Genomic DNA, 72,089 nt, shown 5'->3' with positions numbered 1-72,089 from the left:
CATAGCTCTGAGCATTTCTGAGGCTCCATGAGAGTCCTTTGTCAAGCTAATGACATTAAAGAAGCGCTTGTTGGGAGGCAACCCAATGTTTTATAATTAACTATTTTCTTTTGTTATTTTATGTTTTTTGTAGGTTGATGATCATGAGAAGTCGGAAAATCAATGAAAAAAGCAAAAACAGAATGAAAAACAGAAAGAAAAACAGCACACCCTGGAGGAAGAACCTGCTGGCGTTTAAACGCCAGTCAGGCTAGCAGATGGGCGTTTAACGCCCAGTCTGGCACCATTCTGGGCGTTTAACGCCAGAAAGGGGCACCAGACTGGCGTTAAACGCCAGAAAAGGGCAAGAAGCTGGCGTTAAACGCCAGAAATGGGCACCAGCTCGGCGTTTAACGCCAGAAATGGCTAAAAACGCAATTTTGCTTGCCATTTGGTGCAGGGATGACTTTTCCTTGACACCTCAGGATCTGTGGACCCCACAGGATCCCCACCTACCCCACCATTCAAATTCAAACCACTTTCCCACCCAAACCCACCCTCACTTGGCCGAAAATCACCCTTCCCCTCTCCTATATAAACCCATCTTCACTCCTTCATTTTCACACAACCTAAACACCACTTCTTCCCCTTTTTGGCCGAACCACAAAGCCATTCCCTTTCCCTTCATTTCTTCTTCTTCTACTCTCTTCTTTCTTCTTTTGCTCGAGGACGAGCAACAATTTTAAGTTTGGTGTGGTAAAAGCATTGCTTTTTGTTTTTCCATAACCATTTATGGCATCCAAGGTCGGAGAAACCTCTAGAAAGAGGAAAGGGAAGGCAAAAGCTTCCACCTCCGAGTCATGGGAGATGGAAAGATTCATCTCAAGGGTGCATCAAGACCACTTCTATGAAGTTGTGGCCTTGAAGAAGGTGATCCCCGAGGTCCCTTTTTCACTCAAAAAGGGTGAATATCCGGAGATCCAACATGAGATCCGAAGAAGAGGTTGGGAAGTTCTTACCAACCCCATTCAACAAGTCGGAATCTTAATGGTTCAAGAGTTCTATGCCAATGCATGGATCACCAAGAATCATGATCAAAGTGTGAACCCGGATCCAAAGAATTGGCTTACTATGGTTCGGGGGAAATACTTGGATTTTAGTCCGGAAAGTGTAAGGTTGGCATTCATGCAAGGAGATGAACATCCTTACACTAGAAGGGTCAACTTTGATCAAAGGTTGGACCAAGTCCTCACAGTCATATGTGAAGAGGGCGCCCAATGGAAGAGAGATTCAAGAGGGAAGCCGGTTCACTTGAGAAGGCATGACCTCAAACCCGTGGCTAGAGGATGGTTGGAGTTTATTCAACGCTCAATTATTCCCACTAGCAACCGGTCCGAAGTTACCATAGACCGGGCTATCATGATTCATAGCATCATGATTGGAGAAGAAATAGAAGTTCATGAGGTTATAGCTCAAGAACTCTATAAGGTGGCGGACAAGTCCTCTACCTTGGCAAGGTTAGCCTTCCCTCATCTCATTTGTCACCTCTGTTATTCAGTTGGAGTTGACATAGAGGGAGACATCCCTATTGATGAGGACAAGCCCATCACTAAGAAGAGGATGGAGCACACAAGAGACCCCACTCATCATGAGATCCCTGAGATTCCTCAAGGGATGCACTTTCCTCCACAAAACTATTGGGAGCAACTAAACACCTCCCTAGGAGAATTGAGTTCCAACATGGGACAACTAAGGGTGGAGCATTAAGAACACTCCATCATCCTCCATGAAATTAGAGAAGATCAAAGAATCATGAGAGAGGTGCAACAAAGACAAGGAAGAGACATTGAGGAGCTCAAGCACTCCATAGGACCTTCAAGAGGAAGAAAGAGCCGCCATCACTAAGGTGGACCCGTTCCTTAATTTCCTTGTTCTTTATTTTTCTGTTTTTCGAATTTTAGTGCTTATGTTTATCTATGCTTGTGTCTTGTGATCATTAGTGTCTTAGTGTCTATGCCTTAAAGTTATGAATGTCCTATGAATCCATCACCTTTCTAAAATAAAAAAAAACATGCTTCATTGAAAAAGAAAAAGAATTGCATGGATTTTGAATTTTATAACAGTTTAATTATTTTGATGTGGTAGCAATATTTTTGTTTTCTGAATGTATGCTTAAACAGTGCATATGTCTTTTGAATTTGTGGTTCATGAATGTTGGCTCTTGAAAGAATGATGAAAAAGGAGACATGTTACTGAGGATCTGAAAAATCATAAAAATGATTCTTGAAGCAAGAAAAAGCAATGAAAAAAAAATTCGAAAAAAAATATAGAGAAAAGAAAGAAATAAAGTTGTGATCCAAGGCAAAAAGAGTGTGCTTAAGAACCCTGGACACCTCTAGTTGGGGACTCTAGCAAAGCTGAGTCACAATCTGAAAAGGTTCACCAAATTATGTGTCTGTGGCATGTATGTATCCAGTGGTAATACTGGAAGACAGAGTGTTTTGGGCCACAGCCAAGACTCAATAAGTAGCTATGTTCAAGAATCATCATACTTTACTAGGAGAATCAATAACACTATCTGGATTCTAAGTTCCTAAAGAAGCCAATTATTCTGAATTTCAAAGGATAGAGTGAGATGCCAAAACTATTCAGAGGCAAAAAGCTAAAAGCCCCGCTCATCTAATTAATACTGATCTTCATAGATGTTTTTGGAATTCATTGCATATTCTCTTCTTTTTATCTTATTTGATTTTCAGTTGCTTGAGGACAAGCAACAATTTAAGTTTGGTGTTGTGATGAGCAGATAATTCGTACGCTTTTTGGCATTGTTTTTAGTATGTTTTTGGTATGATCTAGTTAGTTTTTAGTATATTTTTATTAGTTTTTAGTTAAAATTCACTTTTCTGGACTTTACTATGAGTTTGTGTGTTTTTCTGTGATTTCAGGTATTTTCTGGCTGAAATTGAGGGACCTGAGCAAAAATTTGATTCAGAGACCAAAAAGGACTACAGATGCTGTTGGATTCTGACCTCCCTGCACTCGAAGTGGATTTTCTGGAGCTACAGAAGCCCAATTGGCGCGCTCTCAACGGCGTTGGAAAGTAGACATCCTGGGATTTCCAGAAATATATGATAGTTCATACTTTGCCCAAGATTTGATGGCCCAAATCGGCGTTCAAAGTCACCCTCAGGAATTCCAGCGTTAAACGCCGGAACTGGCACAAGAATGGGAGTTAAACGCCCAAACTGGCACCAAAGCTGGCGTTTAACTCCAAGAGGAGTCTCTACACGAAAATGCTTCATTGCTCAGCCCAAGCACACACCAAGTGGGCCCGGAAGTGGATTTTTATGTCATTTACTCATATCTGTACACCCTAGGCTACTAGTTTTCTATAAGTAGGACCTTTTACTATTGTATTTTTAATCTTTGGATTATTTTAGATCCTTTGATCATCTTTGGACATCTAGTTCTTAGATCAGATCTTGGTAGCTATCCTCATTTTTATGCTATCTTAGATCATTGGGAGGCTGGCCATTCGGCCATGCCTTGACCCTGTACTTATGTATTTTCATTCGGCCATGCCTTGACCCTTGTTCTCGTTCTAAGATATCACTTGTTCTTCAACTTGATGAATGTGATGATCCGTGACACTCATCATCATTCTCACCTATGAACGTGTGACTGACAACCACCTCCGTTCTACCTTCGATTGGGTGAATATCTCTTGGATTCTTTAACCGGAATCTTCGTGGTATAGGCTAGAACTGATGGCGGCATTCAAGAGAATCCGGAAGGTCTAACCTTGTCTGTGGTATTCTGAGTAGGATTCAATGATTGGATGACTGTGACGTGCTTCAAACTCCTGAGGGCGGGGCGTTAGTGACAGACGCAAAAGAATCACTAGATTCTATTCCGGCCTGATTGAGAACCGACAGATGGATAGCCGTGCCGTGACAGGGTGCGTTGAACATTTCCACTGAGAGGATGGGAGGTAGCCACTGACAACGGTGAAACCCTTGCTTAAGCTTGCCATGGAAAGGAGTAAGAAGGATTGGATGAAGACAGTAGGAAAGTAGAGAGACGGAAGGGAAGGCATCTTCATACGCTTATCTGAAGTTCCTACCAATGAATTACATAAGTATCTCTATCTTTATCTTTATGTTTTATGCGTTTATCACCATACCCATTTGAGTTTGCCTGACTGAGATTTACAAGGTGACCATAGCTTGCTTCATACCAACAATCTCTGTGGGATCGACCCTTACTCGCGTAAGGTTTATTACTTGGACGACCCAGTACACTTGCTGGTTAGTTGTGCGAAGTTGTGTTTATGCCATGGTATTGAACACCAAGTTTTTGGTTTCATCACCGGGGATTATCGGCAGATTTTTTCGACGGTAAATCTGCCGGTAAAATTGACTCTAAATTCAAATTTTCGAACCCTTCCCTTCTATTTCTGCAACCTCACTTCTCCCTCCTTTGTCTTTCTCTCTAGCCGTTAGCCCCGTTTCGCTGCCGTTTCGCCGTCGTTAACCGCTTTCCTCGGCTCCATCTATCGTGGTTGTTGAAGAGCGTCCACCTAGAGCTTTTTTTATCATGGAGGAGTTTGTTTCTCCCCTGCACCATCACTTGCCTCCATCAGCAGCGATGCTACCTTTCGTTCTTTACCCTGGTATGTCTTCTTTCCTTCCTTCTTTTTTTGACATTGTTGGTATTTGTTAAATCCTAACCCTCTACAACTTTGTCCCCTTTTATCATGTTAATTAGTTGTTTGGTTTCTTTAGATTGTATAATGATTCAGGATTTGTGGATTGATGATAAAATATTGATGTTTAATGTAGTTATCAGAGTCAGTGGTTCTTGATTGTATTGATTTATTGAGATTGAAAGGCTCTGTCTTAAATTTTTTATACTATTATTAGGAAGATTCTTGATTGATTATCCTTAACAAGCTCATCAATTAGCATTGAATAGGTGAAATTAAGATTGATATTTGCCTAGTTGATAAAAATAAAATGTTTATTTCCTTTTTTCTTTGGGTGTGGTTAATTCTTTTTCATTTATGGCTTAGATAGCTAGAAATTTTGTACTAAACTGTTATTTATTTTTTTTTCAGAATAACATTCTCAAAAAAAGAACTAAAATTATCAAATATATCTGGTTCTAACTCATCAAAAGATCAGCTTAGTTAGCAAATTTTAGATTTGTGTTTTAGGGTTTTAACAGGCTGATATACCTTATTATAATGGCTAATCAATAGTTTTGTTGATCAATTCATAAATATTTATACTGATCTTATTATTAAGTATTTCATTTGTAAAATGGTCTTGTATGAAAGCTTTTTTATATACATGGTCTGTGTAAGATCCAGGAATTTTAGAAAATCTTATTAAGAGCTAATTTTGACTTATTTATTCATTAAGTATTTTAATCTCAGAAATTATTTTATTAAAGATAATTAAAACAAATTTTGATTAATTGAATTTAAAGTAATTTAAGGTTTTATCTAATTTTATAATTAACGAATCATTTTCTATATTTAAATTATAGATTTTAGTAAATGTAAAATAATAAGAATTTTACATGATTTGGTTTAAATAATTAAGATTTTGTAATTTAATACTTTAATCCTTATAAACAAAGAAAATTAATTATATTATTTTATATTTTAAATTAAAATATTTAATTAAAAGCTAATTAATAAATTAATAATTAAATAATATCTTTAAAATAATTTTAAAAAATTAATTTAAATTTTAATTTAATATAATATCTCTTAATTTTATTAAAATTTAACAAAATCTCAATTTAGCCAAAAATTCCTAATTTTATATTTGTCCCAAATCAAATCCTAATTCTACCCTAACCACCACCGCCATACCCCTTTTCTTTAAAGAAACACAGCTTCAGAATAAACAAAAAGAAAAAGAGAAGGGAAATGGAAACAGGAACGCAGGAAAGAGAGAGTGAAATCCGAGAAAACAGAGAGAAAGAGAGGGAAGAGCGCCGGTGGAAGGGCGAAGACGCACCGGAGCTGGTGGGCTGTTCCGCCGCTCTTCGTCGCGGCTGAGGCCGTCGCCGCCGTAGATGCGTCCATGCTGTTGTGTGTCGCCGTCAGAGGAAGAGGAGCGCGGACCAGAGCCATGCAAGGGAGGAGCAGAGCGCGCGCAGGGGAGAAGCCACCGCTGCCGTCGCATCTTGCCGCTGCTGCCACTGTTGAGGTCACCATCGTCGTCCTCACCGCAAGCAGAGTCACCGCCATCCATGGTGGTTGCCGAAAACTGCCGCCGGAACCCTGTCTTCTTGATTGGTCGGTTAGCTGGTATGCAGCAATCGTGTAAGTCTTTGGTTGTTTTAGCTGGTATGCAGCAATCGTGTAAGTCTTTGGTTGTTCAAGCTGGAACCTTTTCCAAACAAGTGAGAATAAACAACACTAAGAGGAGTTTGCAAGTTGCCCCTAGTATTTCTTATTCGTCAATTTAAGACATTCACAGTGATGATGATGGATACGGGTTCTGTGTCAAGAAGTGTTGGTTCCCTTGTGAATATAATGCCAAAAAAAGATGATGATGGCCGGTTTGCAAGTGGAGGGTGGAAAAGTGAGGATGGAAGGCTTAGCTGTGGGTATTCAAGCTTCAAATGGAAGAGTATTTGAAAGATGGAAGATTTTTATGATATTAAAACATTAAAGATTGGTGGTCATTAGTATGCTTATTTAGAATATTTGATGGTCATGGTTGTTCTCGTGCCGCAGAGTATTTGAAAGAGCATCTCTTTGATAATCTCATGAAGCATCCAAATTTTCTTTATTGGGGCCAAATTGGCTATAAGTGAAACGTATCAAGGGACTGATTCTCAATTTTTGGATTCTGAAAAAAGACACCTTCCGGGATGATGGCTCTACTGCCTCAACCGCGGTTTTGGTTGATAACCATCTCTATGTTGCTAATGTTGGAGATTCTGGGACTATAATATTGAAGGCTGGTAAAGCAATTGCTCTCTCAGGATCATAAGCCAAACAGAAGTGATGAACGGAAGAGGAATTGATGCGCTTAACTACTGAGCTTTGACTAAATTGAGGTAGAGATTTTCTTAAAATCTATTTTACATTACAGAGTTGTTATAAATAGATATTAATGTGAGAAACATATGTCTGTGATTATGATTATCTTATAAATGTGGTTGTTTGCTGGCTGAATGCTTGATTACTTGAGTAGTTTGTGATTGTTGAGAAGAAATTAGTTTGAAATGTTATTTAGTTGATTATTATGAAAAATGGATTCCTTGGTTTTAAAGATATTTTTAATAATGCAAACGAATCGACTTTGAAAATGATTTGGAATATGAAATTGAGTTAATTTCGAGAATGATTTAATTTTGAGTTAGTCTAACTTTATAAATGATCTAGTATTTGAGCTAGTTTGATTTGAAAAAGAGACTTATTATTGGCACTGATTAGCTTTGAAAACAGATTGATATTGGAACTGGTTGAATTTTGGAAATGGATGGGATTTGAAAAGGGTTGAGAAAAGGTTTGAGAAATGTTTGGATGGGACCCGAAAAGGGTGGCAGAATCCGAGTTTTAGAGGAGATGTTGCCGGAATTTTATAAAATTATAAGTTTCGTTTGAAATAGTTATTTTAAAAGGTTTAATTTTAAGCGTTATATGATTTAAGATTACTTCATTTATCAAAGGAAAAGTTATGTTTTGGATTGAGAATTGTTAGTAAATGGAATGGAAAGAATGATGAAGAGGATTTCTTTGAAATATGATTTTTGAATGAATTTAGAAATGAGATTTGAATTGATGAATGATGATGATGTTGAGAATGTTGAGATATAAACTTTGAATTATTCACATGGCTTATGAATTTGAATTATCTGAGATACGAGGTTCCCTGGGATAAGTGTCGTGGCTTGCCACCACGTGTACCAGGTTGAAAACTCGATACTCTGTTAACCCTACGACGTAAGTGTGACCGGACACTATATAAATTCCCGGTAATGTTACCCCCATTGAACAATATTGATTATTTGAGAAAAAGCTATGCATAGACTCTTGGGGATGCACGTCGGGGGACAGTCTAAGTGCAATTCAGACTTGTCGGGTTGGCTGGATAACCGACAGATGAGCCTCATCAGCAATAGGACAGGCATGCATCATATGCATTTGTATGCTTTGCTTGGGTTTGAACTTGTTTTGGTTTGCCTAATTGCTAAACTGTTCTTAACTGCTACTTGAACTATTTGCTGTAACTGCTACCTACTTGTGCTTTCCTTGTCTGTCTTGCATGTGTTTGTCCTGGCGTGCTACATTTGAGAATGAACTTTGGTGCTGAATTAATGATTATGTTGTTTGATTGCGTAGTTGGTTTTTGATTGAGATTTTCTTATAAGAAAGGAAAGGTTTCGGATTTTCTGAAAGATTCAACATTATTTCTTCGAAAAGGTTTTGAACAATTACCTATTGGTTTTTAAAAGACTCATAAGGCAATGATAATCACTGAGCTTGAAAATAGTTTTTTTATTAAATATCTTCTTATGACAACTTTGAAACTCCGTGGTGAGACCGTGTGGTTAGGTTCTCATCCCCCTACAGCTTTACCTTTTCAGGAACTAGATGAAGAAGCAATTAAGAAGAGTATTATTACGTTTGGTTTTATATGTTATTGTATTATTTAGATTATTTTCTCCCCTCGTCTTTGTTATTACAAGTTTGTAAGAGGGATAGAAACTGTATGTTTTATATGTATATTATATTATAAGCTATTGTGTAAGAAGTCTTATATATGATTATATGCCTGTTTGTCTTTAAGATAAAGTATTTACTTCCGATGTTTCAAAAAAAAATAGAAATCAGCGATACAGTATCGAGTCACAGGCTCCTATTCTAGTATTTAGTATGTAAAGTAGTCGTAATACTTCTTGCTATCAGAGTGGCGCAGCCGGAAGCGTGACTTCTGATAATGAGGGTGTTATAGTCTGCAATTAAATGAAGCGTTAATAAACTTAATATCATAAAAAATGGAATCATATGTCACTAAGGGTAGACATCATGTGAAACCAGTATTAATAGTAATGAGCAGCAAGTTCGTGTAGAGTAAAAGTCATCTATTTGTGAGATCTTTTTATGTAATCTATTGACACATATGCTTTATAATGGAAGCTTTTTTTTAATCCATTGACAGATGTATACTTTATACTTCGATTTAAATCCAGTATGTTGAGTATTTGTATGTACCTACTATGGGTTAGTTTTTTTCTTACACTTGTTTTGTAGCTTGCTTTTTTTGCCTTTGCATTGTGCTCTCTATTGTTGCGAAATTTGAATTTCTTAATGTGTTCTCCTTTTTTTGCCTTTGCATTGCGATTTGAATTTCTGATTGAGTTCCATTACTAACGATGAACTAACTCTTTCTTTACTTACTTTTCTTACTTTATTATCTCGATTTATATCTATAATTTTAGTTTTAATTTATTTTCAAAATGCAAGCAACATTTTTGTTTAACAGTCAACTATGCATTTTCTCATTGTCATAATTTATTAAAGATTTTTTCTTAAACTATATTACTAGGTAGTATGCCATCAGAAATACTTATATCCTTCAATGTGTATATAAATTTTTGCAGGACAATTTAATCCTGCTGAGGGGTTTGTCTTCTTCATCGGAGATATTTTTGATTTCCATTTTTGTCTCTGCTTAATTTCATTTTCTTTTTTATTTGTGCTCCGAATACTTGTAAAAAAACTTACAGCTTTCGAATAATCCTTGTAGAATTTTACAGCATCTTCAAGAGTGTTAAAAGTCATCACAACCTTGGGAACAAACTGCTCATCAACATCAGAGAGGAGCTGCAAAATAGAACCAAAAGAGTCCAAAATAGTGAAAATACACCATATTGAAACAAGCATAAACTATAAAATGCAAATACAACTATAAAACCATCATTAAATAACAAAAATCAGATTCATGAATCATCATCAAATAGAAACTAAAATAATTAAACTAAAAGAATAAGACAACTCATCCTTAGTCAACTGAAAAGTTAGAACCTATAAATACACCCAAATTTTTTCAAGTTACACCAAAATATTCCTGATTTATATCAAACTCTTATATAAAATGCAGAAAATTCATCAGAACTAGTATATTACGTTCGATTCAAACAAGGAATAATGAACAACAAATTTCATAGGCAAGATTCACAACATTATTTAGCTCCACAATCATAAACTACTACTAACAAAAATATTAACTGGAATTAAACCACACCTCAGGAACTTTATTGGATTTAAATTCAAAATTCACTTCGCTCTGGTTCAGCTGACAATCTGAAGTTGAATAATCAATTATCTTCAAAACAATTTCAGAGTAGAGCTTGATTTCAAAATGATTTCAGAGCTTGATTTCAGAAACAATAAAAATCGAGAAAAATGAACAAAGAGAACGCAAAGAGAAACACATGTAAACGCCGAAGGAGAATGCAGAGAGAAACGCAAGAAAGAGATCGTAGAGAGAAGGCAAAAAAATGCAGAAAAAATTGGAAAAAGGAAACGAAATCCTTTCGAAAAAGGAAGTTATATATTAGAAGGCAAAAAAATGCAGAAAAAATTGGAAAAAGAAAACGAAATCCTTTCAAAAAAAGGAAGTTATATATTCTCGAGCGTTAATTGAAAAATCTATTAAGAAGCGCGTGGACTAGACATGCCAGAAGAGGCGCGTTTTAGGTATAAGTGAGTATATGTACTCGTAAGACTTGTAGCAAAAAGGTTTGTATGTGGAGATTAATTCTATAGCTGTAATATGAATTTACCATCGATGTTAATTCACTTCTTTCTTCCTTTAACTACCTCATTCTCTCTTTGTTCTTTTTTTGCATTCCTCTACTACGACTACTCCTCTTATTCTCAAACAATCTTTCTTTTTTAAAATATAATATGGTATCAAGAGCTGCAAAGATTCATGTCTAACAAGATTGACATTGTGGATGTTGAAGAACTTGAAGATACATCAGATGTGAATACATCATCACCTACATCTATTATTAATTCAACTTCTCAGTCACCAAACAAACCCTTTTAGCTGACAAATTTTGTGATGATAATTTCCTTACATGGTGTCATTTGGCAATGCCACTATCCGTGGTCAAGAATTATAAGATCACTTGGAAAAAGAAAATATTTGGCCCAAGTTTGCTTCTGCTGCTAATGATCTTTCGGGTACTGCATCCAAGAAATTTAAAGAGTGAGAAATTGATGACTATAATCTTACATCATGGTTGTTTGCATCTATGGACAATTCTTTTAAACATCATTCATTGGACTCAAGCTTGCTTATGAATTCATGTGTATTTTGCATCTCAAACCAAAGTTAGAGAGCGACAATTGCAACTACAGTTAAAGCTTAAAAAATTGATAAACTCTCTTGTAGCAATATAATAGGATCTCCAATTTCTGATTCGAGTATCACTCGTTTATCACCATAATTACTGGAAAAGATCCATCATACTATATACCAGATTTACAAGAAGAGATAGTAGAAAGGTTCAAAAAGCTAGACAATTCAATGATATAGATTCAAATCAATCAAAACAATTGGAATCCACACTTTTCTTTGGTGAAAGAAGAGGTCGAGGAAGCAGAAATGGTTTTTCAAAATCCGTGGTAAGTTAGGACATGTTGCAAGTTATTGTTTTTTCAGGTTTGATCAAACATACAACCATGCTCAACAAAATACATAATGCTTTACCCCCACCTCCATCATTTCATAATCCTAGCTCAATCAGGGTATACAGATTCTGATGCTACTCATCATTGCACATCTCATCTATCAAATTTGCAACAATCTCTTGATTACCAAGGACAAGAGCAGATATATGTGGGAAATGGATCAGATGTGGATACCACAAAAATTGGTAATTCTTATCTATAACGTTGTGCTACTAGAAAAAGATATAAACTATATGATTTATTGTTAATTCCCTCTATAATCTAGAAGGTTTGCTAAAGACAATCTTATGTATTTCTATTTTTGATATAATTATTGCTTGGTTGAGGCAAGGCTAATAATGGTATCAGGCATGGACCTATGTATTGAAATGGGGGCACTTGCCCCACTCTCATTTCAATTTTTTCTTTTAAAATTTTTTATACATATATAATGTGTTCACATTCTAAATTTTAAATGACCCACTATAAATAAATTAAGTCTAATTGCTTAAAATCCTAAATCTACTTTGTTTTTTTCTTTTTTCTTTTTTATCTTACTATCATTTTGACTATTAGTTAACCTAATCAAATTTAGTCTTCTTCCGTTTTCAAATATCAGCCGTCACTCTTTTATTCTCTTAAATCCTCTTCTTAGTTTCATATTTTTAATTTTCTTTTTCTATTCTTTATCTAGTGGTCATCTTCTGTTCATCAAAAGGATAGATTTTAAATTCTCTATTTTTTTATAACTTTCTATGACTCTGTATTTTTCAATTTCATTGTTTTTCTTTTTAATATTTTTAATTGCAAAGTTTAATTCAAGCAATTATAGTTTAGGTATTAATCTAATTTTTTATTCTTCTCATAAATTTATATATTTTATTTTATTCTCAATTTATTGATCCTTATTATTTGTCTTTTTATCTTTCGTTCTATTCTATTATATGTAACTGTGTTGTATATAAATTTCTAAAGTAAATTGATCAATTTACTAATTTAGAATATTTTTTTATTTTTAGAAATAGTAATGAAGAAATATTTCAAAAGAAAGCTACCATTAAAATATGAAGTCACTCCATTAGTCTTTTCTAATAAAAATAACTTCTTAAAATTCAATGTAGAAAGTGTGTGTTTGGATTTCAGTTTGCAAACGGAAGTTTGTATAAAATTGATTTTGCAAATTTGATTTTGATGAAAAGTAAGTTTGTATTGAAGTGATTTATGTTTGGCTATCTTTATATTAAAATGGATTATAGTAAAATAAATATTGTTTGGATTACACTATTCAAAATCACTTTTAGATGAAAAATTACTAAAATAGACATCAACTTAAATAATTTTTTTATATTATCCAATTATTTTAATTTAGATATTTGAATAATTTTATTAATTAATTTTATAATAAAATTAATATTTATTTATTAAAATAAAAATAACATATAAAAATTAGCAAAATATATTTTATATTAAAAAATAAGAAATATGAATTATATATATAAGAGTATTTAATCAAATATATTACATTTTTTAAATTTTAATATAAACGTGAAAATGTTAATTTAGTATTTTTTTACATCGTATTTTTGTTTTAATACTCTTAATAATCTTATTCTTAATATTATTTTGGAATCCAACGTTTATAATTTTATTAATACCTATGATTAATTTTTTATTTAATTTATCTTTTTTTAATGAGATCATAATTTATATTATAAAAAATTACAATAAAAAATTGTATATACCAGAACTATAATTATACAAAAGAATACTAAAAATAATAAAATTAAATATTTATCCTGGTAGAGATGAAAACAAATCTAAAAGTTCTTGATGATGTATTTTATATAGTATATTTTTAGTTCTTTTAGTATTTTTTTTAGTACCTATAGTTTTTTACTATTATTATTATTTATGGTTAATAAAATTGTTTAATTTATTTTACCTAATGTGATCAATAAATCATATTATGAAAAGATAATAATAAATATAATATACAAAAATCACAATTACAAGAATGTATAATGTCAAATAAAAATTTAACAAAAAAATAAAAATAATAAATAATAGAAAAAGAGAATTCATGTAAGGAGAAATAATAAGAATTCCATAAATAATACAATAACATGTCTGCAGGATAAAATTGGTAAGAAAAAATAGATATTTAGTATAGATGGCTAAAAGCCAGTTAGTGAAACGCAGAAGTTAGAAATTGTTGCTTCTGGCAAACTTGGGTTTGACATCAAAATCACTTCTGCGTTTGCCAAATTAGTGTGTGTTTGGATTTCAGTTTGTAAACGGGAGTTTGCATAAAATTGATTTTGCAAACTTGATTTTGATGAAAAGTGAGTTTGTGTTAAAGTGATTTATGTTTGGTAATCTTTTATCAAAATGGATTATAGTAAAGTAAATATTATTTGGATTACACTACTCAAAATTACTTTTAGATAAAAAATTACTAAAATAGACATCAAATTAAATAAATTTTTTATATTATTCTATCATTTTAATTTATTTATTTAAATAAATATTATTAATTAATTTTATAATAAAATTAATATGTATTTACTAAAATAAAAATAATATATAAAAATTGACAAAATATATTTTTATATCAAAAGCAAAAATAATATATGAAAAATATATATCAAAATATACTTTATTAAATTATATTACTTATAATTTTTTTAATACTCTCTGTACTCTTTTATTTAATACTATTTTAAACTATAAATTTTAATTATTCATGACTTGATTCTTAGTTATAATTAATTTTTTATTTATTTTGTTCTTTTTAATGGGATCAATAATTTATATTATAACAAAATTATAATAATAAATTAATATACAAGAATTACATTTATAAATTTTAACAAAGCCAAACAAAAATATTTTTTTATACAAAATCAAAAGTAAAAATTTAATAAAAAAATATAATTATATATTTAAAATATTTGAATACTAAAAGGACTATAAGCAAAGAAGTAAAGGGTAGAATTGATAAAACAAAATAAATTAAATCCTAACGTGATTATCTAAACGCAGAAGCTACAATTTCTAGCTTCTTATAAACGCACGTTAAGAACCTAAAATCACGTTGGCGTTTAAAGAAAAAAAAAACATCCAAACAAAAAGAGGAAGCGTTCAATGCACTCAAACGTGCTTCTCTTCCTTCTAACGCAAAACCAAACACACCCTTAAAAGTTAGCCAAACAAAAAATTGAAACTTTCAATAAACTTAAACGTGCTTTTTTCTCTTCAAACGGGTTTGCCAAACACACCCAAAGCCTAGTAACTGATCTTGGACACGACCCAAATTTCAAATTATGATCGAAACTACGGAGATGAAGTTAGATGAGCTTATTTGTAAAAAGGTCATTGTCAACCAATAGAACATGATTTTTCACAAACATATTTGAAGAGAAAAAAGTTAGTGGCTAATGTAATTTTTGTTTTTTTTGTATTCAAATAATTAACGTGCACTTTTATTTTTTTATTTTAGATTAATATATCTTTTGATAATAATGGGTATTATTCCCCTCTCCCAACATAAATTTTCTGGGTCCGTCAAATATATAAGTTTGAAAAGATTGAAATTCCAAGAAATGTATGCAATGTTGCTGTATTTGCTGGAAACATGCTACTTTAGAAGTATATCATAGAACATTTGGACACCCTTCAATGAAAATTGTAAAAACTATACTGAAAAATGTCAATTACTTATTTTACAAAGCAATAAAGATTTTGATTGTCACTTGGATTGTGAATTTTGTTGTCTTGCAAAAGCTCATTCTTTGCCTTACTCTCTTTCTGATCATGTGTATAATTCACCATTATTAGCCTTAGTTCTTTCTGATGTGTGGGGATCATCCCCAATTACATCTCACCAAAGATATAGATATTATGGTTTTTTTTGTTGATGTGTTCTCTAGACATACTAGTATATATCTTCTTACACACAAATCTCAAGTTCTCACTGTTTTTAAGCAATATAAAACATATATGGAAAATCAATTGGGTTACTCTGAAAGTTCTCCAGACAGATAATGGTATAGAATATTGTTCAAATGCTTTTATCACAAACTTTCTTGTCCATATACTCCATAACAAAATGGCCTTGTTGAGACAAAGCATATGCACATTGTGGAAACCGGATTAATTTACTAGCTCACAAATTTTCTCTTCTGCTATTACTAATCATACGTCGCCTTTCGAATTGTTGTTCAATTATGCTCTTGATTACAATTTTCTTGGTGTATTTGGTTGTTTGTGTTTTCCAAACTAAGATCTCAACCTTGCATTTTTATGGGATATTCTGTTAATCAAAAAGGTTGTAAGTGTATGGCTGCTGATGGAAAGATATGTGTCTAGCTAGGGATGTTGTTTTCCATAGAAATAAATTTCCTTTTGCAAAATTTTTCAACTCAGATTGTAATTCTCATAAACATACTACTAATTCAAATCCTACAACTAATATGCTCCTTGTAATTTCAGTTCTCCCTCCTTCTCATCTATCTCCATCAAATCAGATCTTTCAACCCCAAATCAATCCCCAACACACAACTCTTCATATAGATTCTTCACATGAGAATAATGCACCTATTGCTACTGATAGTAACACTACAAGTACAGAACTACAGATTTAGCAACATCATCTCATATTTTGCATCTACTCTTATACCAATTTCATCTATTAAAATCACCCTACCTTTTGATCCCTAAAATTTACCTCCTCAATCTCCTCAACTTGAAAACCATCATCCTATGAGGACTAGATAAAAAAATGGTAGCTTGAAACCCAAGGTACTGCATAGCAGTACCACTGTCTCAGCTTATTCTCATTATGAGTAATTACCAAAATCTGTAAATACAGCTTTATAAATTCCTTATTGGGTGAATTGTCCCCAAATGAGAAGGTGGTAAGCTGTAAATGGATATTTGTATTAAAAAGAAATGTCCAGGGTCAAGTTACTAGTCATAAAGCCAGACTAGTGACTAGGGGATATACTCAAATGGCTGGAGTTAATTCACTCACACTAACCCTCACTTAGTTTGTAAATTGAATAAAGTTATTTATGCCTTAAAGCAAGCTCCAAGAGCTTGGTATCTTAAAATTACTGCTGCTCTAAGACAGTTTGGTTTTGTGTCTACAAAATTAGATCCTTTAATTCTGCTATTTATATATTGATTTATGTGGATGATATGCTTGTGACAGGAGATAGTGAAGTTGAAATTGCCTTAGTTTTAAAACAATTGCATTCAACTTTCTTACTCAAAGAATTAGGTGACTCTATACAAAATAGTAGCCGTGACTCATATTCTTGGTTCTGAATAAGTAGCAGACATTATGACAAAGACTCTCTCTCAAGCTATATTTGATAAATTTCGAAGCAAACTCGGATTGGCAATAAAGTCTTCCTAAGTTTGTGGGAGATGTTAGACTAGTATAGAAAAGTTAGTTATAACCGATAACTAACAGCATCTATAAATATATAGTTGTGATAGAAATTTACCATCAATGTTAATTCACTTCTTCCTTCTTTCACTACCTCATTCTCTCTCTATTCTTCCTCTACTGCTGCTCCGCATTCTCAATCAATCTTTCTTCTTGAAAATATAATATGAAGAAATTTTTTTATTAAGGGATTGTTCGATGCTAACTCCCGACACTTGTTTAAGCAAATGAGACGAGTGAGCGGACCACTCCACCAACCAAATTGGTTTGTTGTGCCTTTTCTTTATCGTCTTCTCACATTCCTTTTTTTCCGAAAAAATATTCATCATCAAACAAATGGGCGGTGGGCTTACCTCTTTTTTATTCTCAAATGGACTAGCCACTGGAATATGGGCAGTGGGCTTACATTTTTTTTTTCAAGATTTCAAATAGTTGTTTTTGTTAATTTGCATGTATACTTCAATTATTCAATTACTCCTATCTCATTTCTTTGGATTTTTCCATTGCTAGATCCCAATCTTGTTCCATTTCTTAATTCAAGGTTTGTTCTCCTTTTTTCTTATTCTCATCATCTACTTTTTTTTTGGAAAAAAAAAGCCTTTCAAAGGAAGAAGTTATATTCTTGAGAAAAGACCCAATTTGGTCTTTAGTCCAAAAAAAATGAATACTTCCAACATTTTTATTTAAGGATAATACAACTTTTTTGTAAAAGAATATAATTAAATAGTAATAAAAATTGGTCTTTTAGAAATTTTATTTGTAATTTGTGGGATTTTAAACTCCTACAAATTATTAATAAATTTATTTTTAAAAAATTTTTTCATCAGTAATAATTAAATGCAGAAAAACCATTGTTAGAAAGTAATGTTGCAGGAAAAAAAAGTAATTACAGTACGAAGACTTTTTAAAGATAAAGAATAACATCGAACATAAAATAAAATAAGATAACATTAATATTGATAATATTTGTATTGGTGATAATTACAACAGAAAAGATAACAATAATGATAAAGTATGATTACACATTTTTTTAGTAGTAGCGTCATATAGTTGTTATTGTTAATTTACATGTCTCAAAATTAATGCTTTAAGATTGGATATGAAAAATTTTTTAATTAATAAATAGTTCGAACTTAATTAAACAATTTTTTAAAAACTCAATTAACAAAAAGAGTCTGGATTTAAGTTTATTTGAAGTACGTTTCAAACTTTTACTGCATATTAGACAACAGGAATAAATGAATATTTAGTATTTTACATTATTAAACAATAACATTTATAGATTTTAATAAATTTTTAAAATTTAAAAATAAAATAATTTGATCATAACATATTATTTAATAAAGTTGATGGCAAAATAGAGAAAAAAAACTCAATACTTTATTAATAAATTATTTATGAACTTGAGGTAATTTAAGTAAAGAAGGATGAATTTAATAAATTATTTACGATTATTAATAATTGAATTTAGTACAATTTAGTGTAATTTAGACAATAAATGAGTAACACTAAATTTAAAATATAAATTTAATATATTATTTATGATTATTAATAACGTTGGTTTTTAATATATATATATATATATATATATATATATATATATATATATATATATATATAATAATAATAATAATAATGTTAGAGGTTATAAAAAATATATATCAATTTTATAAATAATTTATGATTATTAAAGTTATTCTGGTTATATAAATAGGAAATGAATAATAATTATTGTAAAATAAATAGATTTTAGAGGTTTGTGCTGTTGTATAAAACATTTATCAATTTTATAAATAATGTGATTATTAAAATTATTCTGGTTATATAAATAAGAAATGAATAATAATTGTTATTATAAAATAAATAGATTTTAGATGTTAGAAAAAATATTTTTAATGTATGTAAAAACAATAATTAGATTTATTTAAGGTTTATTAATTATTGTTATAAGCTATTACATATGAATGTAGGGTTTTTGTATAACAGATGTAGTATGTATGTTTGAAATAATTAATAATGTAATTGTTAATATAATTATATTATATTGGTATTTATAATGAAAATGTGATATTGTAGGGTTTACGAATGTTGACATGTGATCACTGTACAATCAAATTGTTGAGGGGCATTTATGGGAGACTGATTTTTATCACATTTCCCATATTGGAGTCATCCAATGTCAGTCAACAATGATTAATGCTCTAGTCAAGAGATGGTAGCATGAGACTCACACATTTTATTTTTTGGTTGGCGAGTGTGCTGTGACATTGGAGGATGTTGCGATAATTTTTTGTCTACCGACAAATGGTCTTCCGGTTATAGGACCCACCATGAGTAGTTTTGAGATTTTAGAGATCAAATTCTTGCACCAGTTTGGAGTTGCACCAAGAAAGACGGATTGTAGAGAAAGCTTCATAAAATTGATGACGTGGTTTAAGGATTTAAAAGATTGCTTAGTCTTGCCTGATGATATTCACATTCAGAGGTACGTAAAGCATCACATAATGTTATTATTTGAGATAATTCTGTTTGGAGACAAGTCGGGTGCAACGGTGTGCTGAAAATTTTTGCTGTTGCTCCGTAACTTCGCAAGGATCATACAATTTAGTTGGGGATCGGCATGCCTCGTGCACTTGTATAGATCATTGTATAGGGCAACTCGTGTCGACTGTGAGGAGATGGATGGTCCGTTGACATTTTTACTTACTTGGACTTGGATCCGTCTACTATTTTTTGTGCCAATTTCGAGCAATCCCTGAGTGTTTCTGATTGCAAACAGGTAAAATGAATTACTGTATGTCTTGAACAAGTGTAGGAAATTGTATTTTATTTTTTACAAGATAAATTAACTAAGAGATTATCTGACAGTAGGTGGCGTAATTGGGATCGTGAAAACCGGCCTCACAGATTTCATTCTCTTGCTCATTATAGGAGGTTGTTGGATGATCTGCAACAAGGACATGTATGTTGTAAAAAACAAGTACCCGTTTTTGTTTGGTCAATGAATTATTTGTTGTGTAATCCTCTTATACGTTCGACGTGTCCAGTTTGTTTGGCACACTTATGGCGTTGAACGCATTAAGCCAGACGTGATTCTTTTAGACATTCGTCAGCATTCGGTTATTTGAAGTGCTACAGTGCCGCTTATATCTTTCGAATGCGTTGAGTGGCATGCATCCGATAGATTCAGGAGGCAATTCTATTTGATCCAGGGCGTTCCTCACCAAGAGCGAGATATAGGTGCAGCACACGGCGAAGTACTGATTGGACCTAAGGATCAAGATTGGTCCAACACTCTTTTTGGGTGATGCAATGGACCAATCGGTATAGTTATATTCTTGATGATGACTTGGTGCCTTTACATTATTCTTTGGAAATTTACACACATAAGTACCAAGGATCATATGGTTCCCACTTGCAATTATCAGACCTCATTTTTCAAGAGATTCAAAGGGCTCTCTAGTGCACAATCAGGAGAATCAACAACAAGAACATTTTTCTTGAGATCTGATAATTGCAAGTCGACACCATATGCTCCTCTGTATCAATGCATGTAAATTTTCAAAGGATAATGTAAAGGCACCAAGTCATCAGCAAGAGCATGACTATACCCATTGGTCCATTGCATCACCCAAAAAAAGTGGGTGTCGGACCGATCTTGATTTTTACGTCAAGTCAGTACTTTACCATGTGCTTCACCTAGATCCCGCTCTTGATGAAGAACGCCCTGGATCAAACCAAATTACCTCCTAAATCTATCAGATGCATGCCACTCAACGCATTCGAAAGATATAAATAGCACCGTAGCACTCCAAATAACTGAATGCTAATAGATGTCTAAAGGAATCACGTTTGGCTCAATGTGTTCAACGCCATAAGCCTGTCAAACAAACTGGACACATTGAAAGTATAAGAGGATTACACAACAAATAATTCATTGACCAAACAAAAGCAGGTACTTATTTTTTACAACATACATGTACTTCTTCCAGATCATTCAATAACCTCCTATAGTGAGCAAGAGAATAAAATCTGTAAAGTGAGTTTTCATGATCCCAATTACGCCACCTGCTGTTTGACAATTTCTTAGTTAACTTATCTTGTAAAAAATAAAATACAATTTCCTATACTTGTTTAAGGCATACATTAATTCATTTTACCTGTTTGCAATCGGAAACACTTGAGGATTGCCGGGAATAGATGCAAGAAATAGTAGACGAATCCAAGCCTAATTAAGCAAAAGTGTCAGTAGACCATCCATCTCCTTGCAGTCGACATGAGTTACCCTATACAATGATCTATACAAGTGCGCGAGGCATGCCGATTCCCAACTAAATTGTATGATCCCAACGAAATTACAGAACAACGACAGAAATTTCCAGTGCACCGATGCACCCGACTTGTCTCCAAACAAAATTGTATCAAATAATAACATTATGTGACACTTTACATTCCTTTGAATGTGAATATCATCAATCACAGACTAAGTGATCTTTCAAACTCCTAAACCACGTCAACATTATGAAGCTTCCTCTACAATCCGTCATTCTTGATGCAACTTCAAACTGGTGTAAGCATTCGGCCTTTAAGGCCTCAAAACTACTCATGGTCGGTCTTGTAATCGAAAGACCATTTGTCGACAGACCAAGAATTATCGCCACATCCTCCAATATCACAACACACTTACCAACCGAAAAATGAAATGTGTGAGTCTCAAGCCGACATCTCTCAATTAGAGCATTAATCATTGCTAACTGGATGACTCCAATCTGAGAAACGTAATAAAATCTAATCTCCCTTAAATATCCCTCTACAATTTGGTTGTATGGATCCAACGACATTAAGTGGTCACATGTCAACATCCGTAAACCCTACAATATCACATTTTCATTATAAATACCAATATAATATAATTATATTAACAATTACGTTATTAACTATTTCAAACATACATACTAAATTTGTTATACAAAAATCCTACATTCATATTTTTTAGCTTATAACAATAATTAAGAATCCTTAAATAAATCTATAATATAAATCTAATTATTGTTTTTACATACATTAAAAATATATTTTCTAACATCTAAAATCTATTTATTTTATAATAATAACTATTATTCATTTTCTATTTATATAACCAAAATAACTTTAATAATCACAAATTATTTATAAAATTCATATATGTTTTTTACAACAACACAAACATCTAAAATCTATTTATTTTACAATAATAATTATTATTCATTTCCTATTTATATAACCAGAATAATTTTAATAATTATAATTAATTTATAAAATTGATATATATTTTTATAACCTCTAACATTTTATATATATATATATATATATATATATATATATATATATTAAAAACCAACGTTATTAATAATCATAAATAATATATTAAATTTATATTTTAAATTTAGTGTTACTAAATTACACTAAATTCAATTATTAATAATCACCAATAATATATTAAATTCATACTTCTTTACTTAAACTATCCTAAATTCATAACTTCTACTTCTAGTACAATACAATTAAAAATACATATTAATTAAAATTTCATTTCAACACATAATAATAATAAAATGTTAATCCTAAATTAAATATCTAAACACCACCTTTATAATAACTTATAGCTCAATAATTATTCACAGATTTTATAAATTAATTCTATTTTATTCGCGATTTCTAACACTTAATAATAATATAATATCATACACACATATCTAATCTCTAATTAGTACTACTATAATATTTTTACTAAAATCTAAGATTATCACTACTATTTTTATTAAATTAAAATATTAAAAAATAAAAACTTACATAATTTAGATGCCCAAAATAATTAACAATGTGAAACTCTAACCTTTAACGGATTCACTTCTTTTATTTTTTTGTCTTCTTAGCATTGTTTTTAAAAAAAATTTCTACTGCTTTGGTGGTCCAACAATGGCTGAAAATGGAGAGCAGTGGGGTTGGGAGAGCAGCCGTTCAGGAAACTGTACGAGAGTGAAAGTGATGGGTGTTGGGAGGGAGGTGACATTCGAATGATATAGGAAGCAACGAAGCCAACCCTGGAAACCCGCTGCATGCACGTCACATGGACGTCAGTATGCAAATCGGACAGTCCACCGTCCGATTTGCTTCATCACAGCCCAGTGAAACACCTATACCCCGTAACCATGCCATACACCAACACTTACTACATATCAAAATTAAAAAGTTCTTTATAAATTACCTTTTTAAAAATAAAAATTTTACGAAACCAAATCCAGAAATACAGTCAATTTACTACCCGACTTGATTTCATCCTCTTGTGGTTAGGTTTGGATTTGCTTATGAATATAAATCGACGCTAACAGTAACAATCACCCTGAAAACATGGCCACCATCATACTCACTGCTACAAAAACAACATAGAGGCCGACGAGACAAAACCCCCAAAACCTAGGCACTCGGAATCTGCACCAAGTGATCACTAAGAGAGACCCCATAAGGCTTAAAAGTAGGAACACAAATGCAATCACGATACCTACGTGGAAATTAAGCACATAGGCTTTAGGGTGAATATTTGCCGTCTGAATCACCAGAGCTGTTCCAAGACCTACAAGCATGTTAAACATTGGTCCAGCAAAGCATCCAGCCATTGCCATAACCGGATGACCGGCTTTAGCTACCGCAACATCGGCGACGAGATCCCCCACTGAATTTCCCCATGCCAGCACCGTGAGACCGAGGATTGCCGGTGGTAGCTTGAGAACTAGACCTAAAGTTTCAAGGCAGTTCACCAGTTCTCCAGCTGTGGTAGATATCCAAAACACGCTCATAACAAATGCCATGACAACCACAGGTATTTGCTCGGTTTTGGGAGGTTCTTTTTCCATTACTAAATGAAGGCATGCAAGGCAGAAGCTTGTGGTGAGCACCACTGACCAGAGGGGCAAGTCAGTGTTGGGGAGGAGGAAAGCTATGGGATGATCAAATGGCACAAATGATTTGCAGGCATATAAGAGGGCTATCGGACAAAGAGCGATGTTGGCCGACGAGTAAAGTCTGCTCCATTGCGACGGCACTGGCTCGGGGATCGACAGTTTTAAGAGAGTTGCAACAGGAATCTCCCATGCTTTAGAAATCTGAATGAAGAGAGCAAGGGATAAGTCAGGACAACCTCCAATAGAATAATGTTATCAAATAAACTAGAATTTTATCCCTGCAATGAACAGCATTGCCTAGTTTATGTTAAAGATAAGAACCATTGCCTTAATTATACAATCAAAATGATCATGGTTACATCAATGCAATGAGTTTAATCAGAAAACGTGCACAGTACCATGAACACTGCAAAAAAGAATCAAACGAATCCAACGCCTAAATTCAAATGAGTTAGTAAGAACATAGATCAGGTTCCTTACTCCTACTACTATTTCTTTCATTCAGGTTCTAGCCAACAAAGTAACAAAGTTACCAGATCCAATTGCCATAAAAAACCAAATCCCTTTATATCAAACTCTAAATCAGAAAAATTATCAGTTTAATTGAAATTGAAACATACCAATCCATAAGCTCCCGGGAATCCAGAACTGCGCTTCTCGTCGTTCATAGATCCCGAAACCTTGGCGTCGGAGTCAACGTGCACCGCAACTAATTCCTTCTGCTCCTCAAGATCTGTGGAAGAATTCCCACTCTTGCCTCTGCCATCACCTACTCCCAAGTCCATATAGAACACGAGACCAACGAAGAATGCATAAAACCCTACGAATCCAATCGCCTGCCACAGGAAGATCTCAGCGCTAAGATACACGTAGAAGAGGAACATCGCTGCCGTCAAGTAGAAGAGCACGTCTCTGACGAAGGGCGCGGGGTCGAGGGAGAACGGAGCAGCGTAGATGGCAACGAATCCGACAACGAGGGCGGAGACGAAGGTACCGGCGGAGAGGATGGCGCCGAATCCGGTGCGGTACTGGCCGGAGCGGAGGGCGGCGAGGGAGGAGAAGACGTCGGGGGAGCCGTTGCCGAGTGCTAGGAGGGTGACGGCGGCCATGGAGGGGGAGAGATTGAGGTGAGAGGCAAGCTTGGTGGTGACGACGGAGAAGTGGTGCTGCGCGGTCTTGATGAGGATGTAGAATTGGAGGAGGAGGAGCATCGAGAGGGCGGGGATGGAGAGGAGGGCGTTGCGGCGGAATAGGCAGTTGTGGATGTAGAGGTAGTTGAGGATCCCGCCATTGGATCCCTCGTCAGCGGAACACGTGGTGGTTAGAAGAGACCTACGTGTGATGACGGTGGCGGTGGAGGTGGAGAAGAGAGAAGGAGAAGATGGTAAATTTACGAAGAAGAATAGTAATATGAGAATGAGAAGCAGCAGTGTGAATGAAGATGCAACTGCAGAGAAGGCCATCCCAGGGCCAATGCCATTCCTCGCTATTATTATTCTTCTCTCCACTCAACTGCACCTAACACCTCACACTACTACTATACACTACCGCGTTTTTTGCTTTCTCGTCTGTTAAATGCAACCTTTATTCTTTTTTTGTTCTTAATTTTGACACCTGATTACCATACCTTAATCACGTTTTTACTCTCTTCTAATTAGTAATTACGACTGTTTTCATGTTATGATCTAATAACCAGTCTAGCGAACAATTGAAATTCAAGGTGTTATTGAGTGCACCCTTCACCCTTGTAGTGGATTAATTTTATTGTTAACAAGAGGAGGCAATTAAATACCACAAGAAAAATTCATTTCCACTTTCTCAAATCACTAGTTTCCTCATTCTAGCTCTTTGAGGTAACCCTCTATATCCATTATAGAAAAGGCTACATCATTAATAAGACATGAAAGAATCATCTATATTCCTCTGGCAAACGGTAACCCGGCATCACTATTTTGTCTGCAAACATTTTGCCCGTCTTTGGCATAACATGCCAGTGCATAGTCAGGTTAAATTCTTTACCACGCAAATTCCTTCCCTGAACACAAACGAAAAATGTTGAAATATCAGGACCTGGTGAAATCTAAAGCGATTCATACTAGTGATCACATTGTATACCTGGTCGATGAAGCGGTACTTGTTTGAAGTATGAATCCAAAACTTTGCGTGCTCTTTTGAGGGAATGATACCATCCCATAGGGATATCTGCAAATGGCAGCTCAAGAATGTTAGAAAAACAATTGCTATAACATACTATGGCAGAGAAGCAGCATATTGATAGGCGATGGCAGAGTTATCTTAGCGAGATGAATACTACTCTGGATTCTTTACTCTCTCCTCAAAAGAAGGCGGCAAAACTTATAAGTGATTTATATTTCAAGTCGTACCTGATTCAAAGAATTCTTTGGAGTTTCATACTCGGCGGCTAAAAAGACAAAAACCTGCAAGCATAAACAGAGAAGCAAAATAAGTGCCAGGGAAGCCTGAAGTTATAGCCTAACTGCTTAGAATAATTGATCAAATATTATTATCCCAATCCAATATATTATGTTATATCAGGCAGTTACAACGCTAGCATGGAAATAAATTTTGGCTATGCACCATAGAAATGCATAGATGGGGGCAAGAATAGAAATATATTTCAGAAAATTAAACAAGATATGACACTAGGTAAGGCTTATTAACTATTAAGACATGCATTATTAAGGAAGGAACAGAGGAAGATCATGCAGATTTTTCCCATTGCATCTTGATGCACAAACTTTGCATTGCTCCCACTTATCTTCCTACCTTCGGCATCCATACTTTTAAAGAACCAACGGGGATGGGTAATGCAAATTCTATTCACAAACCTGTTTTGTGTTCCATGTGAAAAGAGATTGTAAATCTGCCGATATATTCATTGTCATGCTGACCTGCAAGGAAAGACAGGTATTCCACTTCGGATTAAACAACAGATAGAGATGATGTATAAATATCAAAGAGAATGGCATCACAAGGTTCTTTATGACACAATATGATATTAAAATAAAAATATCAGACGCAGCTAAAAATTCAGAGCAGGTATATGGTAAAAAGATAGAACTTTTGAAAAGGTCTAACATGATAGGCAGATAAATAGTCGCTTTCTATGGACAAGAACCATTTCCCCCTTTCAACAGAAAGAAAAATCTAAGCGTTGTGGCCTTGTTGAACTAGGTTGTGTTGGTTAACAGTGATTACATTACTCCATTCTGAAGGTTTCAAGTCCAATTATTCCTGGCTTTGTGCTTGATTATTTCCAATTTTGAATTATATATGTATTTTCGTTTTCTGATGTTGTATGTAAAAAATATTAATATCTAAAGAGTGATTAAGCAACGATATAGGAAATGTTTCAGATACACAAGGAATTTGGGGATTTCAAGGCGTGTTCTACATCAAATTTATGTATATTGGACAAGGCTATAGTTTTAAAAACCAGGAATTAAATCATCCCTAATTCAGCATAAACCTTCATTTTAGACAATAAGGCATTGACAATATTCATATTCCTAAGAACTACGGATTGAATTAAATCATCCCTAATTCAGCATAAACCTTCATTTTAGACAATAAGGCATTGACAATATTCATATTCCTAAGAACTACGGATTTTATCAGACCTAGTCTGGGCAAGTTATTATCAATTCACAAATTTGGCTCAATTCACCGTTATCTTAATTTCAGAATGAAGTGCCAAAGCTACGAGAATCATTGTTGCTAAGCATAGACTATAGCAACGAGATGAAAACATCAGAATTGAATATATAAAAATAGTGATATTGACAAATGACTAGCACACGGACCACAAGAAAAACAGCAAAACCGTTGGGCAATTAAACCCTAATCCTAGATCGGAAAAAGAAATTAAACCTCGTCGTTTCCGTTGGGTTGTTTCTGAAACCAGTTAACGTTCAAGACCTGCACAGAAGAAAGAAGAACAAAATGAAGCGAAGTCGTTGAATTACGGATCAGCGAGACAGAGAGAGAGAGAGAGAGAGAGAGAGAGAGAGAAAGAGGGACCTGGACATGGGCAGAGGGAGAGGGGGAGTTGAGGTTGTCGGAGAGGGAAGCCATAGCGCACATAAGGGCAAGAATGGTAATGGCGAAGGTGAGCAAAGCGTTGGCTCTGTAACCGAAGGAATGCATGTTTGGAGAAGTTGAGTAGCGAAGGAGTTGTGTGACAAAATGGATCAAAACGAAAACGGCGAGAGAGGAAGAAGAAGTGGCGGTAGTCTAGATTCAGTGGTATTTGAGTAAGACTATTTTATTACGTTGCTACGGTCTCCTTCCTTCTCATTGGATCTGACACGCACTCCCTGGGGTCACTCCGCCATTTTTATTTATTTATTTATTTATTGAGGAATATTTCTCTTCAAAAACCAAAGGGGCACTATTTGTAATTATTTAGAAGATTCTTACCATATTACACCATAAGAATTTAATTTTGTAAAATAATTTTATATATATATATATATATATATATATATTTAATTATGTAATATTATATCAGCAAAAATAACTACCTTTTATATTAATCACATAAATAATAATCTAAATAAACAGATGTAATTATACGACTATATACACTATCAATGCATCAAAATTAAACTATAAATAATAATTATTCTTTTTTATTTAGCAAGATTTTAGATAATACAAAATTTTTAAGTTAAGAACTAAACTTAAATATTATATCCTCATTCTATGGTCCAAATAATTAAAGCTATTTTTCAAAAAGAACTACATAGATTAATCTAGCCGACTTACCTAGGATACGGTATCATGATTTTTATTCAATCAATAACGGATCCAAAAATTTTAATATGAAGGGCCGAATTTTAGATAATTTTTTTCATTCCATAAAAATAACTAACAAATAGTTATTAGAGTTAGTTTTTTAAAAAATTTATCAATATATATATATAATTATAATTTTTTTCATAATTTTATTTTTAATATGATAATTACATAAAAGAAATATAACAATATCAATAATACATTATAAAATTATAAAATATCAATAATTTATAACGTGTTTAATTAAAAATTATCACATATCTTATTAATTAAAATTAATTCTTTCAAAAATTTTTAAAAATTCGAAAATAAATTATGAATTATTAATTATTTGAAAGACACAGTATCCTTATAAAATACAAGATATAAGATATTTTTATAAAAAATTTTCTTTTAATAACGTAAATTTAAAAAATAATGAGTATTTTTTACAAGAAAATAATATCTAAAGTATATAATGTGATTACCAAAATATAACTACATAAGTCATTATTAATATAAGTTAACAATTAACACACAATCAATGCCCTGTTAGGGTTTCTTCGTGCTCTGCTAGGGTTTCAAAAAAATATCGCCCATAAATTTTCACAAATACAATTGCTAATTGACAATCACAATACACCAAACATTTTCTCATTCTTTATTCTATCAGCTTGGATACATTAGGAGGCAATCAACAACATACAGGGGAGGAAGACAAGGAGAATACAGAGGAGGTTGTGGTGCTTGAGGAGGAAGACATCTCTGAAGGTTTGTACGCATGCATAAGGAGTTTGAATGGGAGAATATTTGTTGATCGCACCTTTTCGACAGGCACAATAGAAGGGGCTATGACTGTAATATGGGGTAGATCGGAAGGATTGAGAGTCGTAGACAAAGGCAAGAATCAATTTCAATTTTTTTTTATAAGGACACGGACATTGCACGAGTTGAACGAGATTCCCCTTGGCTATTTAAGAACTTTATCCTCCATGCTGTGAGATGGAAGGAAGATCCGATGGAAGACAAAAATGCTATATCTACTTTTTCAATTTGGGTCCAAATCTAGGGCTTGCCAGAACAGTTTAAAACAATTGAAATTGGACGTAAACTTGGTATGAAGATTGGAAGCGTTGTTGATGTTGGATTATATGAGGTGAGAGGGAAAGAAACTCAAATCATTAAAGCCAAGGTGGAGATGGAAGGGGATAGGAGGCTGAGGGATTCAATGAAGATCACTGGACCAAATCAAAAATTGATCGAAGTAGGTCTCCGATATGAAAGGCTGGGAACATTCTGCACCTATTGCGCGCTTCTAGGACATGATTCCAAGCATTGTCAACAGCTGTTGGATGACTCTTCAAGTGACAGTGTTAGAGAAGAAGCTATTGGAGAATGGGTGAAGGCAAATCAAGTAGGAAGGAGAATTGAGAGTAAATCGAATTCAGACTCGTCTTATGCCAGAGCTTCTGGTTCTTTCACCCCTAAACCAAGGAAGAAACCAACTCCCTCTTGGCTATTGGAGAATTTTGCTTAATTAAATATAAAAGGGGACAATAAACAGGCGAGGAAGACCACCAATCCTAATTTAATGACTGAAGAGGAAGAAAATGGCAACTTAGCCGACTCTTTGAAGGCTCTAGCGGTTACCATTACAAATGATGTTCTACAAGAAAGACCCATCCCAATGAATACTGAAGAGAATATGATTACTATGGGCGAGGCTAAGGAGGAGAGAGGAGAAAATCAAAGTATCAAACAACTTGCTAAACAAATGGGGAGCCACGGGGAGACCTACACTGGCTATAAAAGGGGGGTATATTGGTAAGGAAAATAGTGGCAACTCAAAGAAGCCTTGCTTGGAGGAAGTCTCAGATGTTAATAAGGAGGTGGAGGGTGTCAGCCGTCAATTGGCACCCAAAACCTCATGAAGATCTTAAGTTGGAACTGTCGGGATTTGGGGAGACCCCTGACAGTCCAAAACCTTAAAGGGGTCTGTCGATCCCACTCTTCCGAGGTGGTATTCATTTGTGAAACTAAGAATCAACCTCGAATGGTGGAAAGGACACTACGGACATACATGTTTGAGTCTTGGAGAATTGTGAGCCCGATTGGGGTAGCGGGAGGTTTAGTCTTGGCTTGGAAGGAAGAGGTGGAGTTGCAAATCCTCTTGAAAAAAGAGTACTACATTGCTGCCACGGTCAAAGACTTGTCTAACGGATAGAGTTGGGGCTTAATTGGTGTTTACCTTAATACAAACGAACAACTCAAAGATGGTCAATTACAGGAGCTGTCAGCTATTATACAGCAAATGCAAAATGAAACGATTGTGATGAGAGATTTTAATGCCATCGCTAGTTAGGAGGAGAAAAGGGGTGGAGGGTTGAAATCTTGGTCCTCTATTTCAGATTTTAATAACTTTATTGATGGAAGTAGCTTGATGGATCTTGGTATGATGGGTAGGAATTTCACTTGGTCAAATAAAAAGAGAGGAGAAGAGCAGATTTTGGAAAGATTATACCGTGTTTTGGTAAGCAACAGCTGGCTGCACATGTTTCCTACTAATACAGTGATTACGATGCAGAAAAATGGATCTGATCATGTCCCTTTATTATTAGATACCAGTCCTCAAATTGAGAGATCTAAACGTAGGTTGAAGTTCCAATAGAGATGGTGTGGGATCGAGGCGGTTATAGGGGTTATTACTGAGGCCTGGAACTCTTACTTTGAAGGTTCTGCAATGTTTGTTCTAGCTCAAAAACTGAAACTCTGTAGACATCGTCTTGTGCAATGGCAGTAAACATCCAAATCTAACTCTAAATCTGAAATAGAGGAGATTCTCAAAAAATAGAAGAGCTTAGAGAGACAGAGATTAATGGAGGAATTGAGGTTGAGAAGCTGGAAAACATGCTAGAGGACGCTTATGGTAGGGAGGAGAGCTACTGGAAGAAGAAGTCTCAGATAAAATGGCTGAAGGAAGGGGGTAAGAACACTAAATTCTTCCGCCAATCCTTTCAATCCCGGGTTCAGCGTAATAAAATCTGAAAATTGGAACGGAATGACGGGAGCTTTGCTACCTCTCGAGCTAATATAGCCTTAGTTGTAGAAGACTATTTTAGAGATATTTTTTCTTCTACCAAATCAACTGATCTGGAAGTGGAATTTGAAAACTTTCTTTCCAAAATTTCTCCAGCCATGAATAGGAGACTACTACGGCCAGTTTTCCTAGAAGAAGTCAAACGGGTTGTGTTTAGTGTGCACTCTGAAAGTGCGCCGGGTGATGATGGGTTCACAGCGAAGTTCTTCCATTATTACTGGGACATCGTGGCTGGGGATGTGTTTCGAGCAGTGAGAAGCTTCTTTATTAGAGGTAGAATACTCAGGGGTTTCAACCACACGCAGATTTGTTTAATCCCAAAGGTTCCGAATGCTATAAACATGACACAGGTCAGGCCGATTAGTTTATCTTCTGTGATTTATAAATTTATTTCTAAAGTGATTGTTCATAGGCTATAGAGTATCATGAATAAACTAATTAGTCCTAATCAAAGTGCTTTCTTAAAAGGAAGATTAATTAGTGATAATATACTTATAGCTCATGAATGTATGCACTACTTGAAAACCAAGAAGACGGGCTTGAATATTGAAAACGGCCGTAAAGCTTGATATGAGTAAGGCTTACGATAGAGTGGAATGGCATTTTTTCTTGCTTATGCTTCGAAAGTTAGGATTTGATCCTAGATGAATAGGTTGGATTCAGGAGGTGGTGACTACAGTTTCTTACTCTGTTATTGTTGAATGTCAACCTTTTGGTTTTTTTTAAGCCAAATAGAGGAATCCGACAAAGAGACCCTCTATCACCGTATCTTTTTCTATTTTCTACAAAAGGTTTATCATTTCTGCTGAACAAGGCAAAGCAAAACCATCTTATCTCTGGTGTCCAGATCAATAGAAGATGCCCTCCCATCAATCATCTACTCTTCACAGACGACTCTATCCTGTTTAGTAGGGCCTCAGAGGATGGCTGTTATAATATTCTGAAGATCCTTACTCTATATGAGAGCTTTAGTGGTCAGAAAGTAAACTTATCTAAATCAGCTGTGCTTTTTAGCAACAATACCCCAGGGGAAAAGAGAACTGCCTTGGCTAACAGGCTCAACATTAGACATATAGGAGCACAAGACAAGTATTTGGGGCTCCCTTCAACGGTTAATCGGTCGAAGAAGGTGACATTTGGGGCTATTAAAGAAAAAGAGAGAAAAAAGGATCCAGGGCTGGAAACGACACTTACTATTTACGTTAGGTAGACATGTACTAATTAAGGCAGTCGGAGAGGCCTTCCTATTTACACACTCTCTTGCTTCAGGCTTTCAGATACTTTAATTTGCGAGATTCACAGTATTCTCACCCAATTTTGGTAGGGGCAAAAAGAAACAGAAAGAAAGATAACGTGGATTAGTTGAGACACTATGTCTAGACCAAAGAAGGAGGGTGGCCTTGGTTTTAAAGACCTGCGAGCTCAGAACCTAGCGCTACTCGCTAAACAATGCTGGAAACTAGCTATGCAACCTCAATCATTATTATCAAAAATTTTCAAAGGCAAGTACTACTGTTACAGCAATATCATGAGAGCAGAGACAAAAAACCAACCTTCTTGGGACTGGAGAAGCCTTTTGGAGGGCCGCAAAATTCTAGAAAAAGGCATATGCTAGAAGGTGGGCAACGGGAACAGCATTCGCATTTTCCAGGAACCGTGGGTAGCTACATCCCAACCTTTCCTTGTCCCACACAGCTCATTCATCAGCAATCAAATTATGGAAGTACATGGGTGAATGAGCTAATCATGCCTAGCAAACAATGGAACCTGAAATTAATCAACAATATTTTTTCTTCAGACATGACTAATCATATTTTACTAACAAAAATTGAGGAAGGTGATGATAATTTATTTTGGGCCAGAACCAAAAGCGAAAAATATGAAGTCAGTTCAAGATACCAAATTTCCTACCAGTACTATCACTCTCCAATTGATTACTGTCCCGATTTGATGCAGCACAAAAATACATGGTTGGAGCTCTGAAAAATGCCCCTACTCCCAAAAATCAAATTTTTTCTTTGGCAATGTTTGCACGAGAAGCTCCCGGTTCTGGAGAACCTCCACCGCGGCATCCACACAAATTCTTCTCTCTGTAAGCGCTGCAATCTCAGCCCAGAAATCATTAGTCACTGTTTATTCTTCTGCCAAAAATCGAAGGAGGTATGGGTTAGAAGATCATTACCTAGATTGGTTTGTGGAGATGGGTCCTTCTCCTTCTGGCGAACGTGGTCGGAAAGTGTAGGCAAGCTCAAGCGGCGGAGAAGCAACAACCGTGTATTTCAGATGCTGGCGATTATGTGTTGGCAAATCTGAAAATCAAGAAACCGGCTCATCTTTGAAAATGATACTCAAGGAATAGAACAAATTCTTACTGCAACTAGCAACCTTCTTCAAAACATGCAAGGCCACATACCTTAATTTTTCTGTTGGAGTGCTTCATCTTCTTTTCTTAAGCTTTTTTGTGTTTTAGCTCGTTAAAGAACTTTTGGGTGATCTCCTATCCATGTATTGATGTCCTAGTTATGGACAATGTCTATTTTATCCAGTTGAATAAAATAATTTATCTTGAAAAAAAAAGTTATTATTAATATAATATTATAAATGTTAAATATATTAATATAAAAAAATAAATAATTTTTTTAAATAAATATAGAGATTATTATATAAAAACTAATTTAAAAGATACAAAGATTTGAGGGTATGATATTAAATTAGTTAAGTAAAAAATATTAGTGAATTAAATAATTAAGACATAAATCTATCACATAATAAAAAATAATACATATAAAACTATTAAATTACATAATTTTTTTTTTATTTTTTAAACACATATCTCATATATGAGTATAGTTTCTTAAAATTTTGGGGGACCGAGGCCACTACTCAACCCCCTCTAAGTTCGTCCCTGTATCCAACTTAACTTGCATCGCAAGCAATAGCTTGTCACTTTACTACTTCTAATATTATCCACGGATCAATAACAAACTCAATGAAGAATAACTTTCTATAATACAAAGAAAGAAAATTATCTGCTATCTACAAGTGAAGTGATAATCAAATTATTACTCTCTCTTATAAATATTCTGTCAAACTCAAATATTTTTTAACTTCATTTTACAATATAACCTACTTAAACTCCATCCGTTGTTCTGGAGCTAATATGAAACTATTTAGGACACATTTACCATCATCTATGACCTCATTATTCAAAACCCAATTGCCTATAATCCATTTCAGGTAGGCTTTCGGAACATTATGTATAATCGTTTTAGTTTCACCAAATTTTTAATTATGAATTTTTTTAATTATTTTTGTTAAAATATATATTTTTTATTTAGAGTATTCATTTTTATATTTAATATAAGATAAATTATAAAACATTTTAAAAACAAAGTTTCAAAATTATTGTATTTTCTTAAAAAAAAATAGTAATAACTAATAAAGATGAAATTATATATTTTTATCTAATATAAAATTCAATTATAAAATTTTAATTATAAAAAATATGATTAAATTATAAACACTAATAAAAAAATTTAACCTAAAAATTATTCTCTTTCCAAGTCCTAACCCTATATTATTATTCTAACATATATATATATAATTTCATAAATTTTAACATTTTTTAAAAAATATTTTTTTTCTATTTTGATATGCATTTTTCTTTCATCCTGCTCTTTCTTCTTCCTAATATAAAATAAAGTAAAAATAAAATCATAATTTAATACTTTATTTAAAATTTTATATTTTAAAATTTTTACTTTTTGATAAATTTTTCTTTTTATTCTGATAAAAAAATAGAAAAAAAATTGCATTAAAAGAAAAAAAACTAAAAATGAAAATAAAAAAAAACGTAAAACAAAAAGACGAAGAGGATAAACATATATATAGAATAAATAACTATTTTTGACCATAAAAGACGTGAACGCTAATGAAACTGATCATGAAAAATTGAATTTAAAGTTTTTTATCTTGAAAGATATGAACGCTGATAAGTCTGACTATGAAAAATTGAAACTAAAGCTATACTCATACAAGATACATTTTGTTCGATAAAAATAATCAATCTTTAAATTTTTGTTGATAATTTCATAATAAATACCCCTCACCTTTCATCTTCCTAACAATATAACCGCGTTTTCTCCTCCTCTGCCTTTACTCTTCACCCTTCTCTGCCACCACAATCCTCTTCCACCATCACCATCCCTTCAATCCCCTCACCCTCTCTTCCCCTTCATCCCCTATGCATAACATCTATGTAACCTTTGATATTTTCTGGGGAAAAAAAAAAAGAAAAACATAAATTGTGGGGTTTATGTTTATCCTCAATTTTCAGACAACCACCAAATCTTTGGACAACCATGAAGTTTGACATACAAAAGATATGGTAGAATTTTGAATCACTCACATCTTCAAATTTCGAAAAGGAATCAAGTGAGAGAACATAAAATGAGAAGACACCACATCCAACTCAAAACCTTAAGGTGTCAAGTTAATGGGTCTCTCATCTTATAAACTCATCACTCTTCCATGCTTTTTTTGATGTGGGACTAACTTTCAACACTCCTCACACTTACAACACTAACAGCTTCAGCCTTTCCAACATTGCTGTTATTTTCCATGAGTATGTAATTAGTTACTTTGATTTCTGTCACTTTAATCTCTCATGGACTTTCAAGTCCAGAGCTTGGGTGATGACAGATTAAATTGCCCGGCTTACTCTGCACCTGATTTCCATATAAGTAAAACTGAGTAATATATGAAAAGAAACTTGTATTGACACTTTCATGGTTAAATGCATCTCTCCAAGTATCCTAAGATTACATCATTTTTCCTCTATTATATGAAAAAAGGTCATAAAAATTATGCCTAAAAATGTACCTGATCAATAAGACAATAACTTCTTCCAAAGATTCCTTGTAGTTTCTGCAGATGTTCATAACAATGTTATTTGTCTAAAATTGTGCAAAAAATAATTTGATTTGCTTACAAATGCACAATTTAAGGTTGGTTCATGAACATTCTCAAGCAATATTACATGCCCAAATCCTACAACAGTATATGCCATCTCCCTAGCAAGCTCAGCTTGAAATCACCTAAACTATAAAATATATATACATCAAAGAAAAACTTCATAGATGCTTTTGCTAAGGTGCATCTAACTCTTAATAAGCATGCAAACATTTAACATATAATAGCAAGATAGAAAGCAAGTTTAACTACAATATTACAAGCATAATGACCACCAAGCCTTTTAAGTGTTCACACCATTTTGTCAACCAAAACCATAACAATTCCTCTTCAAATCCCTCATGTTTTCTAGGATTACAAACTCAAACAAATTGCCATATAATTGGGGGCATTTTACACTTACCTTGTTTTCCCTTTGTATATTTAATCTGCAACCCAACTTCATATATAATGCAGAATACCATTACAATTTTCTTCATCCTTTTATTGTTATGTGTATTAGCAAAAGTATTCAAAGTATTTATGTTCATCATTAAAACCCCAAGGATATAATCAAGAATGGCGTTGAGCAGTGGCGGAGCCACATAGTGGATTGTCCCCCAAGTTTTAATTTTTTACATGTAAATTATATGTAAATTTTAGCTTAGTCCCCCTTAAAATTTTATTTTAGTCTTATTTTATTGTGTAAATATTTTTGGCCCCTCTAATATTTCATCTAGTTCCGGCCTGGGGTTGAGCCCTCGCAACCTGGTCCTTATATAACAAATGCTCCTTTAAAACACCTTAGCTGAGCTCCAAAGCAAAGAGAAGCAAGAAAATATTATATATCACAATAAATACCCACATAAATGTGCTATGGAATTTTGTGCACCGTTCTACAGGATTTCATCCTATTTTCTTCTTGCATATCCTCTAAGAGTTATTATCAGAAACACTTCTAAAGGGTCAGATAAATCCGCTTGGCAAACAATGGTTTATTCCATAAAGAATTAACAATTGAACATTGCAAGAAAAGGTGTGACTAGTTTGATCTATGCAAGACACAAATACTGGTATAAATGATTGTTTTAGGTCCATAAAAGCAGTCATAACTCTAATGTTGCACACCTCCCATATTAAGTTGGTATTTGTTCAAAAAGAAAAAATGAAAATGAACCAATAATCAAAAGTTTTAAACTTTCAATAATTCAAAACAGAGAGTGTGATTGAAAAAAAAATTAAAATGAATAAAAGAATTTTAACCTTAGCCTCCTCATATGTTGACATGTAGCCAAAGGATACTCTTACAGCTTCAGTTGGTTTTCCATTAATTACATCATGATCATCCCAGCAAACATGGCCAGCCTAAATGCAGAAATATTATTATTGTTTTTCATTATACAGTAACATCACATCTAGACCAATCACAGATAGTCATGAGCAAGTTAAAGCAGAAAATAGAAATACCTCTGTATTTCAAAAAAGATCCAAATGAGACAAGCCAAGGTAGTTTGCATATGCACTGGATTGCAGAAGCATCCTGTCTAAATAGACAGCAGGTGAAGATTATCCGTCACCATTCAATTGATGACTGTAAAGTAAAGTAAAAATAAACAGTTACCATAACCAACAAAAGTCTTTTCTAAATTCTTCATCCAAGTTCCTGTAAAATTAAGTCCTATTGCAATTTGTAAACTAAAATAAGAACTTATTAATTGTATAAGTAGTAGGGGTGGCAACACTATCTGAACCCGTGGGTACCCACCCTGCCCCTACCCGCTCGGGGAGGATAATTATCCGCCCCCACATCAAGGCGGGTTTTTAACGGGGCGGGTTCTTGGGCGGGGTGGGGACAGGGTCGGATTTAGATTAAACCCGCCTCTATCCGTCCTGGTATATATAATATATGTAATATATATAAAATAATTAATAAAATATTTAATAATATTGTATCATATTTAAATTTTTACTTTAATTTATGTTATATATGTAATGATGATTATATAAGTTTTAAAATTTAATTTTATTTGTTAGATTTTAATAATTATAAGGACGGATAGGTCGGGACGGGTACTCATAGAGGTGGGTTAGGGTTTAACTTTTTACTACCCGCGAGTAGAAATGAGGCGGGTTTGATACGGGTTATTGTAGAGCGGGATGGGGTCGTGTAGGGCAAAAACCCGCTCCTATCCGTCTCATTACCACCCCTAATAAGTATGATAAAAGGAAGTTGACTACTAGTGATTAAAAGAAAAGAAAAAAAAAGCTATAAATATGTTTATTATGATGATTCTTATTGCTGATTAGGTTTGATTAATCAAATAAACTCATTTCAGAGATAGAAAATTTGAAACCACAACTTTAGTTCATGATTCACCCATGAGAGATTTTGGGCCATGCATAGGCCTTACCTGTTTCTTTACCTCCCTAAAAAATGAGGGTGAAAATGTATAGCCTTATCAATGTGGAATGAATGTACAAATCAAAACTGAAATACAATAATATTAAGCAAAAACATTCTTTTAAATAAACAAAAGAATAGAAATGAAAGCAACTTGTAACTATTTCACAATAAATTTCAGCACAACAATTATTTATCTAAAATAGATATTAGACTTGTAGAACACAATTAGCATAATTGGGGAAAAATTTCAAGCCCCTCACCTCATTTTAGCTGCTCCGGTGCTCGAAAAATGGAATAAAAGACCTAGGACAGAAAGGCTAGAACAGTGAGCAAAATCGAGCAGCGAATTTGAAGGAATAGGCGCGGATGTCGAAGAGTAGGTAGGACAGACCTGAACCTGCGATACGTGGTGCCGACGACGGAGGCCAGAGGTGACGGTGGTAGGACTCTCGTGCAGCTGCATCCTATTTGAACCACAGACTGCACAGGAGGAGATCGCGAGTAAATTGCGGCGAATGAGACAGAGAAAAGAAGCACGATGTCGACCTTGAATCCGACAGAAGCAATACTTTTTTCAAAGGGAAAAGGTGCTTGTAATGAGGTTAGCAGCGACGAACATGAGTTTGGTAGGATCTGAAGATTTGAGGATGAGAGAACAATTGAGGACTAATGTTCAAGTTTGGTTTGTTGTGAGAATAAAAAGATAATAAGATTGAGGGAGAGAAAGGAGTGAAGGGGGGTTAAAACAGATTAGCAGCTGTCACAGAATTTGTCGCTACAACCGCCGCAAAAATGACAGATAGCCGCGGTTTCGCTAACTGTCGCAAAATAGCCGTCTCTTTTGTAGTGTGAAAATGAAACAAAATAAAGTGTAATTTTTTTGGAGGGTGTGTAATTGGAGAACGCGGGTTCGATTTTTGTTTGTTTGATGAACTTTGCAAAATAAAAATATTCAACAAATATCTCTAACAAAAATTATCAAGTAACAAATAATCAGATTAGGAATAAAATTATGATAACAAATGGTGACAAATAAATAGGATTAAAAAATAGAAAATCCTAAGATTTGAAAAAATTTAAAACAGAATTTAAAAATCAGAATCACAACAATAATGATGACAAATAAAAAGAATTTAAAAACAAAATTAAGAAAAAAAAATCCTAAGAGACTGGAAGATGCAGCGACAGAGGCAAAGAGATTGAACGATGGCAAAGAGACTGGATGTTGCAAGACTAGACAGCTAAGGAACTACGATGGAGCACGACGGCGTTGAAAACGACAAAACACCAAGATAGTGAGAATAACAAAACACCAAGGCGTTAAGAACGGCTGGAGGCTGATGAACTGCAACGAAGCCCATGCGGGTGCTGGATGGCGTGAGGTTTCGATAGAAAGCGGCAAAGAGGATGGAGAGAGGAGAATGGAGCCTGAGATTGTGTGAGTGAGAGAGGAGTTTGTGATTGTGTGCACGGAGAGAGAGAGAGGAGTGTATGACAATTTACAGTTTCTAAACATTAACATATAGGAGAATTTTAAGGTACAGATCACAAAAGGACAAAATTCATACAGATTTTAAAGATTTTTGCTTAAACTACACTTTTTATTATAAAGCCACACTTTTAAAAGCGTAACAAAAAAAGCGTCATCTAATGGAAAACCTTAGTAGATTAGAAGAATTAAGAAAAGAAATATCTAATTTATCACAATTAATAGATCAAAAGCTAATGATTTTAACTAATGTTAATTGTAATGACACTGAATTTTTAAAATCAATACAAAATGATTTTTCTCAAAATCTTAATTTTACTTTAAGTTTTATTGAAGGGATTCAAAAACCTGAAAAAACTTATATTTCACACGGAGTTTCTAAAAAATGTTATCATGGAGATAATTATCCCCATCTTCATCATACTTTTAATCCACAATTAAATTCTATAATAGATATGCTTGAAGAGATATTAGTTTCTATAAAATTTCAGAAAAATAAAGAAAAAGAAGAACCTAATATAATAAATGAAATTGAACAAATTCTAGATAAACATTTTCAAAAAGAAAACTCTAAAGAAGAAGAAAAACCTCAAAAAATAACTGATATAAAAGATCTAAAAGTTAGACCACCCATAAGACTATGAATATTGACGAAAAATTAGAAGAAGTTACAATGCTTTTTAAACAATTAAAAATGGTTCAAGAAGACAATTCTATGGAGCAAGGTTTTCAGATTAAAGAAGAACCAGAATTTTCTGAAAGAGAAGAATATGTTTTAGACTATTCAAGTGATGAAGAACCAGTACATCCAGTACAAGTAAAAGATGAAGCCGGAACATCTGGGAATAATAATCAAACCCAATTTAAATGGGAAACAGGTTTTGAAAATTATGCTTTCAAAAAAGGATTTATAAGCAAAAATTCAAAATATACTAAAATACCATCTAAATACATTCCTAAAATTCAAGAACTAGAAGAAGAAAAAATGCTTGATCTAGATTGCAAAAAGAACGAAAAAGAAATTTTCGAAAATTGGATGAACTCTTTTCTATTAGAAGCTTATACAAACCCAAAATTAAATGAATTATCTGAAATGGATATCTGGAATTTTATAGGATTCCACACTAAAGGAACTATAAGAAATTATATGTTATCAATAGATAATAAAATAATAGAAGAATTAGCTGAAAAAACAACAGCTTATGATAGAATAGCACACATAATGAGAATTCTATACAAAGAATTTTTTGGAAAAAATGTCATAAATCATAGAACAGAAATTTCTGAAAAAGAGTATTTAGAAGCAAAAAATCATTTGGCCAATATTCAAATATTCGATCTATGTTATATAGAATCCTATATTTGTGAATATAGAATATATTTTTATAAATTAAAAGAAGAAGATAAAAATCATTATCTTAACATGTATATCACAAAACTTCCATATCCTGCTAATGAAATTATTATGGGAAGATTTATAAGAGAAATAAATAATAAAACAATTGAAAATAATTTCGGTGGAGCAACATCCGCAATAAGAGAGGAAATAAAAGAACGCTGTATGCAAGAAGCTACTCAGAAAAGATTTAATAATATAATTAGAATTTGTTGTCAAGATAACGAAGAAATTCCTCAAAAATATGGTTCTAATAAAAATATTCGGAAATACCATCCTTATAAAAATATCCAAAGAAAAAGAAAATATCACTTTAGAAAAAGAAAATATTATCCAAATTGGAGAAAAAAGAGATATTTTAGGGAAAGAAGTATCAATAAAAAACAAAAGAACTATTGCCCAAATAAAAAAGAAAACTGTAAATGTTGGTATTGCCAAGAAGAAGGACATTATGCAAATGAATGTCCAAAAAAGAAGGATAAAAAAGACCTAACTAAACAATTGGAAGTCGCAAAAACTTGTTTTATGGAACCTCTAGAAGAATCTGATGATGAACTAAAATATATTTTTGAATATGTCTCAGAAACAGACTCAGAAACAAACTCAGGAACTGAGTAATAGCGCTACGTTTATTACTGTAAAAATTACAGAAAAATTTATTAATGCCTTCATAGACACAGGGGCAACAAAATGTTTTGCAAGTTCAAATATAAGACTTAACTGGAAAAAGTTAGAAAATCCACTAAGAATTAGAATAGCCGATAAATCTATACACAAAATTAATTTTAAAGCAGAAATGATTGAAGTCTTCATTCAAAATTACAGATTCATCGTTCCATCTATATATAAATTAGAATCTGGAATAGATTTAATTATAGGAAATAATTTCTTAAAACTATATCACCCTTTTATCCAAGAATTAACATATATAGTTCTAAAAGCCCCATATGATTCCTCTCTAAATCAAAGGGCAAAATTAATAAAAATCCCAACTACTACTATAAACGAAATTTTAAAATTTAAAATATTTTCAATTCTAGAAGAATGTTATTTGAACCTATATTTCCAGATAAAAACTCCAAAAAATGACCTTGAAATCAAAATAGAAGAACTTTTAAATGAAGTTTGTGCTGAAAATCCCTTAGATATTAAAAATACAAACAAAGAATTAATAAGCATTAAACTAAAAGTTCCTACAAGGGAAATAAATGTTCCTAATAAAATTCCCTATTCAGCTAGAGATAAGGAAGAATTTTCATCTGAATGTAAGGATCTTTTGGACAAAGGAATTATAAGACTAAGTAAAAGCCCTCATGCGGCCCCAGCCTTCTATGTTGAAAATAATAACGAAATTAAAAGAGGAAAACGAAGAATGGTTATTAATTATAAAAAAATGAATGAAGCAACCATAGGTGATGCTCATAAGCTCCCAAGAAAGGATTCCATTCTAGAAAAGATTAAAGGAGCAACATGGTTTTCATCGCTCGATGCAAAATCAGGATATTGGCAACTTCGTTTAGACGAAGAAACAAAGAAATTAACTGCCTTTACTTGTCCAACAAAAGAATCAACAGGAGTATTACTCTACGAATGGAATGTCCTACCATTTGGACTAAAACAAGCTCCAGGTATTTATCAGAGATTTATGGAAGAAAATTTAAAAGATTTAAATGAATTTGTTCTAGTTTACATCGACGATATACTAATCTTTACAAAACAAGATAAAGAAGATCATCTTCAAAAATTACTAATTGTCTTAGAAAGATGTAAAGAAAAAGGTTTAGTCCTTAGTAAAAAGAAAGCTAAGCTAGCAAAACAAGAAATAGAATTTCTTGGATTAATTCTATCTACTGAAGGGAAGTTAAAACTTCAACAAAATGTATTAGAAAAGGTAGATTTATTTCCTGATAAAATGGAAGATAGAAAACAATTACAAAGATTTTTAGGATGCATAAATTATATTTCTGATCAAGGATTTTTAAAGAATATAACAGATTATACTAAAAACTTATTTTCAAAAATAAGTATAAAAAAGATTTGGAAATGGGAAGAAAAGGATAGCCTGCAGATTCAAAAAATTAAAGAACTTTGTAAAAATCTTCCAGAACTTTATATTCCAGAAGAAGATGACTATTTAATAGTAGAAACAGATGCTTCAGACAAGACCTGGTCAGGCTGTCTCAAAGCTAAAAAAGCTGAAAAAAGCTTGAACAAAGAAAAAGAATCACTAGATTCTAAACATCCCTCAAAGGAATTACTATGCAGATATATTTCTGGAACATTTACACCAACAGAACAGAGGTATACTACCCATGAAAAAGAAACTCTAGCAGCAATAAAAACTATTAAGAAATGGAGGATTGATCTACTTCCAAAGGAATTTACATTACGAACAGACTCAAGTTATTTAACAGGTTTTATTAGATATAATTTACAATCTGATTATAATCAGGGTCGTCTGGTAAGATGGCAAATGTTTTTATTACAATATCCGATAAAAATCGAGTACATTAAAGGAAATAAAAATATTATTGCAGATACATTGACAAGAGAATGGAGTTCATTGTCAACACAATGAATCAAGAAATCCAGAAGCTTGAACAAGAGCTTGAAAGGTGCAATCACTGTCAGCAGCTAAAAGCTCAAATCCAATCCATCAAGAAGGCCATGGTAGCCATGAAAGTAACCCAGCAGGCAACATTACCCACTTTGGCAACACCATCAGAGTTCAGCCAGCTAAGCGTGGTGGACCAACCAAAAATTGAAAAAATTTCTGAAAATAAAACTTTGGCAGAAATAATTAAAAAATCAACTCAGGACAAAAAATATTATGTCATTTATAATGGCCCAATGAAAGGAGTTTATGATGATTGGGCTAAAGCAGCCCCATTTACTCACCAACCCAGAACTATTCACAAAGGAGGATTCTTGACAATAGAAGAAGCAAAAGAATCCCTCAGAGAATATGAAGTGCTCCACCCAGAGCAAATTCTAAAAAGAGCTGACAAAGCTCCAGCCCAAGCCCAAAGGACTCCAGTTCAAGTTCGAACAGGAATGTTAAAAAATATTCCCACAAAGGCCGAAATAAATGACAAGAAAAGGGTCTGCAGATCAAACTGTAGAGAAACCCTTAATCTGATTCTAAACTGGACTCTAGACAAAAGAGCAATATTGGGATATTATCCCGTTAACAAAGAACAGCTAACAAAGCTGGTAATCTTCCCAGAGGCTTCACCCTCTGATACATATCAGTTTTTCCAATACGGATTAATTGATACAATCCTAATTTTTGACAATTTAAATATTATTAAAGAATTTCCTGCAGGTTTTATAGATGCAGTGAAAAAGTTTAAAAATATGATCGATACAAGAGAACCCAGGGATATATCCCTAAAATTTACAAGTAGTCAGCCAATCTTCAATGAAGAAGGAGAATGTTTGATCCCAGCATTTCAAGTAGTTTTTATGTCAGTCTTCCCAGGAGACTTTCAACCAATAGAACAAGTTCAAGATCTATCAATTTATAGCAACGAAGGAAGATTGGCCAGCACATTAGCAAGGGTCTTCGAGAGAGCCCAAAAAATAAACAAAGAATCCAGAACAAGAATAAACTACAAAAGTAGAAACACTCTAATTGTTTCTAGTAAGAAAAACCAAATTGAATCAAGAGAGATGAGACTCCTAGTAGATTTTGAATCAGCATTTTACAACTTTTCTGGATTACTGGAAAAGCTTCCTGACGGGATAAGGAGGAATCTATGCCATTTACTAAAGGACAAAGAAGACCATAGGTGCCAGCTGTGCGCCTCAGAAATGTCCGAAGAAAGCAATAATGCCGTAGACCCCACCCACGTGGGAAAAGAAGAAGATGAGACATCTGAGTCATCTATCAACATTATTGTTGAATGACGTAAGAGCTTACATCACAAAAGCACCAATAATGTAGTTGGTGCGAACTTAGTGCTCAGTGACGCATGCAATAACGTCACAAGAAGGGTAAGGATGGGATTTGTCCATCAGACCCAACCATTATAAATAGAGTGCTAAGTCATTTGAAAGGGCATCAGAAATCAGAAAGCAGGAGGCTAGAAGTACTCACAAGCCAGGAGGGCAAAGAGGAAGAAGCCAAGGCGATTCTGAAGTCTGACCACCAAAGTCATTAGAAAAATTAGTCTAACTCCCCTCTGGAGTTAAATTATAAATCTCCCCTCTGGAGAACAAAACACATATTGTAAAATAGCAATAAATAAAGAAAGTTATTCTCCAGAAAGGTACATCTTCATCTCGATCTCTTTATATTATGAATTACTTAGAAGATTTGGAAATAACTGAAGAATCTGATTATTATAAAATAACTGCTTTACTTGATAATGAAAAACAAGCTATTTTAAAATCAGAACTAGATCTCAAGGCAAATGAGAATTTTAAACAAAGCTTTTTAAAAGAAATTTTTAATAGAAAGAACATAATATATTATGGAAAAATGCAGTTTGAAGCACCTGTAAAAATAGAATCTGCTAATGGAGAACTTGAAATAGCTCTAATAGATGAAGAACAAATAAACGAACAAATAAAGAAAATTAAAGATCAACAGAAAAGATCTAAGATAGGATGGATTCATATTAGTACTATCCAAGTTTTAGTAAAATCAACATATATGAAAGGAATTAATTCACCAATAAGTTTAGCTATTTGTGATAAAAGAATTATTGATCCCACAGATCAAATAATCGGAATTATTCATGGAAATTTAGCAAATGTAAATGTTAAATTCAATACCCATATTGGATATGCTATCCCCTTATCAACAAAGAATTTTGATAGATCCATAAGCTTGGCTTATAAGTTTCATAGACAAAGTTTAATGGAACAAAATGATGAACCTTTTTCAATTACATATGCAATAAACTATGCATTAACCAATAGTCATCATAGTATAGAATTTAAAAACAAAGAAGGAATTTATATTGATGATTTATTCCAGAAGGTTGTTAAAACTGAAACACCAAGGCGTAAACCTATTGAAAAACCAGTTTTATTATTAAGGGAACCATCAAGAAAATCATGTTCCTCTAGTTTTCGAATAAGAGAATCTAAAATTAATAGTCCTTTAAGCTTATCCCATTTAAAAGATGATGAAAAAGATTCTGAAATAAGGGATTTGACAAAAAAGATTGAAACGCTAAATGAAACCTTAAAAAACAAGCTATGACAATAAATAAAGAAGAAATATATGTGTCTTATCAAAATAAAAAACAAGAACTCTTTGAAAGAGAAAATCACTTGAAATACCTAAGGTTTTCTACAATAAATCAAAGAGCTTTTGAGACATTACTAATAATCTATAATAATTTAAAAAAGGAAGTTGAAGAATTAGAAAAAATAATAGGATCTTTAGAAAATAATCATGAATCTATGGCGGAAGATGCTGAAATTTCAATATGAAAGATTTCCAAACAAGACTCTTTTCCCTAAAAACTACTAAAAGAAATATGAAAACAAGGTTTTTGGCTATAGCCATGAAAATAAAAAAACTAACAATTGAATCTTCAGAATTAGAAGTAGAAATTAAAAAGATAACTAAGAAAATAATTAAAACAAGAAAATCTTTACAACATATAAAGACCAAGAAAACAGTTAAAAAACTAAAAGAAAGTATTAAGAATAAACGTATTTTTCGTAATCGAAGACTACATTATCTTCATATTCAAAGCATGATTGCATTACAAGCTTTAGAATCAAGAATACATGTTCAAAATATTCAATTAATGCAACCTCTACAGGTTGAACCCCTAGAACAAGTACAAATTGAATCTGAACAAGAATTACAGATTCCTCCACCACCCTTACAAGATCCTATAATCTAAGAAGCATATAAAATGCCTGGTTTAGCAAATCAAACACTACAAGAATTAAAAAATGATTTAGATTTTCAGAAAAGTCAAAAAAGGTATTATGAAGTAAGATTGCAGAATAGTAATGTTTACACAAGAAATAGAGAAGAAGTAGAACAATTCTGTAAAAATTGTATAGAATGCATATCAAGAGAAATAGAAAAGTTGTTAAAAGAAATAGAAGATTTTAATAGTGTAAATCCAACCCAAGAAAAATATTTCAAAAACCTGCATTTAGAAAAATTGGTATCAGAGCCAAAGTAACGATTCAAAAGCAACATTTTCCACTCAAACAACGCTTTTTAATAACACACTTTAAAACCACTAAAAGACAAAAATCTGTATATCTGTATGAAGTTGCATCTTTACCCTAGAGTGACCCTAACATATATAATAGGGTAGAAAATGGGTACGCTTTTAAAAAGTCACCAAACCAAAAAAAATAGTCACGCTTCAAAAGCGTACCAATTAACACTTTTAGGCCACGTTTTTGAAAGGTGGTAATAAAAAACCTAGGAAAAGAATTTTAAAACGTTACCATAAGTTCGTAACGTAACTCTATTGGCACGCTTTAAAAGCGTATCTGTTGCTCTCTATGGCCACGCTTTTAAAACGTGAAAAGAAAACATAGCTAAATCTCTAATCAATCGCCATCCTCATAAAAGTGTGGCTATTAACCTTTTTTGACACGCTTTTGAAGAATTACAAGAAAAAGCATGACCCAAATCTTTAATTAAGTGCCACCCTCATACAAATATGGTTATTGCTCTCTTTTGGCCACGCTTTTAAAACATAGAAGAAAAAAAAACAAGGCAGACTTTTTTCTTGTAGTGAGATTGCCGAGGCATGCAATACAAGTACCTTTGATTCAGCACTTTAAATTTGGGTTTAATTTCTCATAGTTCTCATTTCTCACTCATTTCATTAGAAGCAGTTGATAACTAATGAAATTGCTCGATTAACAACGCGAGATGCGTTTCTTTATTTCATCATTATTATTATTATGGTAACCATAACAAGCAGAGAAGCTTATGATATATATGGTTCTATCTGATCTCTCCTTCATCATCTATGATTTGTTAGCGAAGCCGAAGAGGTCAGAACAGCTCCTCCCGCGTGAGCATAGGGAAGAGCTCAACCCCACTCTCGACTTCACCAGGTCGAACACCACCACCTTCTCCTCCAGCTGACGTGTCCCTATGGCTATGGCTGCTCTAGGATTCGTCCCTCCATTCACGACTCCCAAACACGTCACCCCTGGCCGCGCCTGCACCATTAAGTTATCGCCGGAGATACTCCACGATACCTCACGGCGGCTCTTCTCCACCTTCACCACCATATCCACGCTAGGAGGTTTTGCGTTGTTTATCCTCTTTGAATCGTAACACAACCCGAACGGCGCCACCGCGTTCACCTGCCCCTGCATCGGAAACTGTTTCACGAAAACTTGCCTGAACGTTTCGAATATGGTGTGGTGCAGAACCATGTAAGGTGCTGTGGTTGAAATCAGAGTAGCCCCAAGCATACCACTCGGAGAATACAACGACGATGACAATAATGAAGACGACGAAGGAGTCACTGGGAAGACGGAGCGGCCGTTGATTCTAAGGGAGCTGATTTCCATGTAGTACTCTCCTTGCGGACTGACGGTTAGTGGAGTGTAAAGAAGATCACGTGAAAGATCGAATTTCTTGTTAGTGTAACCGAAAAGCTTCTGTGGGTCCCCAAATAGTACAGCCCCCGTGGAGGTTGGGTTGCGAGAAAGGCAAAGTGTGAATTGGCGCTGCAAACCGAAGTGTGATGCGAGTTGGTTAGGGAGGGAAATGGGCCCGTGGCCCAGCCCAACAACGCCTTCAACCTTGTTGGGCAGGCCTTTCTGGACCAAGGAGGCAGGCGCGCATGAGAAGAGGAACTGAGGGTCGGAGACTGTGGGGCCCAGTCTGGGGCCGTTGTTGGCGGCGGCGTTGATGGCGAGGACGTCTTGGGCGAGCTCCGACACGACGATCTGTTTGGTGATGGGGTTGGTGGACATGAGGGCGCAGGTGTTGTTGTGGCAGCCGGGCCTGGGGAGAGAGGAGCCGACGCAGGTGTGGCAGGTTTGGGTGGTGGTGGCTGTGGAGCATTGGGTGGAGTGGCAAGAGGGTGCTTGGTAGGTTCTGGAGGCGTAGTGGGTTTGGCAGTTGATCCACATGTGATTGCCGTTGAGATCCAGAAGGAGTGGCACCAGGGTCATAGGGGTTCTCTTGTGAACGTGAGCCCATGGAAGCCCTGTGGCCGGGTCCTTGTGAACCGGTAGAACCAGTAGGTTGGGTTTGTAATTGGTTGTGGTGGGTGGATGGGAATGATGGGAGGTTGTGGATACAGATACGCGGAAGAGAATAGAGAAAGAGAGATAGGTGATGGTGAGTAGCAATTTGGAAGCCATTTTTGACATGCAAGAGAGCTTAATTACTAGTTAGCACTGCCTATATACATATAGTTGAAACTTTTGGAGTTATGAGGAAAACGGTGATTCTCAATGATGAGTAGCGGTGACTGGTGAGTGTAAGGGGGCACTTGGCAGCGGAGAAGAAACGCCGGTTGCATGACTTAGTGCCGCTTTCCATGGGAAGCCAATGAACCATGCAGAGAAACATCTCTTTCGCCTGCACTCGGTTTCGTCGTCCACTTCCGGGACATTCTTCGTATCATATATATATATTTCTATATATATATGGACCACCTTTTTTTTTTTTTTTGATATTATAGAGGGGCAAAAGCCCAGAAAAAAACAAAACCTAATTATAAACTAAACGGGGTAAGGTAACCCCTCTATCATCTTCACTCAAGATTCTCACTACCTCAGGAGGAGGTATATCCCAAAAAACAAACTCTGATTCTATCTTCAAGCTCATTTTTGCAAGGTAATCTGCACATCTATTACCTTCTCTATAATTTTGTACAAAAAATATGTTTCAGTCCTTCTTTCTCATGTCATTTATCTCTCTAACATTTGCATTGGGATGACTTTCCAGCTTCTTTCCTCCATTCAAAAGGCTGACCACTGCTGCAGAATCAATTTCCACCACCACTCTCTTGAAGCCCATGGTCCACGCTACATTGAGGCCATTCTTCACTCCCCAGAGTTCTGCCAGAAACGCCGTTCCAGCCCCTATCCTGTGGGTGAAGCCTGCGATCCACTTTCCTTCTTCATTCCTGAGGAGCCCGCCGCACCCAGTAACAACCGGGTTCCCTTGCGCTGTGCCGTCAGTGTTCAATTTAATCCAATCCCTCGGAGGAGGATGCCAGCCAATGTTTCTCTCAGTTCTTCTTGACCGCTTTCCGACTAGGTAATCCTTCTCTAATGCTTCTTTAATATCTTGCACCTGTCTGTAGATTTCTTGTTGTGGTTGTCGTGGTCTGTTGTAACTAGTATCATTTATTTCTTTATTTCTCCAATACCAAATTCTCCAGCAAGTTGTTATGAAGGTATCTAGCCAATTTAGGCTATCATTCTTCCCTAATTGCTTCTGTAAATTCACTCTAATCCAGTCCTCCCAGTTTGATTGGAAAAAGCCTGGAATTTCATTACTTTTCAGCAAATTGACCCATATGGTGGATGCTTTGGGACAATTTCTTAGAGCATGTAAAGTATCTTCTATTCCACTATTGCAGAGAGAGCAATTTCCTGTTCCACCGAATATCTTTGCCTTTCTTTGGTTTGTCATGATTCTCCTGTGCATAGCTGTCCAAAGAAAAACTTTAGCTCTTTGTGGTCCCTTCCAACTCCAAACCTTTTTCCAAATGTTATTCCCTTCTTTCGACCAGTTCCTGAGAGATTTATAAGTAGCATTTAAAGAGAAATCACCATCCTGTGATAGTTTCCATCCAATTCTATCATCTTCTAATTCTGCTTGGGGAGCAGGGATAACAATGATTTTTTTCACAATATTCGGGGGCAGATTTTGTTGGAGCTTGTCTATATCCCAGTCTCCATTTGGATTTGTCCAATCACAAACAAAGCTGTCAGGGTCAATTGAGTCAGGATTAAGCGCCAAATTGAGCAGACAACCTTCTTCTTCCATCCATTGATGTTTCCAAAAAAGAGTTGATAGTCCATTTCCAATGTAGTAGGTGGAGAAATTTTGAAACATAGGCCATAATTTCATCAACTCCTTCCAAAGAGGAGAATCTGTAGTCTTCACTTTGATTTGATTGTTCAAGCTTCCTCCATTGTAGTATTTATGACTTAACACTTTTACCCACAACGCTTCTGGATTTTCTTTGACTTGCCATAAAATTTTGAGCAAAAAAGCATCGTTCACTGTTGTTAGGTCACGAAATCCAAGGCCCCCTTCATGTTTTGGCTGACAGAGAGTTTTCCATCCAATCAGATGCATTTTTCGTTGATTGTTGTCCTCACCCCAAATGAAATTTCTTTGGATCTTTTCTACTTCGCGGCAGATTCCTCTCGGAATCCTCTCGTGTTGCATATTAAAATTTAAGGCTGGACTCAACACTGATTGTGCTAGAGTTAATCTCCCTGCAAGGGACAGACATTTGCCCTTCCACCCCTTAAGCTTATTCTGCATTCTACCCAACAGGTCTTTATAATTTTCTTTCCCCTTCCGATTATTTGTTATCATAGCCCCCAAATATCTGCCTAAGTCTTTTTCTTCTCTAAACCTGGTTAGCTTTGTTATCTCCTCTCTGGTGTTTGGGTGGGTTTTCTTTGAAAACACTATGGAAGACTTTTCTTTATTAATCTTCAATCCGGACACATCACAAAACGCCTCCAATACTTCTATGACTCTAGTTATTTGTTCTATAGTTGCCTCTGTAAATAGCAGCAAGTCGTCTGCGAACATTAGATGAGAGATGTCTGGTCCTTCTCTTCCAACTCTGATAGCTTTCCATCCTCCACTCTGAACCTGCTCTTCAATGAGATAAGACAGGGCATCCATTGCTATGACAAAGAGATATGGGGATAGAGGATCCCCCTGCCTCAATCCTCTGATAGGGGTAAATTCCTCAGTTCTGTTTCCATTCCATATCACACTGTAATTCACTGATTGGATACAGTTCATGATTAGGTTTATAAAGTGGTCAGGAAACTTGAAATTCTGAAGCCTTTTCTTTATGAAATCCCAATTAAGCCTATCATAGGCTTTTTCAAAATCAATTTTAATAGCCATGAATTGTTTTTTTCCTTTCATCTTCTTCATAATGTGTATCATCTCTTTTGCAATAAGAATGTTGTCTTGTATTTTCCTTCCGGGTATAAAACTGGATTGGTGAACTGCGATTCTATCATTTAGGTATGGCTTAATTCTGTCCACCATGATCTTTGTTATTACTTTGTAGCTAACATTGCACAAAGCAATAGGCCTGAATTGGTTGATAAATTCGGGGTTGTTGATCTTGGGAACCAGGATAAGGAGAGTATTGTTACACTCTTTGATAAGGTTGGGATTCCTCCAGCAGCTCCAGACAAAATCACACAACTTGCTCTTCATAACTTCCCAATTATTTTTGTATATGAGGGCTGGAAAACCATCGCTTCCAGGTGCTTTTAGGGATCCAATGTTAAATAAAGCCTTCTTGATTTCCCATTCCATAGGTGTTGATATGAATTTCCTGCAATCAGCATCACTAAAGTCAGGTAACGCTATTGTTAAATTATCAATTGGACAAAAAGTTACCTCTTCTTGGTAGATTCTCTGAAAGTGGTTGATGATGTGAGTCTTTAAGGTATCTTCATCTTCTATCCAATTTCCATTTGTGTCTCTCAACTTTAAAATCTTATTCTTTCCTCTTCTTATGATGGTTTTTGTGTGATAGAATCTAGTATTTCTATCTCCCTCGATAATCCATTTTTGCCTAGATTTTTGCATCCAAAAGGTTTCCTCTCTATCCAATATGTCATTGAGATCTTTATTTAATTTTTGCTCTAACTCCTCCAAAAAGGGGTTATTTCCATAAGAAGCACTCCTTTGGATCCCTGTGATTCTGTTCATTATAGTTCTCTTAGCTTTGAATATGTTTCCAAAAATATCTTTATTCCACTTCAGCAGATCATCCTTTAGGTTTCTTAAAGCTGAAGGGAGGGTGTTATCTCTGTTCCAGCTGTCTTTGAGGCAGTTTTGAAAGTCTGGATGGTGAGTCCACATAGCCTCAAATCTAAAGGGTTTTTTGCCTTCTCCGTTAACAAGCTTCACATTCCGAATGAGGATGGGATGATGATCTGAGTTTGTTCTGGTAAGAACTTCAGTAGTCGCTTCATGAAATCTCGTTCTCCAAGAGTGGTTTGATAGAGCTCTATCCAGTCTCTTAAAGACCCTGTCTTGACCTTCCCATTTAGGACCTTTCCAGGTAAATCTAGTGCCAACGAACCCCAGATCTATGAGTCCGCAACTATTGATCCAATTTGAAAAAATATTGCACGCTCTGATATTTACTGCTGCCCCTCCTTTCTTTTCCGATGCTTCCTTAATTTCATTAAAATCTCCAGCTATGAGCCAATCTCCTGCCATTGAGTTCGCAATGTGCAAAAGCTTTGGCCACAAAAGTTTTCTGATTTGATTATTTGGACTAGCATAGACCGCAGTTAAATACCACTCTTTCTCTCCGTGGACTTGAACTCTAACATGTATGTATTGACTATGCATTTCCATCATGGTGATGTCAACGTCCATTCTATTCCAGAGAATCCAAATTCCACCCACAAACCCTTGAGCTTCCTCTCTTATGGATTTAGTAAAACCAAGATGTTGAATAACTCTAGTGGCTGTATCTCCACTGCATTTAGTTTCAAGAAGAATAGTGATGTCAGGTTTATATTGGTTTATCATATTTTTAAGAGTGCGTCTAAAGGTACCACTAGCCGCACCTCTCACATTCCAAATTAGACTAATCATTAAACAGAAATGAAAAATAAATAAAAACCAAAGGATACATAAGAGACAACATCAGGCTAAGTGCATCTGAGTGTCATTCAGCACACTACTGACAGGGGTTGTAAAATCAACTCCCTTGAGTAAGCTTTGATGTGTGTCTTTTTCTTCATTCTCTGTCTCCATCATCTCCTTCCCTCCTTCATCTGTGACCATGGGATCAGGTGGCTTTCTTTCATTTGGTGGGGATTGGATTGAGGGTGCAATCTCTTCCATTATTGTTGGTGAGGAGAAATTTTCCTCCAGCCAGTTTTCTTTATGGTGAATGACTTCTTTGTGGCCTTTGTTGTGTGCTTTTTTTCTATTTGTCTCTCTCCTTCTTTCTTGTATTGTGGTGCTGTCACGAAAATTTCTGTAGCTTTACTACCTGTTTTTCTATTATCCACTTCTGTTATTTTTTCTTTGGATTGGGTCAGTTTGTTTTCTGCGTTCTTCTTCTCTTTTGTTTGTGTATTTTCTCTATTTGTAGTTTTGTTTTCCTTTATAGTATCATTGTTGTTTCCTTGATCTTCTCCTTGTGCTTCTTCAATCCTTTCCTCATGCTCTGGTGTCGAGTCTTCCACTTGTAGAACACTATATCTGGACTGGTTTTCTTTGTTGCTCTGATTCTCTTTAGCTCTGCTTGATCCGCCTCCCTGTTTGGTTTCCTCAGTCTTCTTTCCTCTTTTTGGCCTCTGCACTACCATCCATGCTCCATAGTTGTCATTCTGCCCTATCATAATTTGCTTGCCTTTATCTTTTTTGATCAAATTGCTTTCCATTGCTGGTTCTTCTGCAATTTGCTCATTTTGTTTCTCATACTGATTTTCTTCTTTTTCATATGTGCTTTGTTCGCTGTTTTCCACTCTTGCTGCCACATCTTTCTCTTTTCTTACATTGCAATGCTGTTGATCATGGTCTATTCTTCCACATGAAAAACAGATTTGGTGGATTCCTTCATACTCCACATGGTACTCTTCTCCATTAATCAAATACTTTCCCATCAAAGGTTTGGTGAGATCTACCTCTACACATAGACGGGCGAATTTTTCTCTACACAGATTGGCTGTGTTATTGTCAACCTTCACCGTTCTTCCAATAAGATTACCTATTTTCCTCAATATGGTTCTGTCATACAGCTCAATCGGCAAACCCGGTAACCTCACCCATGCTGTGATTTTGTCAATTGTAGCTCTTAGTGGATTAAAGTTTGGCTCCCACAATCTGACGGTTAGGTAGTGGTCATAAATCTTCCAAGGTCCCTCCATGAGGGCAAAGTCAAAATCCTCACTAGCATAGAATTTGACTAGATAAAAATCGTTGCTTAAGTCGATGACGTCTACAGTCCCTTTTTTGCTCCACATGGTTTCTAACCTTCTTTTGATAGCAGCATATCCCACCCTTCTACCCATCAACTTCACTATTAAGGTATTCCACCATGGCTTCCAAAGCTCTCTCTCAATAGCATCGCTAATGACGATATTATAGAGGCCCTCTTTTGTCTTCTCTACTCTTATGTTTTCTGTGTTACAAGTGTCAGTTTCCTCTCCCCGATGCTCTTTCTCTTCTTTGCCATCTTCATTGCTTATATTTCCTTCTTTACCAAGTTCAACGATGTCTTCTTCCATTTGGTCTTTAGTGGGTCCACCTCTTACCATCTCGGCAAAAGATTTTCCAGCTTTAAAGTTTCTCTCTACTTCCATGTTGTCTCGCATCCATTCCTCATCTCTCGGTAGGAGGAGTTGAGTGCCAGTGAAACCTTCTCCCTCTTTTCTTACCTTTTTAATGCTTCTCTTAAGTTGGTCTTGTTCTTCTACTGTAGGTTGATGCTCATGAGAGGGTCCCGTAGGACCTCCGGCACCAGACATCAGGCGGTGAAAGTTTCAAACGGGCAGAAAAACCAGAGTTGTACGGAGAGAAAACGGCTATATATATATGGACCACCTTATCTCTTTAATTTGCACTGGCAAAGAACATTTTTGTTGGTGTTGAACTGGGCCTTCCAAGCCCAAAGAGAGACAAAACTAGTACTCTAATGTAGAATGTTTGGGCCATTGGAAGATTAGAGCACGAAGCCCATTAGCAATACCTCTTTCACTTTCTACAAAAAGGAAAAACTACAATTTGAGAAATTTGTTTGGTGACCTAGCTTGTAGCTGTGGCATGGCATTCTGTGTTTCTTCTCCTCCATATCGCTTTCAGTTATATACCCCCGCAAAAATAATAAATACAAAAATCTAACCGTGATCTAAGGAGCATTGCTTGCATGAAATTAACTTAATATTGAGTAAATGACAAAACTATAATGAGGAGCTTGAATTTGATCTTCTGATGGATGGACTATACGAGTTGGAGTTATATGCAAGTGGCAATATTCCCTGACAAACACAGATCTCTTAATGAGTTAATTCACCTGCTTGTTTCTATTTTCATTTGTCTTCATCAGATTATATACATCACATATAGTAAACCCCAACTGTAACATAACATGTACTCTTAATTCTTTATGCAATCTACCATTCAACTTCACCATTTGCTCCTTTTTCCTTTTCTCTTTTCGACCCTTCAACTATAGTTTTCCATTGGATTTTATGTTACAAAACTACTTCAATATATTATTTAGGATTTTATTCTCCTTTGATGTCAATACCAAAAGTAATTAAGTAAGGGGGAGCTCTTAACTCAACGTAGTTAATTATTGGAGTAGTATTCTTAAAATGGTGTTGTTGGACTCACTTTACAGATTCAATTATGAACAACTATTTTTATGTACGTTTTTGTGTGTATCTTTTGCTTTTGGTATTTAAAATGATAGATAAGAAATGAAAGAAGATAAAAAATTATCTTTTATACCACAAGAAAATGTAACACAAGAGAATGTATATATAAAATCTAATACAAACATCATTTTTTGTAATTAATTAATTTTTTCCCCTTACTTGCTACTTATATACCTTTGAAACATAATATCCACACAATTCTGCTAGGTTATCAATAATGATTCTATCAACTTCTGCCGACTCTTGTTTATAATTGTATTTAATGGAAGTGTCTTTGTGTATTTGTCTAATAAAAATATCTTTTAAAAAGTTTATGGGACCAGCAATTTTTGTATTTTGTGGCCAGCATTTAACCATCAAAAGAAAAGTGAGTTATCTCTTATTTAATCTCCCACTATTAAAAACACTATTAATGGTCAATTGATGATTACAAAACACAAAAGTTGCTGGCCCCTAATACTGCTCATTGCTTATATGTCACCTCTCCTCATTTTCTATCAAAGTAAAAAATATTGAAATCTATGTCATGTAAATCTGTTACAAATGTAAAATTCACATGAAAAATATTCTAATTATTTTCATGAAGTGAATAGCCACCTTTTAACTATAAAGTATGTGGACGATATTATTATTTAGGTTTTCTAAGTTTGGCAACATGCACACGTTTACGCATTGAACTCTCCATTCTTTTATGACTAATAGGGAGTAACATTATTATTTATTTGGTGAAGGGTGAGGAAAATGCCACCGTACCATATGGTAGCTAGAATAGTTGCCTCCCTCATGATTTCTATTTCATAGTACTGTTGCTCTTGCTGCCATAATTATTATTATCCTTTTGTTTGTTTCCTTCATACAAGAATGAGATCATTTGAACTGAGCAAAGCAAATAATCTATGATAAGTATAAAATTAGAGGGAAAACCTTGGTTGAGCGATTCGAATCTAAGGTGAAAAAGCTTCAAAGATTTTGTAACGCATTGAAAGAGACATATATAATACCTAAAAGTTACACAACGGTAGGATTTGATGAAGTACACCAAAACCAATTAATTAGTTAATTAAATTAAATACTTCTAAATGAAAGAAAATGATATAGTACGAGGAGCCTATAGAATATTTGTACAATGTGTACATTGGAGGTTTATGGAGTATTAGAGATATAACTATTAGTGTTATCTTTTCTCATCAGCTGAAACTTTTGGAATGAGTGGTATCATGACATGGTATTAGAGCGCTAAATCCGAAAGATCAAGAGTTCGATTTTTGGTGAATCCAAAATCAGTTTAAGCGGGATCCTTGCACAATTAGACTTGCATTTAATTAAATATTTGATAAACTAACTATGAACAAGTGTGAATAATGAGATGTTAATCGATAATTGTAAAGAGTACATATTAATTCTTTTTGTTAATAACCCTAAACCCTATCTATATATAAACTCTCTATTATTGATGGAATTGAATTTAATGACAACATAAGCTAAGTTCAACAAATTAAATTTAACTTCAAAATAAATGAGATATAGTAAATGGACACACAAAATAAAGTGTAGAACCGACACAGAGATAATAAAGAGTGAACTGATAACATATCTCTTGAATGGAATAGACTAGAAAAGTCAAAAGTGTCAAAATATTGACTATAAAGAAAGAAAAGAATATAAGTAAAGCATGACACTTCATCAATTTTATATAATAATTTTTAAAGGATAAAAAAATTAACTAAAATAATACAAACTTATTATATTTAACAATAATTAATAAATTTAAATTTTTGTAAAAATTTAGGTGAAGTCGACTTTACGTGAAGTTGATATTTGAGAGCCGTTAGATAAAAATTTAGTCAAATCAGTCAAATTATCTAACAGCGTATCAATTTCATGTGAAGTCGACTGCATCGAGTTTCCACCTTAAATTTTTTTTGTCTTCTTAATATTACTAATTCTACTGATATTGTTGGATGGCCTCTTTTACCTTCACATCCAAAAACAGAAATCCCATTAAATATCTTCCATTCTTGGTTTGGGCTCCTCTCTCACTCTCTCTCTCTCAGTTATGGAAGTAATTAACAGCACCACAACCGCTGTGCCTGCAACCAACCAAACTTACAAACACTCACATTCACATTCCAATAATGATTTCCCCTCCAAAACCATTCTCATTACCATCACTCTCCTCACCTCTCTTACCCTCTTCTTTGCCATTTTTCTTGTTGCATTCGTGCTCCGTCGTCTCAAATCCAAACACTTCGCTTCAAGTAGTCCAGGTATGTATGTAACCATTTCTTCAAACTAACACTAGTATAGTACCAATTAATAATGAAATTATTGATTATTGCAGAAGTGATGAAGGGAGGATGTGTTGATCATCATCATCCAACACCAACAACACCAAATAAATTTCGAGGTGTTCAAGTGTTGACATACAGAGAGATAGAAGTGGCGACAGGTGGAATGAGTGAAGGAAATGTAATTGGGAATGGAGATTCTGGTTTGGTGTACAAAGGAATCCTAAGTGATGGAACTTTGGCAGCAATTAAACTCATGCGAAGGGAAGGGAAGCAAGAAGAGCGTGCCTTCAGAATTGAGGTCATTCACTTCACTACCTATGCTTCATTTAATTCACCCTCTTCTTTTAGCTACCCAAACCTTTAACAAACGCACGTTACTCTTTGGAGTAATAACTACATCATCATTAGTTACCAAATTTTATATGTACGTTTGGGATATTAATTACTCTGCTATTTATTTATGCTTTATCAACAGGTGTATATTAAAATTAATCATTAAATCAATTATTAATATAGAATATAAAATATACATTAAAAAAATTAAATAATATATATTTATAAAAAAATATTAAAAAATTATCATAATTTATTATTTTTAGTTATCAATTAATTATTATATTCAAACGTATAAGATAAAATAAATTATTAAATTATTAGACTAAAAAAATTAAATTAATAATTAAATAATAACAAAAAATAATAAATTTTAATATTTTTTATATTTATATATAAATATATAATAATTAATTTTAATATATATATATATAATTATTTTTTAATTTATTTTTTAAAAATATTTTATATATATTAAAATTAATTATTAAAATTTATTATTTTATATTTATATATAAATATATATTATTTAATATATATTTAATATATTTTATACTAATATCTAATTTTAATAGTTAATTTTAATTTACAAAAATCATGTTTGTTTATATTTAGGTGAAGTGAATGATGGTAATTCCTTCAAATAACTTATGAAACACAGAAACGGTGAAACCGTGACACAGTCTGACTACTTTCTGTGACTCTTGATATCTCTATCAAGAATGGGACCACGTAATGAAAATTTGCGGTGCATGGCATACTGCATACTTCGTACCCCTTTATTTAATTGAAGAATGCTAGTATCAGTCAATTTTATGTTTTATAATCATCAATTAGTTAGTAATAATATTTTTAATTGTATAAGATTATATCTAATTGTGAGAGATAATTCATTTTTTTTATGGTTAAGTGCTAGCTATAAAACACAAAAATTACTGTCCACTAAATTTTTTCTATTTAATTTATTAATTTTTTTATTAATTATTATGTGATAGCGGTACCAATAAATTGATGAGGCTTCTGGCTTCATTCAAACCTAGCACATGGGTGTGGCAATGGCAACCACTAAACCACATTTTAATCCTCCTTTTTAATTTCTACTTGGAATTAATTAAATTAAATTAAATGCAGGTGGATATCCTAAGCCGTTTGCACTGTCCTTATTTGGTGGAGTTGCTAGGCTATTGTGCGGACCAGCACCACAGGGTGTTGGTGTTTGAATACATGCCTAATGGAACACTCTATCACCATCTCCACTCTCTTAATTACAATAATCAATCTCAGCCGTTGGATTGGTGGACCAGGATGAGAATAGCCCTTGATTGTGCCATGGCTTTGGAGTTCTTGCATGAACATGCTCTCTCCCCTGTCATACACCGTGACTTCAAGACTGCTAATGTTCTCTTGGATCAAAATTTTCGTGCCAAAGTCTCCCATTTTGGATTGGCCAAGACTGGCTCTGACAAGATCAACGGTCAGATTTCCACCCGCGTGTTAGGGACCACCGGATATCTTGCACCCGAGTGAGTACACCCAATATTTCTCTTTTTAGAATATAATTCTTATATGAAATAGGATTTAATTTTGATCCATTGTAAAATCATTTTTTATTATGCTATGTTTATATTAAAATTAGTCATTAAAATTAGTAAATAATATAAAATATATGTTAGAAGGACTATACTACGTATACACCAAAATTAGCTATTAAAATTAGTTACCAGTATAAAATACATGTTATACAAATATACATTGAAAATAAATTAAATCACATGTGTATTTATACACAAATACATTGGTAGCTAATTTTAGTGACTGATTTTAGTGTATAAATAGTATTTTTGATGTTGGAATATAAATACACATTGAAAATAAATTAAACCACACATGTATTTATACACAAATACATTGGTGACTGATTTTGTTATACAAATAATATTTTTGAACCGTTTTACATGTACATTTAAGGTGAAAACTCAGGTGAAGTCGACTTCACGTAAAATTGATATCTGAGAGCCGTTAGATGAAAATTTAGTTAAATTAGTCAAATCATCTAACAGCTTTCAGAGTCAGATATCAACTTCACGTGAAGTCGATTGTACCTGAGTTTTTACCTACATTTAATCACATAATGTCACATTAGCACACATAAATATCATCCAAAAGAATACTTATGATTACATCACTATGTAAAACATTTTACACGGTTAATACTTGAAAGTTAAACTCTATAAAATATTCAAACTTCTTAGCTTTAAATTAAAATTTTGTCTTAACTAACATTGTTGAATAATTTCAACTATCTTATTGTAGGTATGCATCAACAGGAAAGCTTACTACAAAATCTGATGTATATAGCTATGGTGTGGTTCTTCTGGAAGTGCTAACCGGGCGTGTACCGGTTGATATTGAGCGACCTCCGGGAGAACATGTACTTGTCTCTTGGGTAAGTATTTATTTTAATTTCCATCAAACATTAACAAATAACGACTTAATTGCATTGTTAATTATATTAAAGTTTCTTTATTCATATATTATCAGGCTCTTCCAAGGTTAACAAACAGAGAAAAGGTGGTGGAAATGGTTGACCCTGCTCTTCGAGGACAGTACTCAAAGAAGGATCTAATTCAGGTAGGTACATATATACGGTCAAATTTCATTTCAGTCAATAATTATGATCTGCTAATTAATTAGCTAAGAGGAGTGCTAGGAAGTCAGTAAATTTTGTGATTTGTAGTCATTAATTAGTCATTATTGGTAATTTTAATAGTGTGAGATTTTATTCAAGAATGTGAGATTACTCACTTTATTTTTACTGGTTAAGTACTGACCAAATTTCAATAAAACTATTGGTCTCTAAACTTTTCCATGTTAATTAGAATAATGTGGTTTATACAGGTAGCAGCAATAGCAGCAATGTGCATACAAACAGAAGCAGATTACAGGCCACTAATGACGGATATTGTTCAATCACTGATACCACTTGTTAGGAATCCCTCCTCATCATCTAGTTCCTTAAGATTTCTTAAAAGTCCAACCTATTAATTATTATATCTAAATTAATTTTGTTCTTAATTAGACTACTTACATCAGATATATATTTGATAAGCATAATGTAAGGTTGCCATTAACCATGATAAGTTGTTACAATTAATATTCTTAATATTGAGGGTAGCTACAATTAGTTGGTAGGTGGCTGATGCATTGATTCATTGAAAGGAATTAAGAAGTAAAATTAGGAAAAACAACACATGTACCATGTTACATCAACTTATTATATGGATTATGTGTAAGATTTAAATATTATATTTTATAATTTTTAAAAAATAAAATAAAATGTTGTTGAGTGTCCCATAAATATTGAAGAATTATAGGGTAGCTATCTAGAAGCAGTAAACTAAAAAGACCGGAATTATTTTAGTTGCCGGCGAGAGACTTGCATTATTGAATCTCTATCCTTCAAGTAATCAATGGTATCCTATCCATGACCATGACTAGTCACGCAAATGCCAAATTCTCCGTTGACACATGAAATTCAAAACTAATACAATAACCACGAATTAAACGATCCATTTAATAACTATTATTAGTACTTAAATAAATATATTATATATGTGCACAATTGGATTGGGTCTAGGAATTATGAAACCCTGTCGTTGTTATTATAAGTTAGATCGCAGAAAGTGACAAAACCACGAGAAGGGTACATTTGAATTCTGAACCTGGAAGTTCTCAAGGATGATTGGAAGAATGAGATGATTAAAATATTTGCGAAGTTGAGAAGAATAAGCTTGCCCATCGCCATCACTGTTAATTAAATAACTAGGAGTATTTGAGTTGCTAACGTTAATTTAAATTAATTTCCCTTTGTATATAATTAAGCCCTGTGTCAACAAAAGTTGCTTGGAATTTAAGAGTTTTCTGTGTGCGTATGAGGTGATGCATAATGCGGTCATTTGAAGAATTGGCACCAAAATTATGACTAACTGGATTCAGATCAAGTATCGCAACAACACTCCAAATTAAATGACAAATAGTGGACTATGGTTTGGCAAAATTATATTAAATACAAAAAGCTAGCTATTAAATCAATCACCATGATATGTGTTATTTAATTCATTTTTAATGTATATTTTGTATTATTATATGTATGTTATACATATAATATAATTAATAATATTTATATATATAATTTGAATATACAAATGACATTGTTTTTTACTAGCTACTGTATATCTTTGGTTCATGATGAATGTTGTTGCTTTCGTTTTTTTGTTTTGCCGTAAATCAATAAATTTAGTCATTATAACTATTTTGTTACAACATACATTTATTTTTAGTATATCCAGAAACACAAAGTGACTATTATTGTGAACATTAGAAGGAGCAACGACATCAAACCACAAAGCCCCTATCGATCTCCTTGAATTTATATTTATGATCAATAATGTAAGTACTAATAATATGTGCATGAAGGCTAATACTAGACTCAGACGTTCAACTAATATGTTCGCTGTTTAAAATTCAGTTTTATTTCACGGAACAATAATTATTAGTTTACCTTTAATTTCCCAATTATTATTGTTTGGTCATAATATATAAAAACAACTTCAGCTTCACGCACTAGCGGCCAAGTCAAAGAAATAAACCTTGCAAAAGTAGGTTAGTTAGCTTCCATGCACGTTTTCTCTCTTGCTGGCAGCCATCATATCCGTTTACTGGACAAATGATTAAAGACTAATGTTATATATACATTATTTAAGAAGGAAAATTTCAAATTTATTGTTTCTTCCTGCTTTTTTTTACCATCTGAATTGCAAAAAATTATAATTCGATGCGTGCAACTCATATTTATGGATATGCTTTTGTGCTAATAGAATTCTAAACTCAAGAAATAATTAATTAAGGTGAAGTTGGCCTAGCTAGACATGTTGCACTTCTTACCTTATTATACACTTTTTACAAAAGAAGTGAAAAAACAAAATCGTGCCCTAAAAGGGGATAGAAAAAATTAATAAATACAATGAGCTGTAAAGGCCGTGCTAGCTCACTAGTAACCAGGTCATACCGGAGGTCGAGCAGAGTCAACGGCCGACGGCGGCAAAATAGGGGCTGTAGACGACGACGCCCCTGCCCCGCCGGTGCTATCAACCACCTTCGGCGACCTAACCGAAGATCCTCTGACCAAGAACGGTGGCGCCATCGTCAAAACCCACCGGTCGGATTTGAAACTCCGGTCCAACCGTCTCAAAGTCCTTCCCCTACTACTTCCCTGTCTCGAACTACCGTCCCTAGGCAAAACCAACAAGCTGTTAGACCGTTGCAACTCCCGGTTTATTATCTCTCTTCTAACAGCCACAGGCAATCTCAAAGTGAACCGGTCCGTGTTCTCTCCCGGTTGGACCAGAGAATGCCCGGTCGAGTGCGACCGAGGGAACTGCCTCCTCCGGTTGGACCCTCGCGTCGTCCTGTTCCGATTCAGCGTCAAGCTTTTCGGAATCGCAATCACTTCCGGCTCCGACGACGCCACGACTCCTCCCTCAGCGTCCGGCACGTTGACACGTACCTCCGGCACTGCGGTGTCAACGACGGCGTCGTTTTGCGCCTCGACGTCGGTGGTTGGCACGAGTGGAACCGCATGGACTGACTCGCCGGGTTGCGGGACGAGGTTGGCGCGGCAGACGGGGCAGGTTGTGTGGGAGGCTAGCCACTCGTCGATGCACTCCGGATGGAACACATGGTCACACTTGGGAATCAAACGCAGTGTTTCGGTGTCTTCGAATTCACACAGGCACACCGCACATTCAAGAACCTCTTTTCCAATCTTGTGGATCTTGACCTCCGAATACTCCAGAATCGGGAAAGTCTCGATGACTGCAGGATCGAGACCACGTGCCCCTCTTCTGGACCTCCCGCCTCCCGTGGTTGGAAGGACGGTGCCGGAGGGTGAATCGGCGCAGTGGCGGATGTAGATGGAGAAGAATCCCATGAGGAAGAGTGCTGCAACGAGAATGACGACGATTATCGCGAGCGAAGGGCTGAACTGCGTGTTGTAGTTGTTGTTATTGTCAGAAGCGGCATTTTGGTTCTGCGCAAACGTTGACGGAACGGAGAGAAGGAAGAAGAAAATGAAAAGAAAGCAGAAATTGGAGGTGGTTTGGTCGTTTTTGTCCTTCGTCATTGTGAAGGGTGAATGCAGTGTTTGGGAATAGAAAGAGAGTGTGCGAAGAATGAGTGGGGTTTTAAAAGGGTGAATGGTCAAAGAAGGTGTGCAGCTTGGATGAAGCTTCCGAAGAAAACGGAGAATATGTAATGTTAACTGTTTAATCGTGTTTTTCAATTTTCAGCTTCTGCTCCATTCTTGTCAAAAGTCAAACGCTTTATCTATCCAATTCCGCTAACATCATCATCCTCTTCAAATACCTAACTTTCTTTTTCAGCCCGGGAGGATTTATCTACATTTACTTAAAATCTATTTATAAAATAAAATTTAATTTTCATACATTTTCAGTATAAAATAATTTATGCATTTAATTACATAATCTTATATTAACAAAAATAAATATTTTTTATATTAACTACATAAATAATTATCTAAAAAAATAGATATAATTACATATATAAAATATTTTATATTATCAACATATTAAAATTAAATTTTTATAAAATATTTATTTTTTTTAAATTAAAATATTTATTCCATAACCTAGTTAACTAAAATACTCTTCAATATAGTATAATTATATATATAACTTATTGACAATTGTTTGATTATATATATATATATATATATAATAAGGAAATTCAAACATTTTGGACGCGCGCAATAATGAAATTCATGTCGTAAACTATGTATTAAATATTTGAACGAGTCTAACAACAAAACAATGCATCAATGTTATGATTTTCTTGTTTGCTTGTGCAAGAGTTCATCAATCTTCTTTATATATTAATGCAGTTTTTTTTTTTTTTGTCATTTTCAGATTGATATTCTTCAAATATATACATTGGACTATTTTCTCCTTGTAACACGCCGAGATAAAATATGCATTTAGTCATTAGAATTACATTACTCGTATCTAAGAATAATATTGAAGAAAAAGGAGGAGAAACATATTATTTATTACTTTTCCATTACTATCTTCAAGCAAGGTTGGGTAAATTAAAGTCAACAAAGGCATAAGCGTACGTGATTTAAATATATTGTAAACTAAATAATTAATTAGTGTGGCTAATAATTGTCGTGTTAAGTGCTAATTGCGCTAGCTAGTTGGACAGTAGTAATAAGACTAATAGCTGTGGCAACTAGATGGGGACAAAATTGTGTTATTAGTATACTATATAATTAATAGAAAAACGTTCGTGTTAAATATTGAAGTGTGGCCAGAATTTATAACCCCTTCTAGAAGCACGTGATTTTAGTTATTTCAATATTCAGTCCTAACTGCCTGTTTATATTGTAACTACACTAACTATTTAGACACACACACACACAAAATTAGACTTACTATTTTTATTTTTAATTAATTCGTATATTTCTTATAGCTTGCTAAATAATTGAATATCATTCATTAAAAATATTGTTTAGAGCATCATAAAAAAAGCATCGCATAATATGCTCCACGATGAGTCCAGGTGCATGATGCACTACATACTTAACAATCCGACGGTGTAAATATGGTCAAAAGTCATAGATATACCTACGACGAAATAGTCAGAAAGAAACAGGTAAAATTTGATTGCTATATAAGCCTTTAAGGGATACTCTTTCAACATATTTACTAGTGTATGTTAGGAGATAATACATAAAATTATATAAAAAAATTTATTAAAAAAAAAATAAATTATATATATATAATTATTATTATAAATATTTTATAAAGTTGTAATTAAAATCAAATTTTAAGAATTTTTAATATTAAAAATAATTAGTATTTATTTTAATTAATTTAAATTTGTTGAGATCATCTCACTCATTCGTTTAAGTAAATATTAGGAGTTCGAATCTCATCTTATATGGATAGTAATTTAGTGGCTAACGGCTGATCATTAATAAATAGAGTATTAATATATGATTAGATTTTACAGAAGTACCGAAACTCGTGAGTACCAAACCCCATCCCTGCCCGGTCAGGGCAGGTAATAACCCGACTCAAGGTGGGGTGAGTTTCGTTCAGGACGAGTGTTCGAACGAGGCATGACGGGTCGGGTTTATGATGTATCCGCTCCAGAATATATACATAAAAACACTTTTTAGAGATTAGAATTTGTCTCACATCATATATTAAGTGATTCATAGCGTCAGTCCATTCTTCATAACCATATCAGAGAAACTCAGTCATCTTCTTCCAGAGTCTTCTCCCCGACTTCTCCATAAAAAACCTCACAGCTCTTGTTACCGTCACAACTCATATCGTCTCGCCACTGAGCCCATCGTCGTCGCTGTTGAGCTCGTCATCGTCTACCTTCACAATTTTTGTTGTCGTCGTTGCTAAGTCCATTACCATTATTACTAAGTTCGTCGCTACCTTCTTGCTGAACCCCTTTTCTCTAGGTAAATTCCTTAAACCTGTTGCCGCCTTCCTCTTGTTGAGCTCCTTTATTTTTTCTAGATAAATTTCTCTCTCTCTCATTATGAGTCGGTTAAGTTTTTTTTTCTTCCATAGACGCATCACTTAATCGTCGTTGCAATTTTATGTGAGTATGCCACTGGAATCTCTTTTCCCTAAACATGTTGCTGTCTTCTTCCTCTATCTCTTTGTCAGCAGATAAATTTTTCTCTCTCTCACATATTATGAATGATTGAAAAAATTAACAAAAAAAATCATAATATAATAATTATAAAATAATTAATTAAATATGATTTAACACATCAATTTATAATATATTTATTATAAAAAATAATATTTTAAAATTAAAAACATGAGGAGTGTTAGTAGCAAATAAAAACTTAAAAATTATATGTAAGTAAATCAAAATGATGTTTTAATGTGATTTGCAAAGAAAAATTTTCGTTATTCAAGTATAATATATATTTTATTATTTTGTATGGAACAATATTAATTTTAATTTATATATTATTATTATTGGGTATTAAAAATAAATTGTATTTGTATTATTAATATTTTTTGTTACTTTTCTCAACTTTAACCGTGATTAAGTCTAAAAGCTCGCTCACCTCATTAGAAACAAATATAATCTAATAAATTTCTATCCTATAGTGTTATACATTGGGATAATCATAGAAGAATTAACTTTAACGACGAGTTAATAGTACGATATTTAGTCACCACAGAAGTGTTTTTACACAAAATTATCAATCAATTATGTATGACTTCTGATGAAAATAATATATTCAACATAAATAATATTGTTTATTAGGTAAAACGTAATAAATTGACAAAAAAATTATTACAATAGGTATATTCATTTTAATAAATATTCTTCTATATAATACTATAAAAAATATACTGATCACCTTAATTACTACAGATCTAACTTCCGTCAGCAACAGTAAAACGCTTAAATTGAGTTATTTCTAGGCTATATAATTCGTAAATAATCAATGAAATATTCATCTATGCCTTCTCATTTTACATAAAAGAAATTATACATAAAGAAAAGAAGAAAAGAAGAATTGAAATAGTAAGAGCGATAAAAATAATGATTCTTAGAGTAACTCTAATGGGATCAATTTTAGGTATCAATTTTAACTGTAAATGAACTGATTTAAAATTAAAACTTGCATCGAATACTATTTTTAAAATGATATTGGTATCACTTAAAAAATGGTAAAATATTACCACTAATTCATACACATCCATTAAATAAACACTAATAGTATTATTGTAATATTGTAACATTGTTCTATTGTAACATTGTAACAAAGACCCTATTAAAATTTACTCAAATAAATTAGATATACTTATTTGTACTCTGTATTTTATTACTTTATTTTTTATTATTTTATCAATTTAATAGAAAAATAAATTCAAATCAATTTAATGTAATTTTTTTAACTATTTATAAAATTTTAATTTTTCTCTCAATCTAAATATGATATATAATTATTAATTTTATAATTTTATGTTTTTATTTTAGTTAAATTTTCACAATTTAGTTAAATTTTTTTAAAATAATAAAAAATATTTTAAAATTTAAATTGAAATGAAACCAAGCATTAGAGTGACAAATTTTACATTAAATTTCAAATCTTATACTATATAGTCTACAAATATTTATATGGCATCTTGTGAAACCTAAAATAAAATAAAATTAATATCAAACATTAGAGATGTCCTTATAAGTTTGTTTAGCCCATCTATATATAAAAGATCAGAAGATATCTAACAAAATTAATTTGTATTTATTACATTCAATTTGAATAAGTAAGAAATTATTTTATTTTAGTTTGATCCTTAATTCACATGATTTAAATTTGACTCAATAGATATGACTTGATTTGATATATGATTATTAATTAAAAATATATCAATTGTCTATTTTATTCATAGATTTATTTTTTAATGACTAATAAATTAATCAAATCAATTACTTAATACACATAATTAATATAATTAATTTGGTTTAATAAATTAAAAAATACTACCAAAATATTAAAAAATAAATTATAATAAATTATAATAAATTGTATGATATTTAAATATCTAATCAAATAAATTAGTTGATATAATTAATTTATCGTAGTAAATTATATTTAATAAGTTAAAAAAAATAAAAAAACACTTTAAAAAATATGTCACATCAGTTCCATCATTAAGCGCAGAAACTGATTTTTATATAATAGAATAAATTTGTATTTAACTAACTATTAGTTAATTATTATTTTATTATACATATTGATTCTTAATATTTTTAATAATCAATATGATCTACCATTTTAATTTATTTATTATGTAGTCAGAGTCAAGCCTTTAATAGTCTGATTTGGATATGAAAATTAAACCATATGAATGATGATGCCGGTGCATATGCATATATATTGTATTGTATGTATAAAGGTCCAAGATTTAACGTCTTATTCAGCATCTCCTTCCAGAAACAATAATTTCAACACAATTGAAATTGGCACTTACGACAACACGATCCTTATTTCAATTATTTTATCTTTGAATAATGAAAATTTGACTAATTATCGGACATGTGAAAACTCCTTTGCATGATTCTAGGATATAGCACTTAGCATGTCTCTAGATTAGCGTTTGTAAATAAACGTTGACGTTAATATGTGTTTGTAAAATTAGTTTAAATAAAATTGGATTAGGATAAATGTGATTTATGTTTAAATATTTTATTTTCAATGTGATTCAGAGAGATTAAATATTATTTGAACGATGGTAGTTAAAATATGCTTAAATGTATAATTACTAGCTAGTAAAAAAAAGAACGAACATAACTAATAAGTTATACCATTATTCATATTATTTTTGTAACTTAGTTTTTAAATAAAATATTAATATTAGAACTTAATTTTGATATGCAACTAGATTTTATCCGGTTATTCAATTAGATTAATGTGTTTAATAAGTAGTAAATTTGAGAATTAATTAATTTTACTAATATGATCGATAATACATTAATACATGATTAGTTGTCTGTGTAAATTCTTTTTACACTAACAGTATATAAAAATAAAATTTTTAAT

General features: G+C 33.5%; 6 protein-coding genes across 12 annotated transcripts; 1 reads left to right on the top strand and 5 right to left on the bottom strand.

Moving 5' to 3' along the window:
• Positions 1 to 19,121: 19,121 nt before the first annotated feature.
• Positions 19,122 to 25,704, bottom strand: LOC130935014 (cation/calcium exchanger 5). Of its 7 annotated transcripts, none has more exons than XR_009067783.1 (4): positions 24,703 to 25,704; positions 23,687 to 24,283; positions 21,302 to 22,012; positions 19,122 to 21,212 (listed from the first exon to the last, which is right to left on the bottom strand). XR_009067783.1 is itself a non-coding variant. In XM_057864549.1 (4 exons), the coding sequence occupies exons 1-3, from the start codon at positions 25,543 to 25,545 to the stop codon at positions 23,065 to 23,067; spliced, it is 1,611 nt and encodes a 536-aa protein (XP_057720532.1). In that variant the 5' UTR covers positions 25,546 to 25,704; the 3' UTR covers positions 21,795 to 22,012; positions 23,017 to 23,064. The 7 variants fall into 7 exon arrangements, 5 of the variants coding, with proteins under 5 accessions (XP_057720530.1, XP_057720532.1, XP_057720531.1 ...); XR_009067782.1 differs by having other exon boundaries at positions 19,123 to 21,209; XM_057864549.1 differs by lacking the exon at positions 19,122 to 21,212 and adding an exon at positions 23,017 to 23,235 and having other exon boundaries at positions 21,795 to 22,012.
• Positions 25,705 to 25,788: 84 nt separating this feature from the next.
• On the bottom strand, positions 25,789 to 28,377 carry LOC130935016 (signal peptidase complex subunit 3B). Its single transcript, XM_057864552.1, has 6 exons — positions 28,124 to 28,377; positions 27,974 to 28,021; positions 26,932 to 26,994; positions 26,467 to 26,520; positions 26,198 to 26,284; positions 25,789 to 26,117 (listed from the first exon to the last, which is right to left on the bottom strand). The coding sequence occupies exons 1-6, from the start codon at positions 28,247 to 28,249 to the stop codon at positions 25,992 to 25,994; spliced, it is 504 nt and encodes a 167-aa protein (XP_057720535.1). The 5' UTR covers positions 28,250 to 28,377; the 3' UTR covers positions 25,789 to 25,991.
• Positions 28,378 to 49,178: 20,801 nt separating this feature from the next.
• Positions 49,179 to 50,534, bottom strand: LOC130933529 (basic 7S globulin 2-like). The gene has a single exon (XM_057863160.1). The coding sequence runs from the start codon at positions 50,532 to 50,534 to the stop codon at positions 49,179 to 49,181; it is 1,356 nt and encodes a 451-aa protein (XP_057719143.1).
• A 4,722-nt stretch (positions 50,535 to 55,256) lies between these two features.
• On the bottom strand, positions 55,257 to 56,888 carry LOC130933528 (uncharacterized). Its single transcript, XM_057863158.1, has one exon. It carries the CDS (start codon positions 56,886 to 56,888, stop codon positions 55,257 to 55,259), a length of 1,632 nt encoding a protein of 543 aa, XP_057719141.1.
• A 2,968-nt stretch (positions 56,889 to 59,856) lies between these two features.
• Positions 59,857 to 63,469, top strand: LOC130933527 (probable serine/threonine-protein kinase PBL7). Its single transcript, XM_057863157.1, has 6 exons — positions 59,857 to 60,067; positions 60,142 to 60,389; positions 61,556 to 61,947; positions 62,738 to 62,870; positions 62,966 to 63,059; positions 63,327 to 63,469. The coding sequence occupies exons 1-6, from the start codon at positions 59,857 to 59,859 to the stop codon at positions 63,467 to 63,469; spliced, it is 1,221 nt and encodes a 406-aa protein (XP_057719140.1).
• Positions 63,470 to 65,154: 1,685 nt separating this feature from the next.
• LOC130935499 (E3 ubiquitin-protein ligase ATL6) lies at positions 65,155 to 66,646 on the bottom strand. Its single transcript, XM_057865266.1, has one exon. It carries the CDS (start codon positions 66,603 to 66,605, stop codon positions 65,487 to 65,489), a length of 1,119 nt encoding a protein of 372 aa, XP_057721249.1. The 5' UTR covers positions 66,606 to 66,646; the 3' UTR covers positions 65,155 to 65,486.
• Between the last annotated feature and the right edge of the window lie 5,443 nt (positions 66,647 to 72,089).

Source organism: Arachis stenosperma, chromosome 6 (assembly GCF_014773155.1).
Source record: "Arachis stenosperma cultivar V10309 chromosome 6, arast.V10309.gnm1.PFL2, whole genome shotgun sequence".
Classification (NCBI taxonomy): Eukaryota; Viridiplantae; Streptophyta; class Magnoliopsida; order Fabales; family Fabaceae; genus Arachis; species Arachis stenosperma.
This window is presented reverse-complemented; position numbering and strand designations above follow the sequence as displayed.

What these genes read in the sequence shown, in the direction of transcription:
- LOC130935014 (XM_057864547.1), bottom strand. Translation starts at nt 25,545, where the DNA reads ATGGCCTTCTCTGCAGTTGCATCTTCATTCACACTGCTGCTTCTCATT. An exon ending in TCCCGGGAGCTTATGGATTG is followed by an intron (nt 24,284 to 24,702) that starts GTATGTTTCAAT and finishes CTCTTCATTCAG; the next exon opens with ATTTCTAAAGCATGGGAGAT. An exon ending in CCTATGTGCTTAATTTCCAC is followed by an intron (nt 22,013 to 23,686) that starts GTAGGTATCGTG and finishes GTGATATTGTAG; the next exon opens with GGTTTACGGATGTTGACATG.
- LOC130935016 (XM_057864552.1), bottom strand. Translation starts at nt 28,249, where the DNA reads ATGCATTCCTTCGGTTACAGAGCCAACGCTTTGCTCACCTTCGCCATT. An exon ending in CTCCCTCTGCCCATGTCCAG is followed by an intron (nt 28,022 to 28,123) that starts GTCCCTCTTTCT and finishes TCTTCTGTGCAG; the next exon opens with GTCTTGAACGTTAACTGGTT. An exon ending in AACCCAACGGAAACGACGAG is followed by an intron (nt 26,995 to 27,973) that starts GTTTAATTTCTT and finishes CTTTCCTTGCAG; the next exon opens with GTCAGCATGACAATGAATAT.
- LOC130933529 (XM_057863160.1), bottom strand. Translation starts at nt 50,534, where the DNA reads ATGGCTTCCAAATTGCTACTCACCATCACCTATCTCTCTTTCTCTATT.
- LOC130933528 (XM_057863158.1), bottom strand. Translation starts at nt 56,888, where the DNA reads ATGTCTGGTGCCGGAGGTCCTACGGGACCCTCTCATGAGCATCAACCT.
- LOC130933527 (XM_057863157.1), top strand. Translation starts at nt 59,857, where the DNA reads ATGGAAGTAATTAACAGCACCACAACCGCTGTGCCTGCAACCAACCAA. An exon ending in CTTCGCTTCAAGTAGTCCAG is followed by an intron (nt 60,068 to 60,141) that starts GTATGTATGTAA and finishes TGATTATTGCAG; the next exon opens with AAGTGATGAAGGGAGGATGT. An exon ending in GAAGGATCTAATTCAGGTAG is followed by an intron (nt 63,060 to 63,326) that starts GTACATATATAC and finishes TTATACAGGTAG; the next exon opens with CAGCAATAGCAGCAATGTGC.
- LOC130935499 (XM_057865266.1), bottom strand. Translation starts at nt 66,605, where the DNA reads ATGACGAAGGACAAAAACGACCAAACCACCTCCAATTTCTGCTTTCTT.